Raw genomic sequence first — 68,523 nt, forward strand, 5'->3', positions numbered from 1 at the left:
TAAGGACTAAATTGCGACACAATCAATACTTTGAGGACCAAAAAGATAAACAAGCCGACTAAAAAGCCACGAAAAGGAACTAGCATAATAAGTTCGAGCACAACACACATTTCAATTGGTAAAACATTGTTACCTACTTCAACAACTTTGACAAATTTCTCTTAGCTAGAGTTACCTAATGATTATGGCACTCAAACCTAGACTCATCAATGTTACAAATGTAGACTACTAGACCATTGAGAGGCATTGCGTAAATGACAAAACAGTTTTGCTAGGGACCAACTAAAAAAGGTTTATTAAACTTTTTGGTCCCATAAGTATTGACCGCGTCTCAATTTAGTCCTTAAACATTGTTGACATTTAGTCTCTAAACATTATTGGTCACATTTAGTCCCAAACGTACAAAATGTATCGTTCAAGTCCCCAAGGCTAACGCTGTTAGGCCAAACAATTAAATGAGGTACATTTAGAGTATTTTTGCCAGTTTTTTGTTTTTCCCTCTCTAATATGAAAAACATTTTTCAAGAATATGTTTTGAAAACCGTTTTATTTTAAAATAAAGTTTTGAAAACAATTTTTTGACAAAAAAAAGTTTTAAAAAAAACTGATTTCACAACTTTATTTTGTCAAGAGACAGTTTTCGAAAATGATTCTTGTAAAAGTAGTTCTTTTTTATAAAAAAAAAACTTTGAAAGCATATTTTTAAAATTTAATAATTTTTTTTTAAAAAGTTCTCTAAAATTTATTTTTAGTATTTCACTTCTCTCTCTCTCTCTATCTATCTATCCATTTTGATGTGGGCTCCCCTCCGGGATTCCACAAAATGATCCAAGCCGTCCATTAATTTCAACATAACTTTTCAAGTAGACAATTATAAAAAAAAACTAGTTTTTTTTTTTAAAAGATCTGTCGGAATGGTTTGGAAAACTATTTTTTTTTTAAAACTATTTTTTTTCTAAAAACTATTTATAAAGTATGTTTATTTACAGTATTTTGGAAAAACAAATTTTGGAAAGGAGATTTTTTAAAACCTTTTTTTGTCAAAAAATTGTTTTCAAAATTTTATTTCCAAAAATTGTTTTTCAAGAGAGAGATTACAAAAACAGGGCAAAATACGTTAAATGCCCATCAATTTACCGGTTTGGGGTAACGATTTTAGTCTTGGGGATTTGATTTGTACCCATTTTCTACTTTTGGGAAATATCAGCAATGTTTACATTAAGGACTAAATTGCGACACAATCAATACTTTGAGGACCAAAAAGATAAACAAGCCGACTAAAAAGCCACGAAAAGGAACTAGCATAATAAGTTCGAGCACAACACACATTTCAATTGGTAAAACATTGTTACCTACTTCAACAACTTTGACAAATTTCTCTTAGCTAGAGTTACCTAATGATTATGGCACTCAAACCTAGACTCATCAATGTTACAAATGTAGACTACTAGACCATTGAGAGGCATTGTGTAAATGACAAAACAGTTTTGCTAGGGACCAACTAAAAAAGGTTTATTAAACTTTTTGGTCCCATAAGTATTGACCGCGTCTCAATTTAGTCCTTAAACATTGTTGACATTTAGTCTCTAAACATTATTGGTCACATTTAGTCCCAAACGTACAAAATGTACCAATCAAGTCCCCAAGGCTAACGCTGTTAGGCCAAACAATTAAATGAGGTACATTTAGAGTATTTTTGCCAGTTTTTTGTTTTTCCCTCTCTAATTTGAAAAACATTTTTCAAGAATATGTTTTGAAAACCGTTTTATTTTAAAATAAAGTTTTGAAAACAATTTTTTGACAAAAAAAAGTTTTAAAAAAAATTGATTTCACAACTTTATTTTGTCAAGAGACAGTTTTCGAAAATGATTCTTGTAAAAGTAGTTCTTTTATATAAAAAAAACTTCACAAAGCATATTTTTAAAATTTAATAAAAAATATTTTGAAAAAGTTCTCTAAAATATATTTTTAGTATTTCACTTCTCTCTCTCTCTCTCTCTCTCTCTCTCTCTCTCTCTCTATATATATATATATATATATATATATATATATATATATATATATATATATATATATATATATTTTGATGCGGGTTGTACTCTAGGATCCCACACAAATTATCCGAGCCATCTATTATTTTTAACATAACTTTTTAGGTTGACCATTATAAAAAAAATTTGAAAAACTAGTTTATTTTTGAAAAGTTCTGTTTTGTAAAAAAATAGTTTCAAAAAATATTTTTATAAAAACTAATTTTTTTTCGAAACATTCCTTTTTCAAAACAATTTTTAAAAAAATTTATTTTTGCTTAAAACTATTTATAGATTATGTTTATCGAAATTATTTTGGAAAACTGTTTTTCAAAAAAACTAATTTTGGAAAGGAGATTTTGTAAACCTTTTTTTGTCAAAAAATTGTTTTCAAAATTTTATTTTAAAAAATAGTTTTTGAAAAATGTTTTTCAATAGATAGAGAAACAAAACGGGGCAAAATACCTTAAATGCCCATCATTTTACCGGTTTGGGGTAATGATGTTAGTCTTGGGGACTTGATTCGTACACATTTTCTACTTTGGGGAAATGTCAGCAATGTTTACACTAAGGACTAAATTAAGACACGATTAATACTTCGAGGACCAAAAATATTAACAAGCCGAATAAAAAGCCATGAAAAGAAACCAACATCATAAGTTCGAGCACAACACACATTTCAATTGGTAAAACATTGTTACCTACTTCAATCTCCTTTGACAAATTTCTCATAGCTAACGTTGCCTAATGATTATGGCGCCCAAACCTAGATTCATCAATGTCACAAAATTTAGACCACTAGACCATTGAAAGGCACTGTGTAAATGACGAAACAGTTTGCTAGGGACCAACTAAAAAAGGCTTATTAACCTTTTTGGTTCCCTAAGTATTGACCGCGTCTCAATTTAGTTCCTAAACATTGCTGACATTTAGTCCCAAATGTACAAAATGTACCAATCAAGTCCCAAAGGCTAACGCTGTTAGACCAAACAATTAAAATGAGGTACATTTAAGGTATTTTGCCCCACTTTTGTTTTTCTCACTCTATTTTGAAAAACATTTTTCGAGAATATCTTTCGAAAACCATTTTATTTTAAAATAAAGTTTTGTAAACAATTTTTTGACATAAAAAAGGTTTTTAAAAAACTAATTTTACAACTTCATTTTTTCAAGAAACAGTTTTCCAAAATGAATCTTGTAAAAGTAGTTTTTTATATTAAAAAAATACTTTACGAAGCATATTTTGAAAATATTTTTGAAAATTAAATAAAAAAGGTTTGAAAAAAATATTTTTAAAAAGTTCTTTAAAATATATTTTAAGTATTTCGCCTCTCTCTCTCTCTCTCTCTCTCTCTCTCTCTCTCTCTATTTTGATGTGGGCTCTACTCCAGGATCCCACAGAAATGATATGAGCCGTCGATTAATTTCAAATGGAATAGTGGTCATTTAAATAGGGACGAAGGGTACAATTATATTGCTACTTGCAAGGTCCAAAGAAGCAACAAGATTGTGTTTATGTGCGTATATAGCTACAGTTTAATTTTAGGGAGAATTTTTCATAAGTCCACTATAGCAATTTTCAAACCCACTAAGTCCACTTTTAAATTCTAAAACCTCCTAAGTCCACTAACCTATTAGTAAAGATATAATAACCCTGTTAGGTCTAATATACCCCTGTTTTTTAAAAACTTTTTGCCCAGTGTTTCAACCATTTCAAAACCATCAATTTGAAATTTCTTAAAATTTCTCCTGAAATTTCTCCCGAAATTTCTCCCGATTTCTGAAATTTCTCCCCATTCAAAAACTTATAAAAACCCACCCGCATCCCCCCCCTCTCCCCCCAACCCCCCCTCCCCCCAATCCCATTTTCATCTGTTTCATCTCTTTTCAGAAGAAAGGCCCCGTTCCCAACCCTAGCCAATCGGTTCGTCTTCAACCACTCGATCGGCGAGAAGCACTCGATCGTCGTCGCCGTCCTCAAGCACTCAAATACCGGCGTCGTCTCCGTCGCCATCATCAAGCACTCGATTGTCGTTGTCACTCCAACAACGAGATCAACGGACGAAAAACAGAGATCAACCCACGTCCCAGACTTCCTTCGTCGTCGTCGTCGATTGTCTATTGCTAATCTTTTTGTTTAGAGAGAGAAAATACAGGCTTATTGTTGTATGTCCTGATATTTTTTTGACCTACCGTATCAGGTGATGGGGATGTATTTTTTTGCCCATGTCTCTCTGCTTGGTAGGGATGTTTAGTGGTTTTGATTTACTTTATTCTCAAAACCATGAGATGACCGAGAATTACTTTTTCTTATCATGGGCGAGAATTAAATGGCACCAATGCTTTTGTTTCAGAGATGTTCTGTTGCTTTTGCATATATGTATATATAGTTTTTGATTTATATAACGTTATACTGTCTCATGAGACATTATATATGATGTTCTGTCGCTTTTGCATATATGTATATATAGTTTCTGATTTATATAACGTTATATACGATCTACTATCTCGTGAGACATTATATATGATGTTCTGTTCAACAAATATATAGGGTTATATATGGTTATATCAATGTTGGTAACTGAGTCCAGTTCAAGGTATATATAGGAACTCATTAGCAAAGCACAATTGAACAGTTAATAAAATGTAACATTATATGTGCCTATTTTATAAGTTTATATATGGTTATTTTTTGTCACACGTATTACGTTTTTTTATGTGTATTTATTTATGTGGCAAAGTAATACATATAAGATTTTTTGTTTGTGTTTGCATTGTAAACATATATAAGATTATTTATATGTTCTTGCATTGTAATAAAAAAGATTCCAGAAGCTCATACATATACGGTTATTAGAAGCAAGTCAATGAGGCTGCTGTGAGGACCAATTCAATAAAGTAGAACATATAACGTTATATATGAGTTTATGTGATGTGAAACTCCAAAAAAATAGAACATATAACATTATATAAAAGTTCCTGACTTGTGTACCTCCCAACAAAAAAAGAACATATATTGTTACTCGAAGCAAGTCATTGAGGCCGCTGCGCGGACCAATTCAATAAAGTAAAAATATAATGTTATATGGGAGTTTTTGTACAGCGAAACTCCAAAAAAATTATAGAACACATACCATTTTATGTTAGTATATGTAAGTTCAGATGTAAACGTGGAATGTTATATGTTCTTGTATTATAATAAAAAAAGATTTCAAAAACTCATATAACGTTAAATGCGAGCTGATGAATAAGTATATAACGTAAAATGTAAGTATCGCACGTTAAATGAGAATTGATGAACGAGTATATAACATTATATATGTACAATTACGTTATATACAGTGTATCAGAAAAAATGAGAATCTTCTGTCACTTTATTCCAACGTAACTGCTGGGATTTCAAACGTAGAACGGATAATGGGCTAAAAATATGGGATTTGAATGGAAATGGTAATCTTCTCTCTCTCTCTCTCTCTCTCTCTCTCTCTCTCGTTTGGACTCTGTTTCCCTTCTGGATATGGGAACAACGTGAATATAGGAGATTTTATAGGAGTGGGATATGGGAGATTTTATAGGAGTGAGATATATCAGATTAACAGTTTTTAAAGGTAAGGGTATTTTGGTCCTGAACTAATTCCTTTTTTAATTGAATTGGACTTAAGGCCTCACCAAAACCTAATTAGTGGACTAGAGGGGTTATAAAATTTAGAAGTGGATTTAGTAGGTTACAAATATGCTATAGTGGACTTCCCAACAATTTTTTATTAATTTTATGTACATGACAACAAATATGATTGATAGCTTGAAATTCTACCCAACATATAGAAATTCTAAGAAAAAATTTTCACTCAAGGAATATGATGGGGACAAATCTCATAGAATTTTTCTTAATTAACCTGAAAATTGGTATAACATTGCGAAGATATTTGGAGTTGTGCAGGGACTTAGATCCCATTTGCACGACTAGGACTGCCTTTGCTATAACCCACTCATCCTTGCCTCTTTTCAAGTAATGATAGACAAATAAACTGAAATTACCGGAAGAAATCAAATCAACGAAGAAAAAGCTTTATGGCTTCAATGGGGCATTCCTGCATGCCACAGTTTTTGCTGAATAGGTGCCTTTGGTCTCTCGCTGGCTGTAGCTGTTTGTTTGCCTTGTACCCTTTCTCTTTTACAGTTCCTTTTTTAGTTGGGAGCATTTTTCTTTACCACTTCAGTTCAGTAGTTTGCCCCTCGGGCCCTTGGAAACCTATAAAAAGTTGCCAGCTAGAATTCGTGATCCCTTATGTGGTCTTTTTAGTCACAAACGGATCATGTGAGATTGCGTGTCTCCGTGAATAACTAATTCACGATTCCTCCATGATTTTCATCCATATTAACGGAGACACAAAATGTACGGATAGACCCCCTGCTGTCATGTTTTCCATCCATATTAACGGACACAATATGAAAAGACCGATATACCCTCATCATGTCCATTGATTTTTTCTTCTTTTTAAAATCTAACCGCACCATCTCCTATACCAAAAATTGAATCCAAACCGTTGATATTGTAAATTTTGACGAGTACTACATCTATTCCAAAATTCATGTCAATCAAAAAATGAAAAGCTCATGGTTGAATCGATTTTGTTGTGAAATTAAAATTTCAAATTTGGATTTACTAAAGATTAGATCACTGGGTTATTGATGCCGGATTGAGATGATTTTTTTACAGAGATACTCTATTCTTTATTTAATATATTATGAACAACTCAGGTTACATTTTAGAGACGTGTGAGATACACCTTCGTTAATATAGATGAAAAACATGACAGCATGAGGTCTATCTGTACATTTTCAAAACCATAGTTAGGTTATGTGTTCAATTTTGAACCATGAGGGGGTATCCGCACATGACGATAACCATAGGGGGTGAAAGTGGAGTTTGCCCTAACTTATTCACGACTCCTCCATGAATAAGTTATTCTCCCCTAGCAAACTGTTTTGTACGTTATTTACACACAACGCCTTTCGATGGTCCGGTGGTCCACGTTCGCGACATTCATGAATCTAGGTTTGGGCGCGGAATGGATTATGTAACCCTCTCTAGTCCCTAGCTATGAAAATTTGTCAAGGGAGATTGAAGTATTGTAACAATGTTTGGTAAACAAACACAGGAAAGTGGATGACGTCTGATAACATTTTCTAGACATTCTTTGTGGAATGACATATATTACTGTACTGGGAAGCACTTCGATGTCTCCCTTAAAAAAAGAGACACCGAAACTTTTGGCATAATAAAACCATTATGAGCATAACTAAAACCCATTACAAGTATAATAGAACCATAACAAGGCATAACTAAGGAATATCCAAAAAACTAACCAAGGTATAACCAAACAAGTTATACCTAGTTATGGTTCTGTTATGCTTGTAATGAGTTTTGGTTATGCTCATAATGGTTTTGTTATGCCAAAAGTTACAGTGTCTCCTTTTTGAGGGGAGACACCGAAGTAATTCCCTATTGTATTATACTATTAACAGGTGATCCAATTTATAATGGCCCAATAAATGATTAAAGCCATTTTGCTCATATTAGTTAGTAGTAGAGAGTAGTTCAATACATCACCTGTGCCTTTTGCAACATACCAAGGGCCCGTTTGGATGGGGTATTGGCAATGGGGATTAGTTATGCCCCCTTATAAGGACGTGAAGGGGTATTGGCAAGGGGGATTAGTTATGCCACAAGGAGTGTTCAAGCGGCTCGTGAAGATGACACAAGGAGTGTTCAAGCGGCTAGTGGCGGTGGTTGGGTTGTTAGTTTTTTAATATTTTCTGTTGTTTCTATATTTTTCTGCTCAGCCATCCACATTATGCTCTATTCCTTAGGCTTTTTGGCCTTTGCATGTCGTTGACGTCCTCTATCTTAGGCAATAGCCCTTTATTTTGCTGTTACCTTTGTTTCCCGAAATCTCTGTCGAGTTTCGATTAGGGAAAAAAAGCGTAAACACAAACATGTGGCAAGCATTGGATTGTTGGTTTTTGCGTTCACAGCCCATATTCGACCAACAATCCATGAATGAATATCCCTCCTATCAGAACTTCTCATCAGACAAAGCAGAACAAACAATTTTGCCCTGAAGTCGAAATTTCTTAGCCTAGCCCTCCTTCCCATCAAATTTGAGCGCTAACCTTTATATAGACACAGACAAACCCATGTATACACATATACAGTATATACTTATATAGTGTGTGACTATGTGAGAGTGTGGAGACCCGTATTTGTTTTAATATTCCGGTGTTTTATAAAAATATTAGAATATGGATTAAGTGTGAGAGGTGGTGTGAATTTTGAGTTTTGAGTTAAATTCAAATTTGAGAAAGGATATAGAGTAATTGTGTGAGAGGTGCATGTGTGTGTTGGTGGTGTGAGGGCATAGGATTATTTTCCTATCTCTATTACTCCCTCCGTCTGGATTTAATAGTCCTTCATTCAATTCTAACCGGATAAAAAATGAGTTATATCTTTAAATTGGAAATGACTTTTATATCTAATATGAATCTTGTTTGATAGATCTCAATTAGTTTTATCAGATAATGCTTTCAAAATTACATACACTACAACAAAAAACACCAAAGGTGACACCCTTTGATACCTTTTGGTGACAAAAATTTGGTGTTGACACGGATTATACTCAACGGTGACAAATAATTTTACTGCTTGTCACTGAAAACCTTTGGGTGGCCAGGGTAGATAATGAGGAGATTTGGTGACAAAATATTTGTCACTGAAGACAAATTTTGGTGACAAGTATAAAGTTGTCACAGAAAGTTCGAATGAGGAGATTTGGTGACAAAATATTTGTCACTGAAGACAAATTTCGGTGACAAGTATTAAGATGTCACCAAAAGATCCCAATTTTCGCGCGGCAAGGGAAAAAGAAGAAGACAAAAGCGGCACCGTTTGGGCAAAAGAGGGAATACAAGTCTTACAAAAACCTAGCCACTTTTTCTCCTCTCCTCTGATTCCAGTCCCCACTCTCCACAGTCCACACCAGGGAGGCAGCGACGCCGCCCACTCCCGCACTCCGCCCGCGCCGACGTCCACTCCTCGTCCCGCAGACGATCGATCCACACGGCAGTCCACTCCTCCTCTCGCCGACGATCGACCCACACCCACAGTGGTACCACTGGTACGTCTCCCCTCTCTCTCTCTGTCTCTCTCTCTCTCTCACAGTCACAGCCACAGAGCTTCACCATCCGGTCCATCACTATTTTGATTTTCCTTCAAAAACAAAAACAAAGAACTCTACTTTGATCTCGATCTAGATCAGGTTGTGGGTTGCGCCGTTGTGGGTTCTCTCACAGATCTTTTTGACGAACTCCAAAAAAAACAAACGAGAAACAAGGGTCTCCAGATGCTTAACCCTGAGTATTCATACTTGGGTGAAATTGGGTGTGGATCTTCAAGAGTCTTTGTGCTTCGTTTGTATTGTTTCTGTTACTGATAGCTTTTAGCAATTACTTCTCCTGAAATTCAGCTATCGATTTGGTTTATTTATTTTCTGCAACCATTCTGTGATTTGCAATTTATCATTAACCTCTGTTGTATGACCCTAGATTTCATGATTTTTGTGTGCGTATAAGAAGTACGTTAATGGAAAAATACCCTAAGTTGACAACACAGGAAGATGAATTTGCCTTTCGCTATATTCTCTCAATAGCCTGAAAGTTTGAAACTTTGTAGTGTGTATCACTTGTTTGTAACTTTGTATTGTATTCTATAATATATGAATGAGTGCAGGATAAATTTGACATAGTGGGATATGATGAGAAAGAGCATGTGAGGCGTGGCGTCGAACTTTTTAAGTTACGGCGATTGGTTTACGTATGTTTGTGTTTTGTGTCGAACTAATGTCAGTATGAAGTCTTATATGCCTCTTTCACTTCATATGCTTTGAACTTCTTTTCTTTCAATCACACATATCCTTTGAACTTGGATGCTAGTGTTTTCTTCTTTCTTAACTTAAGGAAGCATGCAATATACCCGTACTTGCGGGGGTCTGTACAAGTGTTGAAAAGTTATGTAATACTCATGTATTTGCTAAATTTATCTCATTTATTTGCTAAATTAAGTTATCCTTTGTTGAGATTTTTTTTCTCTACAACTTCTGCATGGATTATTAAGGCTGCTAGCTTTGTCCCCCCTCCCCCTCCCTTCCTTTTTTTTCTTAAGGAAGCATCCAATATATGCAAGTGTCTATATGTTTGTTAAGAAGTCATGTAATAGTCAGTCATTCATAGGTTAAATTAGATTCCTCTGGGGATTATTCTCTCTACAACTCTCCTGTGGATTACTACAGCAGTACAGCTCCTTGGCCTTGTTTATTTGCATCTCCAGTATTTCTTCCCAAATTTGGGCTGCCTAATTAATAATAGCAGCATCTTTTGGTGCATCAAGTTTCCTGCAGTTTTGGCTATTCATATTTGTCATTCTTTGATATTTCATTTTGAATTTCTTGCATTTCAAAAAAAAATTAGAATTCCTTGCATTGATTCTGTTTGTGTCATCACAGGGTGTACCTGAAGCATTAATGAAAGCAGGGGCTGTATACAAATATGATTTATCACTTCCTATTGAAAAGATGTATGATCTTGTTGATGAAATGCGAATGCGTCTTGGTAATGTCATTATATTTGCTACTAGCAATATTTAGCCAGGGTTTTTCCAATACATTCCTTCTATGTTGGATGCTTGGGAGGTCATTATATATGCCAAAACAATATTTTTCGCAATCACTATCACAAACTTACATTACTTCCTTTTGGTCTTGTGAATCACGTACTTGATCTTTGGATGTCTCAAGAAGGGAAAATGTTTAACCTCCTTAACCTTTTATTGAGTTCTAGGTCCTGCAGCCAAAGTAGTCGGCTATGGACACCTTGGAGATGGTAACTTGCATCTTAATATATCACTTCTGGAGTATGATGATATTGTAATCTCCTTGTTCCTTCTTTGTTCTAAGTATTTTTCCCTGAATTGATTGTTCCTAATTCTAATGCAACATTGCAGGTTTTAGGCCAAGTTGAACCGTTTGTTTACGAATGGACATCTAAGCACCGCGGGAGTATCAGTGCTGAGCATGGCCTGGGACTGATGAAAGCTAATAAGATTCACTACAGCAAATCTACTGAAAGTGTGAGTCTTCTTGAGATCATAGACAACGTCATCCTTCCTAGGTGGTTGATTAATATTGAAACGAACCACTACTGAAGGCATTTAAAAGATACGATTAGATATAGAGGTCTTTTGCAACACAAACAATGGTTTGTTTTTTGACGTCATCCTTCCTAGGTGGTTGATTAATGTTAGAAACACAACTCTACAGAAGGCATTGAAAAGATGAAGTTTCTACAATACGATGTAGATTTCTTTTGCAACATAAAACAATGGTTTTTTTTATTTAATATCTTTTTCAGTTCCTTTTCAGACTAGGAAATTGCCAAAGTCTATATCTGAAGGTCTTTAAATTTATTCACCTCATGAATTTTTTTTGTTTTGTGCCAAAAATAGAAGAGTAATTTGATTGTTGCAACTTTTAAACAATCGGTTCCCATGGCGGAAAGAAGATAATAACGGCCTCGTCTGCCAAACTGTTTATGACCTTTCCATTCACCTTACGGCTAGGACTAACATATATAGCAAAATAAATGAAAAAACGGAAGTGTATATGAGTTTCAGAGTTCCTTTTCTGATCTGTTGAAGCAAGTTTTCCGCGTTCTAGAAATGGTTTATATAGATGTTCTCTAAGAATGACTACTGTCAAATATGCTAATTGGTTTAGTTTATGTCAGTCTGATTGAGGTAGTTAGAATAGTTGTGACAGGAATGAGCAATTATCTAATTTCTTTCCGACTTTTGAACTCAAGAAAATTATGATAAATCCATTAAATATAAAGATTGTATAGACATAAAATGCTGGATTGTCAGCTGCTATGGATTTTTCAGAGATTGAACACCTCAGCTAGATTCGTTTTGGCATTTCTAACATACATAATCCATTTTTGCAGGTGCACTTAATGGTTTCCATCAAGAAGTTGCTTGTCCCCAATGGGATACTCAACCCATATAAAGTTCTTCCTTCATCCCTCACGTCCTAAACTTGAGGTGAGAAAGTTGTTTTTTTGGACCTTTTTAACTCTAAATGGTCACATTTTTTACTTCTATCCTAATTCCTAACTACTAGTTTTATCGTAGCAAGTTTGTTGTTTTATGGGAAGTACTCAATTTATGAAAATTTAAGGTACCAAACTGAATACAAGTTCTTAGGGGCATGCCGCAGTATTTTTTACTTCTATCCTAATTACACTGTATTTGTTCATCGCCTCATCCTTAAAGTTCGAATTTGATTTCAATTCCTTCATGGCATTCGAACTTCATTCTCTTGCACAACTTTTAACACCAAAATCACTCAAAAATATTAAGAGCTTGACTCATTCGAAGTCGGGCTTTTCTGTGTTGTTCGTGGCTGGAAATCAGTCACTTGTTGGGCTTCCCGTGGTGAATCTACTTAGAGTTTCCGTCTCCAATTATTTTTTGGAAATCTCATTGTTAGATATCTATCATTGAGCGTTGGTTTCACACTTTTTGGATCTCAAATGAATTAGTTATGATTTTTGCATTAAGATGTGTCGCTTTTTGGACATTGCGCGATCTCGGTATTTAGCCTAAGCATGTTCAACTATTTTCACCTCCAATTGAACCACTCAGTCATTTTATGGCCTGTTCAATACTCATTTTTGGCATACTTAAAAGAGCCAAATGTTCCATGATCGAAAATCCTTCATTGGAAACCTTACTTTCGATCATCTTGACATATAGGTGGGCGATTGAGTTCAATAGCGATAGTTAAGCTTACACTTAGAGCACAGCACGTTGATACTAGATATAACTTGTTGATGGTTGTTTGTATCTTGGTAAATTCATAGGGCTTGAATTGTGGTTGTGAAGCTTACTCGCAAGCCGAAACGCATATAAATTCTAGCAACCAGTGTGAGTATATCAATGCCTTAATTACCTTATTCTTGCCTTATTCTTATAAACTGTCATCTTCTGATAGTTTTAAAAGTGTGATAAAGCTTGAATTAATGTTGTTCATGAGTCGGACACGTGTCTGAAGTGTGTCCATGTCTTACACATTTTCGACACCGATTCTGGCAAAGTTTTGCTGCTATGTAGATTGCATATCATCGATATTATGTAGAATGACATCAAAATTTGGGTTGGATAGCTCGCTTAGTCACTCATGAGTCGAGCCATAATTTGTTAAATAACAACTTGGAGCAAAAGCTCTTTCTTTTTTAGAACCTTTCGTAGGCTTGACATGTTACATAATTGCGCTTTTTTTTTTTTTTGCAATTTTGTGCAGGTAAGGAGATGGAGTTGCTTTTTGACAGTTTGGCCAAGACGGAGTTGAAGACTTTTTGGTAGTTAAATGGAATAGCTATTTTGAGTTCTTTTTGTCATTGGACACACCATGGATATGGACATTTTGTAGCTTCGGTAATGCTATTAATTTTGAAATGGTTATTGTTGTAGGATGAATGTTTTGAAGGGTTGTGAAGTTGAATGATGAATGTTGACTTATTGGATATTTGATTTGAATGAGATTTTGCTTCTTCGCAATTTAAGTTTTGTTAAGTTGAATCATAAAATATAAAAAAATTGGAAACTTTGTAAGCAGGAGAAAATAATATTTGCTGCTACAGACCTAATTTTGGTGACAAAAGAGATTGTCACGATTGTGTATCTAAGCACTACGATAGGTTATTGGTGACACACAATTGGTTGTCATGGTAGGTACTTTTGGTGACAATTTTTGTCACAGAAAAATCTCTCTTCTGTGACAGCATGGTGTTGTCATCATTACTTTCCGTGACATAATTACTTTTGTTACAGAAAATCTCTCTTTCGTGACACCATATTATTGTTATTGTTACTGTTACTTTTGGTGACAATTGTGTCATGGAAAATCTGTCTTCTGTGACACCAAATTTGTCACTATTTACAATATTCCGTGACAACTACAAAATTTTGTCACCCTTGACTTTCGATGTCACGGATACAATGACAGCTCTTGTTGTGTCACCGAAGACGATAGGTGACAAAATTTGGACTTTTGGTGACATTTTTACATGTCACCTAATGTGTTTTTTGTTGTAGTGATAAAACATTATAAATTACAAGATATAATTTATTAAAAAATAACACGAACTCCAAAAAGGACTATTAAATCTGGACGGAGGGAGTATTTCTCCAGGAGAGATAGGAAAATAACCAATACTGTATCAGCTGAATTAGTAGAAGCTTTGGGTTTTCGCTGGGCAGCATGCTACGCAAGTGATGGATGGGGAGATGCGCAAGGGATAATTCGGATGTTGCAGGGAGTTCAATGCGCCAAGTCTCATTTAGCCGTTATTATTACAGATACGTTAAATCTTATTAGTTTTGATCGTTCTTTTCGTTTTCGTTTGTTCGTTGACATTATAATAGTCAAATATGCCCTATCCATGGAGGTACATACGATTTGGGAAGGAGATTTTCCGAACTGAATTCGTAAGGAAGCATCTTTAGACTTTTCTCAGTTTCAGTGATAAATAAATTTTTTGCCGATTGACAAAAAAAAAAAAAGAATTAGTTATTCGGTCTCTCTTTCCCTTTGACATATTCATTATTGAATTATGCCATTGAGGAGTCTGCTGTGTTTGGCTTGGTTTTTGAAATTTTTTTTGAAAAATAGTACAGGTAATAAGTGGAGAGAGATAGAGAGAAAAATGTTGAAAGTATGGAGAATCTAAAAGGAATTTTTTGAAAAATTCTTTTTGAAACGTAAAGAGAACAAGACAATTTCTTCATTGGATCATATTTGTGCTGCAACCACAGTGGTGCAAAACATTGAGTGTACTGTTCGAGTCTTTCGCAATGCTTCTCTTTTCCTATTGGTCCAATTTCCCCTTTTTTATCCGTGTGATAAATGAAATTTTCTTTGCCATTAAAAATAAAGATGATTTGAAAACTCTGATTCCCCTTTTTCAGGTTTCTTTTGTTTTTATATCGTGTGATAAATGTGGAAGTGACTCGACATAAGTGATGACTAATCTTCCATTCATTTCACATTTTTTCTTATCTTTTAGTGCCAAAGAAGGAAGAATTTAATTGGTGCTTCTTAGATGGACCGTGTTGCAAACTTGCACACGTCATAGGTAAGGGTGGGAATTTTCAACACGAAATTAGTGGGTTAGAATTAGTTATTTCCGATACAGAATACGAATACAACACGACACCATAACACGAAAAGTTAAATATGTCGGGTTAGGATTGAGAGAATTTTGACACGAACAAGAAATGACGCAACACAACATGACATCACGCGGGGTGAGAATTTATGAAAGGACATGATCATAACACGACACAAACCCAACACGAAGTTAGTGGGTTAGGGTCGGCTATTTCTGACACCGGGACACAAAGATGACACGACACGTAAAACTAAACATATTGGATTAGAGTTGAGAGAATTCTGACACAAACACGACACGACTTGTTACCCACCTCTAATTATAGGTGGTCGGTCCTTTGCATTAGGACGATTTTCTTTTTCCATGTGAACCATGTGGTAGTAGAAAAGGAGGACATGATTCATGAAATGCATCGTACGTCTACAGTCGCCTTCAAAAATTGAGGTACGCTGGGACCATGTCCTCTATAAATAGGGGGAATTGCGGTACAGTGGGAAGTAGGGCAAATAAGGGGGTGGTCTACTTTTTAAAAATGTACTTTTTTTAAAAAAACGAAGGTAATTTCAAACTCAAATATAATGAAAAAGAAAAATATTTTTCAATTTTTTTGCACCGTTTAAAAGATCTTAATGAGATCTATCAAACAAGATCCATATTAGTGGGTAAATTATTTGCGTAAATACATGATTTTTTAGCTTGAAATTACCTTCTTTTTCAAAAATACATTTTCCATAAAAGTGGAACACCACCTAAGTCCTAGCACAAGGGACATTTTTTCGGAATTGGTCAATCATGTGAAGGGAAAAAATAATTTTCAAGACATGGTGTTGAATACAAAAGTATACCTCTCTATTATAACACACTCAGGAAGCAATGTACACATACTCAGGGAGCAATATTATATAATTGAAAGAGCAATATAATTTAATTGAAGGTGCAATATTATGTGATTAAAAGAGCAATACTAATTTTTTCCGAATGATCGAGTACATAAATTTTGAACCATTTTTTTCCATTCTAGAAAGAGAAACCCATTTTTCTTTAAGGGTTAGTCCAAATAATTTACTCAAACAAAAATACCCTTAACTTTAAATTTTATTGGGGGCAATACGTTTCACATAAAGTAGAATTTCATTGACCAAAATCAACAGATCCGGATCCTTTGTGAGGATCTTGTGAGGATTTTGTTCTGAGCTTGACAACACACCAATAAAGAGATCCAATGGTCCACAAGAGCTTTCTTTTTTTCTGAAGCAAAAGGTGCCGTTTTACTTCATAAAAATCTAACGTTTCCTTCTTTGGTTTTTTTTCTTTCTTTGTTACGTTTCTTCTTTTGTTTTTCTATTTTTATTTTTTTACCAACGTTTTCTCCTTCTATTTCTTCTTTCTATGTTTTTTTTTACCAACAGAAGTAATATTTGAGTTCACGGTTGAAATTGACAAGGACCAGTTGGTTTGCTTTATAATATTTGAGTTCAGCAAAAAATAAAAGTCCCAAAAAAATATTCATCTCGACAAGAATAATCGAACAAGTAAAAAATTATGTTCGAAACTTGATTTTTTTTTAATAAGGACAATTATAAATCAAAAGGACAACTAATCTTTTGAGTTTTTTCATCTTAATTAAAAAATTGAGTTTCCACCGTGATTCTTTACAGTTTTTAATCCGTCGTTGAGACAATCCAATAATTCACAAACATTTGACACAAAACTAACAAATGCGAAAAAAGTTTGAATAAAGAAAAAAAATTTAAGGTAATTTTTTTTTGAACAGAAAAAAAATAAGTTAACTGAGTTATTTATCCAAGCTAGGAAGGAGAGTGGGAAAAGAGAAAAAGCAGAGAGCAGAGAGAGAGAGAGACATAGGGAGCCCCTGAAGGGGTCTCCCCCACCAGATCGATTAAGTGTTTATGTGTGAGCTGTGAGTGAGTTAAATGTATTTGTATGTTTTGATTGAGAAATGAATGAAAGTAGAGTTGTTAGTATGTGAATTCTCTTTTGATTTCCAACAATATGTGCATATCAGCGCTAAACCTTATGTTGGCATAGCAGGTTAATCATCTATGTTGGGACCATAACCATTTGGAGAAGAGTTGGAGGATTTTTTTCCTCTCTCTCCGTGCGCTCGTGTGCAACCGGTAGTATACGTTATGGGACACGTTTGGAATGAGTTAGAATAGGCCATGGGTGGGTTTCGAAGTTACAAAAAAAAAACCACCCACTAGGATTTGAGTGGGGTGTGGTTGGAGGTGTCATGTCCCAAAACCGTTACGATGTCCAATAATATTGCATAAATATGCATAACAGAGACAAAAAAATAAGTTACTATTTAACTTTTAAAGCCAAATCTATGGTTTATTCAAAAAATATGACTATGAATTAGTTATTCGGTCTCTCTTTCCCTTTGACATATTCATTGTTGAATTATGCCATTGAGGAGTCTGAATTTTCTTTCATTGGATCATATTTGTGAGGCAACCACAGTGGTGCAGAACATTTGAGTGTACTATCCGAGTCTCTCTCAATGCTTCTCTTTTTTTATTGGTTTGATTTCTCTTTTTTATCCTTGTAATATAAATGAATTTTTTTTTTGCCATTAAAACAAAATAAATGGAAAAAATTAAAAATAAAGATGATTTGAAACTCTGGTCCCCACCCCCAATAAAGATGATTTGAAAACTCTTGTCCACCCATCCCAAAAAAAAAACCCTGGTCCCCCACCCAATAAAGATGATTTGAAAACTATGGTACACCACCCCCCCTCCTTTTCAGTTTTCTCTGTGTTTTCTATATCGTGTGATAAATGTGGAGGAAGTGAATCGACATGAGTGATGACTAGATCGAGCATGCCCTGAAGCTCTGGACAAATTGGCTCACAAGCCTATGAAAATTCCAGTCCACAAGTGTGAATACTAATCTTCCATTCATTTCACATTTTTTTCCTTATCTTTTTAGTATCAAAGAAGGAAGGATTAATTGGTGCTTCTTAGATGGACCGTATTGCAAACTTGCACACGTTATTGGTAGGGGTGGGAATTTCCGACACGAAATTAGTGAGTCAGAGTCAGTTATTTCTGACACAGAATACGAATATGACATAACACCATAACACAAAAAGTTAAACAGGTAGGGTTAGAATTGAGAGAATTTTAACATGAACAAGACACGACACGACACGACATGACACAGGTTGAGAATTTATGAAAGGATACGATAACACGACACAAACCCGACACGAAGTTAGCAAGTTAGGATCGGCTATTTCTGACACAGAACATGAAGATAACATGACACGATAACACGAAAAACTAAACAGGTCAGGTTAGAATTAAGAGAATTCTGACACCAATACGACAGGCCACGATGCCCACCTAGTTATAGGTGGTTGGTCCTTTGCATCAGGACGATTTTTTTTCATGTGGTAGTAGAAAAGGAGCACATGATTCGCCTTCAAAAATTGAGGTACGCTAGCTGAGACCATATCCTCTATAAATACCTTTCAATTCAGAGCACAAATTCTAAAGTGTATTTGCCTTGTTTTCCCTCTTGACTTCATCTGAAAACACTTCGTTAAACAATGTCAACATCTTCCTCCTCGATATGGTTCACAGTGACTAGGCAAGAGCCGAGACTGGTGGTGCCCGCGGAACCAACACCGCGTGAACTAAAACAACTCTCAGACATAGACGACCAAGAGGGTCTCCGGTTTCATGTTCCAGTGATAATGTTTTACGAAGGCAATCCTTTCATGGAAGGAGAAGACCCTGTGAGTGTCATCAGAGAAGGACTAGCCAAAGCACTTTCGTTTTACTACCCATTTGCCGGGAGGCTTGTTGAAGGGCCTAATCGGAAGCTTCTGGTGGATTGCACGAGCGAGGGGGTTTTGTTTGTAGAAGCCGATGCAGAAGTTGAGCTCAACCAACTTGGTGATGCGATTCTTCCAGGGTGTCCGGTGTTGGAGGAGCTTCTTCATGATGTTCCTGGCTCTGATGGAATCCTTGGCTGCCCTCTCTTGTTACTTCAGGTAGAGTTAGCTACTTAGCTGTGAACATTTGACAATCTAGAAACTCTAAGCTAGGCTACGTTTGGTAGCACTAATGCTTTCTGTTTTCTGTTTTTAGAATTTTCAAAAAATAAGAATGAAAATATATTTGGTGCACTACTTCCATTTCAAAATAATGTAAATAGCTTTCACTAATTTGAAAATTTGAGAAAGTATCAAAACTTTACTTTCACTTCTAAAAATGAAAAACCAGCTGCCAAAAACTTCCCAACCTTCCGCTTCAACTTAACCCACCTTGTCATTTGATTCATGCACCTTCTCACCACATCAGAGGAAGACCAAAGACCCAAAATACAACCCCAACTCAATAATTGAATTAATTAATACATAAACATATCTTTGTAGTCATAGACATGTTAACCTACTTTTTAAAGGAAAAAAAAGTTAGACTCGCAATTATGGATAGCCAGAAAGTTAGTACGTGATAATTAATGAGTCCGATTTTCCTCCAACTCCAGTAGGAAGAATTTCTCCAACCAAGGACACATGGCACCTCTTGATTCGCCCAGTTCCCTTCATTCCTTACCTAATAGCAATCTAACATGACGTTAACTCTAAACTAAATTCACCGTTAACCAAAAAAACAACCGACTTTTTATGAAAACTCCTCCATGCATGTAATTAGAAAAATTCAATTTCTCTCAATTCGATATCTTCTAAAAGACACAAAAGGCATAAGAATGGACAAAGCCTCCGTTTAAAAAAAAAAAGGGAAAAATCTAATGGAATTTTTCCAACTTTTTGCATAACCTTGTTCTTCGATGAATAATAAGCCAACTTCTTGCTGTTGCAAAATGAGTTACCGATATCAATTTTTCCATCTACGCCAAAGAGAATGTTATTTTTTTTATAGGCAAAATTAACATTTTATTAAGGGAAGGGAGAGGGGAATCCACCCAAAAATTGGAGTACATCCAATGAGAACAAGCCCATACACCTGAAGGCCTAAAAGTCCAAAAACAACCAAAAAGGGAACAAAGCCCTATCAAAAGGCCAAAAAGGTTCAGATATTACAATATAGCCCAACCCAAAGAAACCCAAAATCCTAACCCTAACTACTAAACATTTCAAACAGCCATCCACCCACGGCCAACAAATCAGCCTGACCACTGCCCCACCATCGAGCCAATCAATCCAGACATCCACTGAGCACCAAAACGCCACCACCACTGGACCACAAACCGACGGAGGGAAACCCAAGCTCAGACGCGGGCACTCAACCATAGCCATTAGGCGAATACCGGATCCCCCAACAGTAGATGCCGGCGGGAGGCCGCCGGCCATGCTCCCAAACTATCTGGTCTACCTCACCGTTAGGCATAAGCACAGGTAGCCCAGGAACTACCAGGCCGGCAGAAACGATGAAGAGAAACATAGCCGAGACGAGGAGAGCACAACGCGAAGACAGCATGAAAAAAATGTGCAACAATCCGGGGTGCGGCATGAAATTGCCGGATCAAATTAGGACGTCATTGACGGCAATGACATTTTTGCTATGGAATCTTTTGAAGTTAATTGGACATCCAAAGTAGCAATTCCATTTTTTTCTTTGTTCTCATACATATATTAGGTATATACATGGTAATCTATTCCTAGAATAATGGGATTGTATAATAAAATTTTCTAATTACATGGAGGTGTTTTCCTAAAAAGTAGGGATTTTTTGGTTAACGGTGAATTTAGTTTAAAGTTAACGTTAAGATGTAGAGGTAATGTTAGATTGCTAATAGGTAGGGAAAGAAGGGACTTGGGTGAATCAAGAGGTGTCATGTGTCCTTAGTTGGAGAAATTCCTCCTACTGGGGTTGGAGGAAAACCGGACCCATAATTAAGTGAGTTTTGAATGGCACACAAAAACTATCTAATTATACTCAATTATGAGTAAAAGCTCTGTTAATTAATTTTCTCTTTACTTCTGAGTTTAAACCTATATCAAAATTTATTTCCACTCAAATTAAGGAAAACTTAGTCTTTCAAAAAATTGAACTGTCTTTTGTCTTTTGAATTTCAATGGGGAGTGATGAAAAAATCATGTTTACATATTTTTGTTTTTGTTTTATTTGAAAACAGGTTGACACAAACAAGTTTTCCGTTTTTACTTCTTTTTTTTTTTTTTAGGAAAAGTAGAAACTGATTTCAGCAAATAGAAAGGAGAAATTAAATAAGCATCATATTTGGAGGACTTATTTAGGTGTCCATCCTACTGGTTTTAAAATACTTATGTTCTCATCCTCAAATTGTTATGTTGTTTATGCCCTTAAATTTCATCAACACAAAAATAGGCCATCTAAATTAGAATTAGAATTATGTAATTATCATCTTATCTCCTACCCCTACTCCTTTTGATCTCCTCTGGTTTTAAAATACTTATGTTTTCATCCTCAAATTGTCATGTTGCCCCATTATGTCCTTAAATTTCATCCACACAAAAATAGATCATCTAAATCAGAATTACAATTATGTAATTATCATCTTATCTCCTACCCCTACTCCTTTTGATCTCCTCTGAAAAATCAAAGTTAGTTACACGATGATAATCTCTACTCAATAATCCTCTGCCAATTTACCCCTTCTCACTTCCTCCAAATTCCAAAAATTTTTGTTCAACAATTGAACAAAACCCACATAGAGTAATCTAAAAAACGAGCATAAAATTGGTTCCCATTCATCAAGATTCCTAGAGCACTAGTCAAAAGAGCCCTACAAACCCACAAAGGCAACCAAGTCTATGAAGCTATCAACCATTCAGTAGACAACGAATTTAGAAGTCTACATAGATTAATCGTGAAGAAGCTGATCCAAGATGTCTCACATTCCAGAATAAATCTTCGACCACATATTCAGCTACATCACCAAAAACCCACATCGAAAGTCAGCCTCATTAGTTTGCAAGACATGGTACAAGGTTGATAGAAAAAGCAATTACCGATCATGAAATTGTCATGAATACACGTATTGTAAAATCGTCTCAACAAAATTATATTAAACCAAAGTCATGACAAAATATGAAGAAATCGAAACAAACATACTGAACTCATACCAAAATTTGCGGAATCACCATGAAACAGAAAAAAATCATGAATACATATCGTATAATCAATTTTTTTTGAATTGATCATGTTCTGTTCATCTACCTCGATCAAAAACAACACTTCTAAATATTTGCCAGTTCTCCGATTTAATTATGTCATACTTGTGAATTGATCATGTTTTGTCATGTTTCCAATTTACACTTCTCAAAATCGTTTCGACGAAACTACGGTAAAGTGAAATCATGACAAAAATTTGGAGAAATTGAAAAATACATACCAAAATCATGACAAAATTCGTGAAACCACCATAAAACATAAAAATTCATGTATGAGTTGTAAAATTATCCAGACGAAATTACAACAACCCGAATTGGGACAAATTTTGAAGAAATCGAAACCTAAAAACCGAAATCATGACAAAAATTGTGGAAACACCATAAAACAGAAGTAATCGTAATTGTAGGTTAGAAATCTTTAAGTATTTATATATAGAATATCAGAACCCACAAGGTAGGTTCGTTTGATCAAAACCCACAAATCTATGATCAAAAGTCAAAAACCCCCAAATCTCCATAAACGGAGAAACCAAAGAACAAATGCTGGGTGTTGTTTGATACCACCAAAGACCGTAAATCGAAAGGTGAGTATTGTTTGGAGAAAATCATCCTACTTTTAACGGTGAGTTTTTTTTCGATTTATAAATACTACTAAGGAATGGTGGGTCTGGTTTGATACCACCACATACCATCAAAAGCTTCATGATGAAAACTTGGGGATTTACGTCGCCGCTCAACTTCGGAATCGCAACCTGCGGTTCTGGTGTCGTCTCCTCCTTTTTCTTCGCCGGTATGCACTATAGGTTAGACGAAAGGGTTTTGCCGTTTCGTTTTCCTTTTTTATATTATAAAATAAAAAAAGGCAGCTTAAATGGGAAGTGGGGGACGGGATATTATCGGGATTAGGACCATAGAAACCGGACCACTTATCATGGGAAAATTCGATTAAAACAAAAACAAAAAATTGGTGGTCAAATATTAAAGAAGGGTGTTTTGGAGATTAATTAAAATTCAGGATGAGAACATAAATATTTAAACTTTATAGGATGGAGATTTAAGTATCTATAGGGAACAGGATGAATAGTTAAGTTACCCAAATAGAAAACAAAAAATAAAAAAATGGCAGTGTTACTAACCATCACCTAAATGTTTATAGGGAATTCCCATCATTCATAATGATGAGGCACCTTGTGATTTCAAATATGCTGCTGCCATAAAATTTTGCATATATTTTGTATAATAATGTTTGTAAATAATTTTTCCTGCTGAAAACATCCTCAATATAGAACCTTTTTCATTGAGGGCTGGTGCTCACTTTATTTTGTGTACTATGGAAAGAAAAAGATAAAAAAAAGAAAAAGAAGGAGAGTTCAAGCTCTCTGTTTCAACTTTGCTTACGTTTTTCGTCATGTCATACTGTATAAAAAATAAATTTGTAAAAACTTAGAGTTAACTACTACTCCGCAGAATAGTAGTCAGGACCGAGTGTCGATCCGGAGGGACAGATTGGCTAAGTTACTATAATTTCGACGAATTTCTAGATTAATTTGAAAGGAAAAAGAGAGTTTGATTGGTTTGTTTGCTCAGAGAAACTAAGGCCATCCACAGTGGTATAATCAAAAGCCAATTGTTGTTAAAGTTAACAATATTGGTGCAAAAAATGGCTCACAATGGTATAGTCAAACTTAACATCCTTAAAAATAATCAAAATTTGGGCTTTGGATAACCAAAACTAGCAACATTTTTCAATAATCAAAATTTGTGAACCACACACCACATAAGTTAATTGGTTCCATGCGTATTTCAACTAGTATTTTCTTCTTCTCTTCTTCACCCGCTCTATATCTTCTTTAGTTCAACCACAAATTGTTTCTCTTTCTTTTTCTCCAAAAGTGAAGCTCATATTTCTTGATCATCTACAATTTAACCCATCATTGCAGAATTAAGGTATTTCACTCTTTTTTCTAGTTTCTATTTTAGGCTGCATTCTTATGAACTTAACTTAAATCTGAAAATTGTCTTTATTTGAATTTTTTTCGCATTTGTTAGTTTTGCGCCAAACTTTTATGGGTTATTAATTCGTCTTGATGAGAGGAATCGGAAAAATAATTTTTTTTTTACTTTTACCCAAGTATTTTGAGAAATAATCACTTTTTAACAAAAAAAAAAAAAGATTTTTCGACTAAATAGTGGTTATTCTTTAATGTCATGGTTGAGTAAATGAAGAACCATGCAAAAAAAAATAAAAAAAGGAAAAACCTTGCATTATTTTCTAATTCAAGAACACATTTGATTTTTTTGAAAGATTAAGAGAGTGGTGTATTTGTGATATAGGCTACAAGAATAGGAAGAAAAAAAAGTTTCGGTGTTGTTTTGATTGATAACACTAGGAAGAACACCGTATGTTCGATATATTTTTGCCCAAAGAAAAAATCATAATGGAGAGAAGTGAATGACGGAAAATAGAGTGGGAAAGATAGATTGTGTGAAATTGTAGTGGACTTCTTATTTTGGTTATGGACTAGAAATGACCATTGTGAACCTCAACATTGTTAAGCTTAGCAACCTCTTAAGTGAATAATCAAAAGTTAATGTGTCAACTTTTGGTTATCCATTTTTGATTATACCACTATGGATGGCCTAATTAAACAAAAGCAATTAATTAAAAAGGGTTTGGAAACTTGATGGAGGAAAGTCTAGCATTTAGAATCACCCTCAACCGCATAACCATGTATCGCATAGACCGGGTTAACACTCGAATTGTAAATCACTATCGCTAGGGCTTGCAATCTTTATCGATAGTAGGCAAGTAGATTTCCACAATCTGCCAACCAGCATGGACTATCCCACAATGTTGACCGTCTCACAAGCGCGGTTTAGCTGCCTAACGGCATGGTCCGTCTCATGAGCATAACCCATCTCAGTCACCCGAACTGAAAACAATGAAAACCATTATGTGAAAGGTATTTAGAAACCTAGGAAATAAACACTCAATCAATTTAAAGAATTAAAAACTATTCCATTGATATCATGAAAAGAGTTCTTGAACACATAATCCCATTCGAATAAAAATCCTAATCTCTCTATACAAAAGAACAAGGTTACTTAATGTAAGGCTTCATCCTCCCCGGAGATACCCCGGAGATACGGGGTTTAGCCGGCCATGGAGAAGAATAACGCACTTGAATATAATGAACACATGAAGAACACAAAGTTTCTCTCTTAGATTTGCTCTTGCCTCCCTCTAGCTCGCTAAACAAAAGTTAGGAACCCTAAAATAATGTTGAAGATGTATTTATACCCTAAGGCCTCAAAGTTACATTTAAAACTCGCAGAATATATTATTATTCTGAGAGCCCAGGCGAAAATTTAGAGAGTTGGATTTCTACAGGTGGGCAAAGCCATCCGGACGGGAATGAAAGCCGTCCCAACGGAATTTTCGGCATTCTCTCCCCTGCTTCTAGGCCACTCCTGCAGCTTCCTACTTTGTGTTCGTGCGTCCACAACTCTCCCACTTCACACATTTAAGCCTTAACCACCCTCCAAGGCCTCAAACATTACTAAACAACTAAAAACATCAAATAACAACACAAACGGACTAACAACGCATGAATAATTAGGGAGACTAATTAGGTGCTTTTCGGCACCTATCACCGTTACATCTGATCTCTTTCAACTTCGCATTGCTTTTGGTGCATTACATAAGTCAAACCTTTCACCAAACCCCACAGCTCAGCTTTCTTGACTATAGATAGATGTTGGCAAGAAATGTGATTCTGGATAGAGTGCTTACTCTTGTATCAAATGTGCATATTCGTATTCACATGTAATGTTCACATCAAGTTTTTTTTTTTTGTTGGTGAATTTTGGTGAATGTAGGTGACTCGATTTAGGTGCGGTGGATTCGCCATTGCCCTGCGCCTGAACCACACAATGAGTGATGGAGCTGGTTTGATCCAATTCCTAAGTGCAATCGCCGAGTTCACCCAAGGGAAAGAAGTCACTACACCTTCTGTGTCACCTGTGTGGCAAAGGGAGCTCCTATCTGCAAGACATCCTCCCCGAATTACATGCCATCACCACGAATACGAACAAGTGCTCGACACCAACAACGATGATGCCAACTCAACCCCGATCCAAAAACCTTTCTTCTTTGGTCCTAAGGAGATCAGAGCTATTCGAAACCATCTCCCCCTACATGCAAGCGCCTCCACATTCGAGGTCTTGACCGCGTGCTTGTGGAGGTGTCGCACTCGTGCTCTCGCGCTAGACCCTAACAACACTGTCAGAGTTTCGTGCCCTGTCAATGGTCGCAGCTTGCCTGGCCTGATTGTGCCTCATGGGTACTACGGCAACGTCATTGCCTATCCTACAGCAGTTTCCAAGGCTGGAAAGGTATGTTCCTTTCCACTGGAATACACATTGGAGTTGGTAAAAATGGTAAAGCCCCAAATCACCGCCGAGTATTTCAGATCGGTGGCGGATCTTATGGTGATTAAAGGGCGGCCTTTGCACACCGTGGCGGGAAACTTTATTGTTTCTGACTTCAGACGTCTTGGCTTTGACAAAGTGGATTTTGGGTGGGGGAAACCGGTGTATGGCGGCTCCACCGGGGCGTTTCCTTTGATAAGCATCTATATGAATTTCAAAGATGGGATTGTGGTTCCAATATGCTTGCCAGAACCAGTCATGGAAAGGTTTGAGGAGGAGTTGAAGGAAATGACTAAGGAGCCTTTCGATGGTTCAGTTGATCACAGGCCACCTAAGATCACATCCATGCTCTAAACTGAGAAGCGTAAAGCAAATCTGCAACAATGACTAAGAATTTTTTATGCCATCTTCGTGCATACTTGTTTTCTGCATATGACTTCTTTAATTGTCCCGTTTGATAAATTGTTGATGCAATCAATTTGTCCGTCAATTACATTTGTAGAAAGTTGAATATTTGTGTTTTGTTGATTCGACAGTTAATTTTTAAGAACATGCATGTGTTTTAGCTCTCAATTTCTTGAAAAGGATCATTTTTTTTTTTTTTTGCCATCCTTGTGTATACTTCTTAATTGTGCCGTTTGATAAATCGTAAATGAAGGATTTCTAAAAAAAGATCGCTGATGCAATTAATGGTAAATAGTGCTTTCTATTTCGAATAAGTTGAAGGATTTATTAATCAGGTCGCTGTCTGCCATGTTTGTGCTTTACTTCTCTATTGCATGACTTCTTAAACTGACACATTGGAATTTGGATGATTGTTGATGCAAGAAATGGAAACTAATGCAAACTAGAGTTTGGGCGCACGTGAAAAATCACCACTCTACGTCGGCATGCATTGTCCATGAACAAAGACCATAACCCTATATTTTAATTTAGATCAACACGTATCCGCAACATGTCATCGTGAATGCTCCATGCCATTTCAATTTGCTATTCCTCTACCGTGTTTAGCGTTTTTTTTGCAAACAGGAAATTAAATCTAGGGAAATAAATTTTACACGCATTCTTCAGCCGCAAAAAACTAGGCAAGGATAGATCCAAAGAGAAAAAGAAGATGGCAGGACCCATATCTTAGGCAGGGAGATGCACTTGCAAAGCTTGTTTTTACCCTTACTCTTCCTGACCATGAGACGCACGTCCCGATATGCCGAAGTTGGGTCATACCGCCAATCTTTGAAAGTGAAGACGGTGGTAAAAGGGAAGTGAACGTCGTCTCAGTTTTGGAAATTGAAACTAAGGATTCGCGTCAACCACTCATTGATTATCTGCAACATGAAAAATTGCCTGATGATCCACATAAAAGGATGGATGTGAAGCGTCGCGCCCCTAGATTCAGTTACTACAAGGATACGCTTTACCACGGATCTTTTGAAGGGTTATTTCTTAATTCGTTGCCTTAGAGAAAGTGAAGCAAAGCAAGCTTTAGAAGAAGCTCACTCTGGAATATGCGGGGCTCATCATTCTGGCCTCAAGCTTCATTTTTGAATCAAAAGAATGGGCTACTACTGACTGACAATGGTCAAGGATTGCATGGAGTACGCCCAGAGATGTCATGCTTGCCAAATCCACGCCAACTTTATACGTCAACCGCCAGAACTGCTCCATCCAACTGTCGCTTCATGGCCTTTTGATGCATGGGGGCTACATGTCGTGGAGCCTTTGCCGAAGTCTTCTGGCGGCCACTTGTACATCTTGGCAGCGACCGACTACTTCTCCAAATGAGCGGAGGTCATTCCATTGAAAGAAGTGAAGAAGGAAAATGTTGTCAACTTTATCCGTACCAACCTCATCTTTAGATATGGTGTACCTCGTTACATCATCACAGACAATGGCAAGTCCTTCTACAACAGTGCAATGACCAAACTTTGTCAAAAATTTGGCTTCAAGCAGCACACTTCTACAATGTACAACCCACCTGCAAATGGTCTTGCGGAAGCATTCAACAAGACTCTTAGGAACACATTGAAGAAGGAGGTTGCTGAAGTAAAGAGGGATTGGCTTGAGAGAATGGAAGAAGCTCTTTGGGCGTATCGAACCACATATCGAACACCTACACAAGCCACTCCATATTCACTAGTGTACAGCGTGGAAGCTGTTTTGCCACTTGAATGCCAAATTCCATCTTTAAGGGTTGCCATTCAAGAAGGCCTCACTCATGAAGACAATGCTCGCTTGCGCCTAGAAGAATTAGAAGCACTCGACAAAAAGAGGTTTGAGGCATAACAACGTCTTGAGTGTTATCAAGCCCGCATGTCGAAATCATTCAACAAGAAGGTTCGTTTTCATTCTTTTCAGAAAGGGGACTTGGTTCTTGCTATAAGAAGGCCCATTAATACCACCCATAAAATCGGTGGCAAATTCATTTCCAAGTGGGATGGACCATATGTGGTGCAAGAAGTTTACTCAAGTGGCGCCTACAAATTGGTCACTGAAGATGGCTTAAGAGTTGGCCCCATAAACGGCAAATTCTTGAAGCACTACTACCCTTGAAGAGCAAGCGTTACTCCATGACGCATGAGCCTAAACTGTATGTTGCTCCTGGCCCGCATGAGCTAAAACTGTGCACGACAAACCAAAAAAACAAAAAATAAGCAAAGAGATATGAACTACGTTTGACTTGATCCCGTTTTGGGTACGTAGGCAGCTTGAATTTCGAGCTTAGTCATCCAAAAACAAAAAAAAAAAATCCCCTTTTTGAGCTACGCTTGACTTGATCCTTTTGGGTACGTAGGTGACTTGGACTCACCTTTCAAGCCCATTCAACCAAATCAAAGAAATCAACATATGGTAGATCGTGTGGACAGATTGTTCGTTTGACTTCTCAAAAGAACTTGTACATCTTTAATCTCATAGTTAAAATCGAGACTCCGTGCACTCCAAGCATAGTTAAAAAGGACGACTTACGGTAGCATTCTGGGATTGCTTTTCAATATTCAATAATGGGGATTCGGTGGTGCTTCCTCTCAATATATAGAACAAGACAAGACTGACTCCTAATTGGAAAGAAGTCAGGAATCTTAATCCCATGCAAACACAATTGTGTTTAAGCGGTGGCTTCTCGTCAAAGAGAATAAGCGGTGCAAAAGGAAACACAAGCCGAGTGGGCCCACTAATTCTGATGTGTTAAAAAATCAACCTTCAAGAATTGCCCAAGTCTGATATGGTATTAGGCGTTGGTGTAATTCCTATTGGTATTAATTCGTCCGAAATTTTTCGAGTGGACTCATATTTCCATGGGTTATGTTATTGAGCTATCAAACTTTAGTCCACAAATAAATTGGACTCTCACATGTTGTTACCTCAGAAGATAAATTCAAGTCATACAAGACTATAGATTTTTAGCTCCATTCGTGAGTTGGAATCTTGGAGAATCAAATTCACTCCAAACTACAAGCAAAAGAAGTTATTGTCGAATACACAAATTTTTGGCATTAAATCAAACCAAGTCAACATTTTCGAGACCCACTCACTTTCAGACATGAGTAAGTCTCGAGGGGGCATCTGTAGGCATGTAAAATTTTCAACCAATCAGAAGTTGCCATGTGTTGCTGGACCTGGTAAATAGGACATGGTAAATGGCCAATCAAATATCGTCATGTGTCTCGGGGTCAAAGGTCAAAGTGACTCAAGTGGGCCAATCAAATGGTGCCACGTGTCTAAGTGACGCAGTTATTATTTTTATTAAGCTCGGCCAATCAAGTTAAGCCACTTGGTAAAATAATAATTGTGTTTCTTTTCACAAATAATCGTCTTTCTTAAAATAAAAGAAAGAAGGATAATTATTGAGTTTTAATTATTTCTTTTACACTAAATAAAGAAATAATTAAAGGGAGATAAATATGAAAGAAGTAGAGATTGGTCATGACTCTCCATCCTACATCTCTATAAATAGAGGTGCTCTCCTCTCATATCCATCTGCACATTCAAGCATACAAGTTCCAGAGCTTTGAAGATCAAAGCCCTCAAGATCTTCAAAATTCTTCAAATTTGCATCCAACAAGAAGGTTCTTTGAATCGAAGCCTCAATGCTTCAAAGAACATTCAACCCAAGTCATCATCTTCTTCAAAAATATTGTAGAAGATTCCGCTGTTCAATACGGGATCAAGCATCAAGCCCTCGTTTCAACATCCGAAGAGAAGAATCAGAAGACTTTATTTTCTTTGATTAGGAAATACATCAGAGATTGTAAACCCTAATTTCTCAATCAATAAAGTTGACACTTGTTCAACATTTTTCCCGTCTTTTTCGTAGACTCGAAATATGTGTTCAACAAGAACTAATCGAGATCTATTAAACGAGATCCATATTCCATATTTTTCAAGATCCACACAAAAAGATAAAGGCAAAAGACATAAAATAGACAAACATAATAATGGACAATGAAAATGGGACGGAGGGAGTTAGGGTGGGTTTGGATTGAAAAGTTAAGTAACTTATTTTTTTTGTCTTTATTTGAATTTTTTTTTTGCATTGGTTTGTTTTGAGTCAAACTTTTGTGACTTATTGATTTGTGTCGACGAGAGAAATTGGAAAAGTAAAAATTTTTGATCGAAACTCATAATTTTTTGAATAAAAAAAATAAGTCAAAAAGATAATTTTTTTTACTTATTTTTGCCTTTTTTAAAAAAATTATGAGTTTCGATCAAAATTTTATACTTTTCCGATTCCTCTCACCGAGATGAATCAATAAGTCGAAAAAATTAACGTAAAACTAACAAATGCGAGTTTTTTTTGAATAAAGACAAAAAAATAAGTTACTACGGAGTATTTGACTTATATTCAAAAAATATAAAAGTGGTGCAGAACATGAGTGTATTGTCCATAGTTTATTCAAAAAAATATGATTATGAATTAGTTATTCGGTCTCTCTTTCCCTTTGACCTACTATTCATTGCCATTGAGGAGTCTAAATTTTTTTCATTGGATCATATTTGTGCTGCAATCACAATGGTGCAGAACATTTGAGTGTGCCGTCCGAGTCTCTCTCAATGCTTCTCTTTTTCTATTGGTCCGATTTCCCTTTCTTATCCTTGTGATAAATGAAATTTTCTTTACCATTAAAACAAAATAAATGGAAAAAATTAAAAATAAAGATGATTTGAAAACTCTGGTCCACCCCTTTTTCAGTTTTCCGTGTGTTTTCTATATCGTGTGATAAATATGAAAGTGACTCAACATGAGTGATGACTAGAGCATGTCCTGAAGCTCTGGACAATTCCAGTCCACAAGTGTCATGAATACTAATCTTCCATTCATTTCACGGTTTTTTTCTTATCTTTTAGCGCCAAAGAAGGAAGGATTAATTACCGTGTTGCAAACTTGCACACATTATTGGTAGGAGTGGGAATTTTCGACACGAAATTAGTGAGTTAGGGTCAGTTATTTCTGACATGGAATACGAATATGACACAATACCATAACACTAAAAGTTAAACAGGTCAGATTAGGATTGAGAGAATTTTGACACGAACAAGAGATCACACGACACGACATGACATGACACGAGATGGGAATTTATGAAAGGACATGATAACACAACACAAACTTGACAAGAAGTTAGTAGGTTAGGGTCGGCTATTTCTGACACGGAACACGAAGATGACACGACACGATAACACGAAAAACTAAATAGATCGGGTTAGGATTAAGCGAATTTTGACACGAATATGACATGACACGATATCCACCCCTAGTTATAGGTGGTTGGTCCTTTGCATTAGGACGATTTTTTTTTCATGTGGTAGTAGAAAAGGAGCACAAGATTCGCCTTCAAAAATTGAGGTATGCTAGCTGAGACCATTTCCTCTATAAATACCTTTCAATTCACAGCACAAATTCTAGAGTGTATTTGCCTTGTTTTCCCTCGTGACTTCATCTGAAAACACTTCCTTAAACAATGTCAACATCTTCCTCCTCGATATGGTTCACAGTGACTAGGCAAGAGCCGAGACTGGTGGTCCCCGCGGAACCAACACCGCATGAACTAAAACAACTCTCAGACATAGACGATCAAGAGGGTCTCCGGTTTCAGGTTCCGATGATAACGTTTTACAAAAGCAATCCTTTCATGGAAGGAGAGGACCCTGTGAGTGTCATCAGGGAAGGACTAGCCAAAGCACTTTCGTTTTACTACCCATTTGCTGGGAGGCTAGTTGAAGGGCCTAACCGGAAGCTTCTGGTGGATTGCACGAGCGATGGGGTTTTGTTTGTAGAGGCTGATGCAGAAGTTGAGCTCAACCAACTTGGTGACGCAATTCTTCCAGGGTGTCCGGTGTTGGAAGAGCTTCTTCATGATGTTCCTGGCTCTGATGGAATCCTTGGCTGCCCTCTCTTGTTGCTTCAGGTAGAGTTAGCTACTTAGCTGTAAACATTTGACAATCTGGAAACTCTAAGCTAGGCTATGTTTGGTAGCCAGGGATGGAGCCATGGAGGGGCCAGTAGGGGCGATCGCCCATGCAAGAAGAAAACAAAACACTATTATTATATATAAAAAATAATAATTCTTATGAAAGTATATAGGCTTGCCCCTGTGTAGAATTTTGAAAAAAAAAATTATAATAGTAACCTTTGAAATACAACAATACCAACATTAATTACTAAATGCTAAGGGTTAAAATATAACAAAACATAAAACTAGAAGATTAATATTGTGAATATTCAAGTAATAAACTTCCACCTTAGATGGGTTTAGTGTATTACAATTTTATTTCTTTTTGCCCTAAAATCTCAATCGCATAAACAACCCCCCCCCCGGTATAAACATCTCTAATTGTTAAGACTTCAAAGACAATTTCAAGAAAGTAGCAACGGAGGAAAAGAGATTTTGGAAACCCTTAGTAATTTTTGTGAAATCTAAGTTGTAGGTATGTCTTTCCCCAATTGTTGTTCTAGACTTTTAATTCTTTATTTTTTGACTGGTAAAATCAATTAATATGAAAGCCCATATACCGAATTCGTCCAGTTGTGTTGAATGAAAAAAAAAAGATGAAATAAAGAAAAACAAGACACATACTTCAAGATCGATCCCATTAGTTAAACCAATTTATGCATTTACGTTATTTTGAGTTTTAATGTATTTACGTTATTATGTATGCATGTGTATTTATATTTTTTTCCCGCATGCACGGTCGACCCTGCGTGGTGAAATTTCTGGCTCCATCCCTATTGGTAGCACTAATGTTTTTTGTTTTTATTTTTAGAATTTTCAAAAAATAGGAATGAAAATATGCTTGGCGCACTACTTCCATTTCCAAATAATTTAAATAGCTTTTACTATTTTGAAAATTTGAGAAAGTATCAAAACCTTACTTTCACTTCTTCCAAAAATAAAAAACCCACTGCCAAAACCTTCCCAACCTTCTGCTTTAACTTAACCCAGCTTGTCATTTGACTCATGCACCTTCTCGCCACATCGGAGGAGGACCAAAGACCCAAAATACAACCCCAACCCAATAATTGAATTAATCAAAACATAAACATATCTTTGTAATCATAGATATGTTAACCTACTTTTTAAAGAAAAAAAGTTAGACTTGCAATTATGGATAGCCAGGAAGTTAGTACATGATAATTAATGAGTCTGATTTTCTTCCAACTCCAGGAGGAGGAATTCCTCCAATCAAGAACACATGGCACCTCTTGATTCGACCAAATCCCTTCATTTCTTACCTAATAGCAATCTAACGTTATGTTAACTCTAAACTAAATTCACCGTTAACCAAAACAACAACCTACTTTTTATGAAAACTCCTCCATGCATGCAATTAGAAAATTTCAATCTCGATCTCTATTCCATATCTTCTAAAAGACACAAAAAGCATAAGAATGGAGAACGCCTCCGTTTAAAAAAAGAATGGCAAAAATCTAATGGAATTTTTCCAACTCTGTGCATAACCTTGTTCTTTGATGAATAATAAGTCAACTTTTTGCTGTTGCAAAATGAGTTACTGATATCAATTTTTCCATCTACGTCGATGAGAATATTGTTTTTTTTAATAGGCAAAAGTAACATTTTATTAATGGAAGGGGAAGGGGAATCCAACCAAAAGAGCACATCCAATGGGGACAAGCCCATACACTTGAAGGCCTAAATGTCCAAAAACACCCCAAAAGGGAACAAAGCCCTAGCAAAAGGCCAAAAAAGCCCAGATATTACAATATAGCCCAGCCCAAAGAAACCCAAAACCCTAACCCTAACTACTAAACATTTCAAACAACCATCCACCCACGGCCACCAAATTAGCCTGACCACCGCCCCACCACTGAGCCAATCAGTCCAGACATCCACCGAGCACTAAAACGCCACCACCACTAGACCACAAACCGACGGAGGGAAACCCAAGCTCAGACATGAGCACTCAACCATAGCCGTTAGGCGAAGACCGGATCCCCCAACAGTAGATACCGGTGGGAGGCCGCAGACCCAAGAATTTGACATGGCGGGGGCACCAAATTTTTGTTTTTTTTTGTAACCGTAATATACGAGTTACAGTTAAGCACATTTACTCTAAAATAATTTTAGCATTTACGATAAATTAACAATTTAAAAGTATATATGTATTTTAATAATTTAAAAGTATATATGTATTTTAATAATTAGCTACTTGGACAAACTAGCGCACCTTGACTAAATGCATTAAAACAACATTATCACATGTTCATCATCTATTTTTTTATTACTAACTCTACTATTACAGTTTTGGGGACAAACACTATACAAATGCAATGTGGGGGTAGACTCAAACCCACAAATAATATAAAAAACAAGGTACGCACTATTTAAAAAAAAACACACATTTTCACCTTTTGGGAAAAAGGCAAAAAAAACCTGCAAGAGAGCATGGGGGTAGTCTCAAGCCCACCACCTCTTGTTTAGAAGGAGAGCACTTTACCACTGTACTAACAGACAACTACTTACATGCATTCAACATAAATAATATATATATATATAACTGCAAAAAAAAAATTTAAAGGGCATGGGGGCACGTGACCCCATGTGCCCTATGGTGGGTCTGCCCCTGCCACCGACCATATATGCTCCCAAACCATTCGATCTGCCTCGCCGTTAGGGATCAGCATAAGTAGCCCAGGAACTACCAGGCCGACAGAAAACATGAAGAGAACACAGTCGAGACCAGGAGAGCACAACGCGAAGACGGCACGAAAGAAATGTGCAACAATCCAAGGTGCAACATGAAATTGCCGGATCGAATTAGGACGCCATTGACGGCAATGACATTTTTGCTGTGGAATCTTTTGAAGTTGATTGTAAATCCAGAGTAGCAATTCCATTTTTTTCTTTGTTCTCATACATATAATAGGTATATACATGGTAATCTATTCCTAGAATAATGGGATTGAAAAATAAAATTTTCTAATTACATGGAGGTGTTTTCCTAAAAAGTAGGGATTTTTTGGTTAACGGTGAATTTAGTTTAAAGTATGTTAAGATGTAGCGGTAATGTTAGATTGCTAATAGGTAGGAAAAGAAGGGACTTGGACGAATCAAGAGGTGTTGATAAGCACCCGAGAATGTAATGCAGGGTGCGCTAGTATTTAGTTTTAGTTAAATTTAGTTACTTATTAGTTATTATTAACGTTGTTTGCTCGTATAGTGTCTAGTCCTATTTTGTAGGTAAATCGCCAAAAAGGGAGCTTTCGTTGCACTAGACAAGGTTTTGCCCGAGCAGAAGTTGACTTGCCAAGGCGGAACCTGTCATCGCCCGAGCCGAAGCAGATTTGCCCGAGCAGAAGCCCGATGGCCAGAGCAGAAGTTGAAGTTGCCAAGGCAGGAACTCATTTGCCCGAGCAGAAACCCGATGGCCAAGGCAGAGGCAGAGTTGCCCGAGCAGAACCCATCATTGCCCGAGCAAGAGGAAGGCGGCCAAGGCAATGACCCACTATTGGCCTCGGCAGCGATGTAAACTTTTACATCCCATCGATGCCGAGCCCCTTAGTGGCAAATACCCCTTAACCACTTCGGCAGCGATGGGACAAATCATCTTCCATCGATGCCGAACCCCATAGTAGAGCATTCTAAGGCCGTTGCCATCGATGCCGAGGGGCTTAAGAGCGGATTTTCTGAGCATCTTGGGAATATTCCAGGCGCGGACCTTCGGAGTATAAAAGCCTTTGTCATTATTTTGTACAAACAAGTAGACTTAGATTTGCTTACCTAATTTTAGATCTAGAATTAGATTCAATTTGCATTTTGAATTGTTCTTGCTGTTCTTCATTTTTCCAGCACTTATATTTTAATTTTCTGCCCTTAGTTGTTAATTTTTGTTATTGTTGCCTTAATTAAAGTTGTTTATTTTCTCCCGATCTATCTTAGTCTCTAGTTTAATTCAAGTCTTGTTATTTCATTATGGTAGCTAGATTTTTGCTTGCTCCTATCTCTCTAGATATGGGTGAGTAGTTTCAAGGGTTAGGTCATGGGATGATTAGCATCTCATGGCCCGGGCGAAAATTGCATTTTACACCCAATAAAGCTTCAAACTTTGATTTGAAAATTGATGTGGGGTTCGGGTTTGTTTGATAAATCACCGAGGTGTTAACCTCTTTGATCTTGTGTAGGTGGGAGCGTCGACTACCCACCACATAAGATGCTTAGAGCTCTTTCGCACGAGGTATTTGTCAAATGAATTCTAGAGCTAGCTTGGTTCTCAAATCATTCGATTTTCCGACTTGAGAACTTTAATCAAGTATCTTAAATTGTGTAATTGGGTGAAGAGTGTAGTTTAGCTCGAGTCTTGGGTGTTAATAATTCCTAGACCTAGCCTATCTTTTCCCTAGTTAATTCGCTTTAATTTAGCCCTTTTATTTCCACCTTTCAAAGTAAAACAAAGTTGGCCGTCTAAAGGCCGAAAGCCCTTACTTGCATCTACAAATCCGACCAAGCCATATAATATTTCCCTTGGGTACGATCCCGGATTTCCGGTTTATTATGCTTCAACCGACGTGTTAAGCCCTACGCTTGGGGTATTATTCCGCATTATTATTATCATCGGAGCGAACGAAGCATTTTTGGCGCCGTTGCCGGGGATTTCTTATTATGGCTTTCTTGGAAGTTCGACAAACCACTGTAAGTATCCCGCTTTCGTTTAGTAGTAGTAGTTTAGTAGTTTATGTGTTAGTAGTTCATATTTAGTTTGGTGGATACCTCTAACCTAGTTCATCTAAACTTGAGGTGTAACGAAGCCAGGCTAAATATCGAATTTGTTTCTTAGTTAGTTTAGCGTAGTTAATTTAGTTAGTTAGTTTAAATTTGATTGCATTGCTTAGCCGAGGTGGTGGCATAACCCTTCGCATATTCTGTTTGTTGAGTTGAGGTGGCGGGATGGCCCCTTCTGTCTGGTAGATAATTAGTAGTAGCATTTATTTTGTGTATGCCTGTTTACTTCGAGTAGCAAGGGGTACTATGGCCTATTTTGCAAGGTGCTATGGAGGGTATGCAAAACAATTTGATTGTTCAGTATCAATTCCTATATTTTATGGCTTGGCCTCAGAAAATCCATTTTCGCATGTTGATGATCTTGAGAAAATTTTTGCTAACAATGAAAGGGCTATTTTACAAGTATTCCCAGCGTCTTTGCGTGATAGTGCTCAAGATTGGTTTTATTCTTTGAGTCCAGGATCGACATGGCAAGAGATTACAGAACAATTTTTCAAAACTTTCACTCCCTCATATGAGACTCATATGCTTTTACAAGAACTATCCCATTTCTATCAACAAGAAAATGAGTCTTTTTCGCAATATTGGGAGCGATTTAAATGTTCTGTATTCTCTTGGTCAAGTTTTAATTGTGAGCTTGGCAGTCTTTTGGCTATCTTTTGCCATGGTTTAAATTCTAAAACATGTCAAGTTGATTTTATGTCCAATGATGAATTCTTGGATAAAAACGCTGAAGATGGTTGGGATTACCTTGATAAATTAGCCCAAAAGCTCCAATTTTCTGAGTTGTATGAAAATTTTGAAGATTCTAACTCGGATGCCATGAAAGAGGAAATTAAGCCGCATATCTTGGTTGAAACTATTAGTTTAGATTGTGACAGCTCCTCAAAGTCTGCATGGAGTGATGAGTCCATTGATGAACCTGAGGTCCAAAGTTCTCTTGTGGATTCCCCTCTTTGTGATGATCCGGGGGAGAAATGCCTCACACTTAAAGTTATCCTTTTGGATCCTCCGTGCCTTGATCTTCTCACCGCTAAAGAAATGGATGGCGAGGTAGATTTTTCACACTCTTTGTTAGAAAAGCAAGATGCATGTGAGCCTATTCTTGAGAAGTTACCAATCATAGAACCAATTGATTTTCTTGGTGTTGACAATTTTCTTGTGGTTTATCATCCTTATATTGTAGATTTGGTCAACAAATTGAAAATTGATTTTGTTTGGGCTATGCACTTGGTGGAACTTAAGTTTTTAAAACGAATTCGGCAATTGCTTTACTCAAAGTACCTTATCTTGTGGCATGGTCGAGTTCAATTTTTGGCAAAGTGTGTAGCTTGGAGTGCTCTGTTTCTTCTAATAGTTATTAATGGCATGCTAAATGTTCGTAGTTCTCGTGTGGCTGAACACTCTTTTTCTTTCTTTCTTGCCTTGTTTCTCTTTTAGTTTAGTATGCATGCTTTGTTTGTTATGTTTTGTTTGTTTTTGTTCTGTGTTTGCATCTAATAAAATCTTGGAGATACCTCACATGCAAAAGATTTCACCAATGTGTTAGTGAAAAAAGGGCTTTTATTAGTTCTTCTTGGTAATAGTTTATCGTTAATGATCCATGCTCTCCGCGATTGCCCCTAATCGGAGGCAACTTAGGTCTGTGAGTGAGGTTTGATATTGCCTAGAGTGCACGCTAGGTTGTATTGCATCTTGCTTGGTTTTGATCTTAGGGGACGCTGGACTTCATTGTTTGGCGAGGTCAAGCGATAGATTTTATTACGGGCGCTAGCATAACACATGTTCAACGGTCTAGTATAGCCACCCATTTCTTACCCCACCGGTAAGAGATGGGAAGAAAAGTATGACTCGTGTGATCGCGTGATGATCGGGTGGTGCATCGCATTTCATTTTGTTTTGCATGTCTAATTTGTTCTTTGCAATTTCTTTATGTTCTGTCTTTTAATTTTGGTTTGGTTTGAAGCCGGATAACACGGGCCGGTGGTTCTAATGTCATTTGTTTTGTGGAAAGCCGTCCTATTAAGTCTTCTGCAGGGTTTATTTGCTACCACACCAGCCTTGGTAGTTTGGGCCTAAAGCCGGAGTGAGTGAGGCGTTCAGGAGCCCTAAGCATGGGTGTGGCTACGAGCCACGGTTGTTAGTCCGATAAAGCTTTGGATATGGCCCTGTGTGACTAGCTATGGTTCCGAGTTGGTAGAACCGAAGGAGTGAACCCTGGAAGCATCTAATCTGGCTGGAGCAAAACATTGGCATAAAATCCTCCTACTTGGTCGAGGTATTTAGGGGTTGACATTTCCCTTGGACGGTACATTCGCGCACTCTTCCTTTCTTCACTCTTGTTCTTAATGCTATGAGGGCATAGCATCGCTTTAAGTTGGGGGGAGGGGTTAGCTTATGTGCTATTTGGTTGATTTTTGTTTAATTTTTGCAAAAATTTTGAAAATTCAAAAACATTTGAAAATTTGAAAAATTCAAAAAAAACAATAGAAAATTGAAAATTTTAAAAATAAATAAAAGGTTTTTACTTGCAAATTCTTCCTTTTGTCAGAGTTTTTAGTTTTGTTCAAGACTTGTTGCATGCTCAATCGTTGTTGGTTAGCAAGAATTCGTAGCAATCCTAAGAATTTTGCGTTTCTCAATTTGCATGCTTAGTTGAAAATTGAATGGTTTAAGTTTTGAGTTAAGTTTTTGAGCAAGTTTTGGCCCATATCCCCATCTTCCAATAAACATGCTTGTAGTTAGGTGAATAATCGCATGTCCATGCCTAATTGTGTTCAAATGTCGATTTTCAATCATTTTGGAATCCAAAGCGCACTTAGGAAAGGATACAAGGCATTCTTTGCATGATTATACCACATATGAGTCACCTTGTCCTATTTTGCATCCGGTTATTCTCCCATTCTTTGCTTAGCCTAGGAGACCGGTTGTTTGGAGGGTTATTTGGTTGAGTGCTCATTGCTTAAAAGGTGTTTTGGGGGATGCTAACTGAATTGTTGGAAGTTCTGAGGATCGAAGTGAAGCTAAACAAAAATTTGCTTGGATTAGTGGCTTCGGCATCGATGGATTACAAGAGCTTACATCGCTGCCGAGCAGCTCATCTCACCAGGCCATTAAGCATCTCGACATCGATGGACAAGGAAACTTTGCATCGCTGCCGAAGCAGCTATCTCATAAGGCTACTATCATGTTCGGCATCGATGGAACAAAAGGGTTAACATCGCTGCCGAGTGGGTTAAGGCGACAGATCAGTGCCAGACCAGTGCACGTTTCAAACTAAAACCCAAATCCATCTTCTGAACCCGATTTTCCCCTTTCTTCCCTCCATTAAACCACTTAAACCCTAGACCTAACTTCCAATCCACCACCAAATCCCCCATATTTCCACAGTAAACCCCCAACTCCTCCATCTCCCTCAAGAACACTCAAGCTTTTCACCATCAATTTCAAGATTTCCGTTCAAAAACAAGGTAAACCCAATTTCCTTTTCTTTAATCCGAAATTTCTACACCTAGACCACAAAAATTCCGAAATTTTCTCCTTGTTTTTCACTCATATATCCTTACCGCACCTTATTCTACCCAACATTCCCTACTTCTCCCACCAAAAAATCAGATTTCCAAAGACCCCCACCCCATAAATCCGAAAATCCAAAAAAATCAAACCCTAGCCTTTTTCAACCTACAATGCCAAGAATCAAACAAACCGCACATCGTGCTCCGCCTTCTCAAGCAGAAATTGAAGAGGAAGATGATTTCATGGCTGAGAGTGAGGAAGAAATTCAGCCCGCGGAGGCTTCGGGATCAAGGAGTAAGCGGAGGAGACGGACTCCGGGTCAAATTGCAGCGGATAAGAGGAGAGTGTGGGAGGATAGTTTTGTGGGCAGAAAGTTCAAAAATGAGAGGCAAGTGGATGCTACGGCATTGTCCGATGATCACATGGGGCTTCGGTACGTCATGAGGAAAGGTTTGAATTTCTGGACTGAGCCGTTACTTGGTTATAATAAGAATGCCGTTATCGAGTTTTATAAGTTTATGATTATTCCTGAGGGTGATTGGGAAAGTGACCCGGCTGTTAGAATTTTTTCGAAAGTAGGGGGAATAGATATTGTGATTACTCCTGAATCTGTAAATTACCCTAGAAAGGATGAATTGATTGATTTGCAAGTAGTAAATGAGACGTTGTATTATGATCCCGCTTTGGCTTCATTGCCCCATGTGCCCGGAAATTTCAAAGGCAGCTCTAGATTCCTGAACAAAGTGATACATTACAATCTTTATCCCCGAGGTTCAGAGAGTAGGCCAACCAGGAAAAGTGGAGAAATTTTGTTTGCTTTTACAGCTAATGATTTGATAGTTGACTGGGCCATGTTCATATTTACTCAGCTGCGTGATTTTAGGGCCAATACTTTGATTACTGCCAATATGCCATTTCCATGTATGATTACTAGCTTGTGCAAGAGCAAAGGAGTTAGGGGGGCAGCCTATGAGCAATTGGAAGAACTTTCTCCGGGGCCTATAGATGACACATTTGAGGTGAAGAGCTCATCCCAGATTTACACTGCAAAGGGTAAGCAAGCGAGAAAGGGGGATTATTTGACCACAATGCCCTCAAGAAAGGAGAAACAAGGGTCTTGGCTCAAGAAGCTATTTTGTCAAGGGGTTTCAATTATCAACTCTCAAAGAAAGGAGAAGGCTGAAAGGAGAAAGATGATGAGGGAACAGGAAGCACAAAGGAGAGAGATAGCCTGGCAGACTTCGATTTTAGAGCAGCAGCATGGGGTGAAGTATGTCCCCGAGCCAGTTGATGAGGGGGAAATGAGTGATGACTTTGCAGGATATGAGAGTGAGGAGTTGGCTGACTGAGTAGATGACTTGCTAACAGGAGGATGAGGTGGTGTCATGGTGATGATTTGATAGAGAGTCGGTGGCTTTAGAAATTCCCCTTACTTGGTCGGGGTCTTGGTTGGTTGACATGCCAACTATCCTATCCTTTTGTTTTGTTTTGTTTCATTTTCATTTCGTAGTATAACTTTGCACATTATTAGTTAGTAGTTGGTTTGGCCGGTTCGGCCTTGACTTGGTTCATTTCATATGTTGGCGGCGGTCACTCGGGTAGTTAACCAAGCTAGTAATAGACCGTCGCCCATTTTTGCTAACCTGTTCTTTGTAACCAAGGTCATTACAAGCTTAAAAAGTCCTTAGTTGATCTTTTGTGCGCTTGAATTCCATTTTGATTGACTGTCTGATAGTTGCATAACTAGTTAATGGCATGCTTTCCTTTCGTTATCCAAATATCATCTGCTAGTTTTCAATTCTGTTGAATAAAAGTGCTTTAGTTGTTTGAGGCATAGTAATTCTTGTTCGCTAATGCCTGTTGTTGAGCACTGATTCGGTGGATATGGTTTAGTCTGAATTCGCATGTTCTGTGTCCCGTATCCTCCCATTGTTCGAGGACACAGACCATTTTGACTTGCTCTTGGACTTGCTTGATACTTAGCCTGTTTAATTGCATGCTGAAAATGTGAGTTGTAGAAATGAAATAAAAAGCCGGATTGTTGAACTCTTGCTAGGTTACAGAATTGAGCATGTTCTAAGTTGTGAACTCGGAAGGATTGCATAGTGCTTATGTTTTAATTTTCTGCATTTCGTTCGCTAGGGACTAGCAAACCTTAAGTTGGGGGGCGTGATAAGCACCCGAGAATGTAATGCAGGGTGCGCTAGTATTTAGTTTTAGTTAAATTTAGTTACTTATTAGTTATTATTAACGTTGTTTGCTCGTATAGTGTCTAGTCCTATTTTGTAGGTAAATCGCCAAAAAGGGAGCTTTCGTTGCACTAGACAAGGTTTTGCCCGAGCAGAAGTTGACTTGCCAAGGCGGAACCTGTCATCGCCCGAGCCGAAGCAGATTTGCCCGAGCAGAAGCCCGATGGCCAGAGCAGAAGTTGAAGTTGCCAAGGCAGGAACTCATTTGCCCGAGCAGAAACCCGATGGCCAAGGCAGAGGCAGAGTTGCCCGAGCAGAACCCATCATTGCCCGAGCAAGAGGAAGGCGGCCAAGGCAATGACCCACTATTGGCCTCGGCAGCGATGTAAACTTTTACATCCCATCGATGCCGAGCCCCTTAGTGGCAAATACCCCTTAACCACTTCGGCAGCGATGGGACAAATCATCTTCCATCGATGCCGAACCCCATAGTAGAGCATTCTAAGGCCGTTGCCATCGATGCCGAGGGGCTTAAGAGCGGATTTTCTGAGCATCTTGGGAATATTCCAGGCGCGGACCTTCGGAGTATAAAAGCCTTTGTCATTATTTTGTACAAACAAGTAGACTTAGATTTGCTTACCTAATTTTAGATCTAGAATTAGATTCAATTTGCATTTTGAATTGTTCTTGCTGTTCTTCATTTTTCCAGCACTTATATTTTAATTTTCTGCCCTTAGTTGTTAATTTTTGTTATTGTTGCCTTAATTAAAGTTGTTTATTTTCTCCCGATCTATCTTAGTCTCTAGTTTAATTCAAGTCTTGTTATTTCATTATGGTAGCTAGATTTTTGCTTGCTCCTATCTCTCTAGATATGGGTGAGTAGTTTCAAGGGTTAGGTCATGGGATGATTAGCATCTCATGGCCCGGGCGAAAATTGCATTTTACACCCAATAAAGCTTCAAACTTTGATTTGAAAATTGATGTGGGGTTCGGGTTTGTTTGATAAATCACCGAGGTGTTAACCTCTTTGATCTTGTGTAGGTGGGAGCGTCGACTACCCACCACATAAGATGCTTAGAGCTCTTTCGCACGAGGTATTTGTCAAATGAATTCTAGAGCTAGCTTGGTTCTCAAATCATTCGATTTTCCGACTTGAGAACTTTAATCAAGTATCTTAAATTGTGTAATTGGGTGAAGAGTGTAGTTTAGCTCGAGTCTTGGGTGTTAATAATTCCTAGACCTAGCCTATCTTTTCCCTAGTTAATTCGCTTTAATTTAGCCCTTTTATTTCCACCTTTCAAAGTAAAACAAAGTTGGCCGTCTAAAGGCCGAAAGCCCTTACTTGCATCTACAAATCCGACCAAGCCATATAATATTTCCCTTGGGTACGATCCCGGATTTCCGGTTTATTATGCTTCAACCGACGTGTTAAGCCCTACGCTTGGGGTATTATTCCGCATTATTATTATCATCGGAGCGAACGAAGCAGGTGTCATGTGTCCTTAGTTGGAGAAATTCCTCCTGCTGGGGTTGGAGGAAAACTAGACTCATAATTAAGTGAGTTTTGATGGCACACAAAAACTATCTAATTATACTCAATTATGAGTAAAAGCTCTGTTAATTAATTTTCTCTTTATTTCTGAGTTTAACCTATATCAAAATTTATTTCCACTCAAATTAAGGAAAACTTAATCTTTCGAAAAATTGAACTGTCTTTTGTCTACTGAATTTCAATGGGGAGTGATGAAAAAATCATGTTTACGTATTTTTGTTTTTCTTTTATTTGAAAACAGGTTGACACAAACATGTTTTCCGCTTTCACCTTTTTTTTTTTTTTTTTAGGAAAAATAGAAACTGATTTCAATAAATAGAAAACAAAAAACAAAAAAGTGGTAGTGTTACTAAACATCGCCTAAATCTTTATAAGGAATTCCCATGACTCATAATGATTAGGCACCTTGTGATTTCAAATATGCCGCTGCCATAAAATTTTGCATATATTTTGTGTAATAATGTTTGTAAATCATTTTCCCTGCTAAAAACATCCTCAATATAGAACCTTTTTCATTGAGGGCTGGTGTTCACTTTATTTTGTGTACTATGGAAAGACAAAAATAGAAAGATAAAGATACACAGAGAGAGAGAGAGAGAGAGAGAGAGAGAGAGCTCAGCTCTCTGTTTCAACTTCGCTTAGGTTTTTGATCGTGTCATACCGTATAAAAAATAAATTTGTAAAAACTTAGAGTTAACTACTACTCTGTAGAATAGTGGTTAGGACCGAGTGTCGATCCGAAGGGACAGATTGGCTAAGTTACTATAATTCCGACGAATTTCTAGATTAATTTAAAGGGAAAAGGAGAGTTTGTAGACACCCCAATTTAGCCTAACAATTATTTCAAGTCACACCTTGGGGACCATCACGATGTTGAATGGATACAGTGATTGCTGATTGACTTCTCGTGAACCCATGGACTTTTGGTGAGTATTTTTAGCTAGTTAGAGGATCCAATCTAGAGCCAAATAGCCTTTCAGACAGAAAAACAGTATCCCAGGAAAATCTATCTTTCGGCCGTAACATTGATTTTATGGCCTCAACATCATTCTTTCACCCGTGAAACATGTTGCTTGAAAATCTCCCTGAGAGATTGATTCCTCGGCAGCCAGATCGATTCTTCGGCCGCCCAATCTATCCTTCGGCTGCCAGATCCATTGCTCGACTGCCAGATCGACCTTTTTCCAGATTTTGGAATGTTCTGTCGAACATTTGATCCGATCACCGAAACCCTAGCAGCCAAATTCCAATGCGTTCGGGCTACGAAAGCAGATTCATCTAGAGATCTTATAACCCTATACTACCATATTGATTCACACCATTTGATTGGCCGGAGTGGGTCACCAATTGCCTATATAAAGAGGCACTTAGGGTTCCAAAAATACAACCACACAATGCACAATTCATATCATCAATCACCCTTTCTAGCCACGAAACTCTGCATACATACTCTCTCATATTCCCTCTTCAAAAGTCCTAACCCTTCGAAGGCAGCTGCAATCCAACGATTAAACCCCCGAAGTACAAACCCTAACCCTAGGGTGTTTGAGAAGCAAATCAGTCAATCACCCTCAATCCAAAGTAATCAAGCCACTGAGGGATCAAGGTGGTGAGGCCCAGGGGCCTTTTGTCTATTTTATTTACAATTTTTACACATTAATCATAGCGCTTTGATTTTCTATTAATCTTTTAGTCTGGTGTGAGGAAGAACTTCGATTGGGACTCCGTTCCCTCGGCCGATACATCAATCCAGGAGGATCCCTTGGCCGTGAAATCTATTCACCGACCGTGAGATCCATCTCCTTGGGACAGCCTGTTTTGTCTTGCTTATTTCTGATGCATGCTTTCAAATACCGTTCTGGCTCACCATTAATTGTTAATAGCTAAAATCAATCTATATGCTTAGAGTTAAATAAAGCAAGTACTAATCATATGTTGAACAACTATGGGCCAGTCTCACGACTGAGCAAAGAGGGGTGCCTAACACCTTCCCCTTATTGTACTTTTGGCTCTCGTACCCAGAATCTCTATTTGTTTTTTCTAGTTTTAATAAACTATTTAGCCACTTAGAGGACCTATTCCAGAGCCAAATAGCCTTTCAAATAGAAAAACATTATCCCAGAAAAATCTATCTTTCGGCCGTAACATTGATGTCACAGCCTCAACATCAATCTTTCACCGTGAAACATGTTGCTTGAAAATCTCCCTGAGAGATTGATTCCTCGGCAGCTAGGTCGATTCTTTTGCCGCCCAATCTATCCTTTGACTGCCAGATCCATTGCTCGGCTGCCAGATCGACCTTTTTCCAGATTTTGGAATGTTCTGTCGAACGTTTGATCTGATCACCAAAACCTTAGCAGCCAAATTCCGATGCATTTGGGCTATGAAAGCAAATTCGTCTAGAGCTCTTCTAACCCTATACTAAGTTATTGATTCACGTCATTTGATTGAACGGAGTGAGTCACCAATTGCCTATATAAAGAGGCACTTAGGGTTCCGAAAATACAACCACACAATACACTATTCATATCATCAATCACTCTCTCTAGCCACGAAACTCTGCATACATACTCTCTCATATTCCCTCTTCAAAAGCCCTAACCCTCCGAAGGCAACCACAATCCAACGATCAAACCCTCGAAGTACAAACCCTACCCCTAGGGTGTTTGAGAAGCAAATCAGTCAATCACCCTCAATCCAAAGCAATCAAGCTACTAAGAGATCAATGTGGTGAGGCCCAGGGGCCTTTTGTCTTGTTTATTTATAGTTTTTACACATTAATCATAGCGCTTTGATTTTCTGCTAATCTTTTAGTTTGGTGTGACGAAGACCATCGGTTGGGACTCCTTTCCCTTGGCCGATACATCAATCCAGAAGGATCCCTCGACCGTGAAATCTATTCACCAGCCGCGGGATCCATCTCTCTGGGACAACCTGTTTTGTCTTGCTTATTTCTGATACATGCTTTTAAATACTGTTCTGGCTAACCATTAATTATTAATGGCTAAAATCAATCTATATGTTTAGAGTTAAATAAAGTAAGTACTAATCATATGTTGAACAAATATGGACCAGTCTCACGACTGGGCAAAGAGGGGTGCCTAACACATTCCTCTTATTGTATTTTTGGTTCCTGTACCCAGAATCTCTATTTATTTTTTCTAGTTTTTATAAACTAGGTGGCAACTCTATTTTGATGATAACCGTTATCGTGTGGCAATGTTTCTAGCCATGAGAATATCCACGATCTTGGTTTATGAAGCAAACAACCAAACAAATAGCAACGATTAATCTGTATGGCGATGTCCCACTTTGGGAGGTGTCTACAGAGTTTGATTGGTTTTTTTGTTCAAAGAAACTAATTAAACAAAAGCAATTAATTAAAAAGGATTTGGAAACTTGATGGAGGAAAGTCTAGCATTTAGAATCCACCCCAACCGCATAACCATGTATTGCATAGACCGGGTTAACACTTGAATTGTAAATCACTATTGCTAGGGCTTGCAATCCCTATCGATAGTAGGCAAGTAGATTTCCACAATCTGCCAACCAGCATGGACTATCCCACATTGTTGACTGTCTCACAAGCACGGTTTAGCTGTCTAACGGCATGGTCCGTCTCACGAGCATAACCCATCTTAGTCACCCGAATTGAGAACATTGAAAACAATTATGTGAAAGGTATTAGAAACCTAGGAAATAAACACTCAATCAATTTAAAGAATTAAAAACCATTCCATTGATATCATGAAAAGAGTTCTTGAACACATAATCCCATTCGAATAAAAATTCTTCGAATAAAAATCCTAATCTTTCTATACAAAAGAACAAGGTTACTTGATGTGAGGCTTCATCCTCCCCGGAGACAAGGGATTTAGCCGGCCATGGAGAAAAGAAACACGCTTGAATATAATGAACACATGAAGAACACAAAGTTCCTCTCTTAGATTTGCTCTTGCCTCCCTCTAGCTTGCTAAACAAAAGTTAGGAACCCTAAAACAATGTTGAAGATGTATTTATACCCTAAGGCCTCAAAGTTACATTTAAAACTTGCAGAATATATTCTTGTTCTGAGACTGCCCAGGCGAAAATTTAAAGAGTTGAATTTCTACAGGTGGGTAAAGTTGTCCGAACGAGAATGAAAGCCGTCCTAACGGGATTTTCAGCATTCTCTCCCCTGCTTTCAAGCGACTCCTGTAGCTTCCTACTTCGTGTTCGTGCGTCCAAAGCACTTCTACTTCACACATTTAAGCCTTAACCACGCTCCAAGGCCTCAAACATTACTAAACAACTATAAACATCAAATAACAACACAAACAGACTAACAACGCATGAATAATTAGGGAGACTAATTAGGTGCTTGTCGGCACCTATAACCGTCACATCTGATCTGTTTCAACTTGGCATAGCTTTTGGTGCATTAAATAAGTTAGACCTTTCACCAAACCCCACAGCTCAGCTTTCTTGACTATAGATAGATGTTGGCAAGAAATGTGATTCTGCATAGAATACTTACTCTTGTATCAAATGTGCATATTCGTATTCACGTGTAATGTTCACATTAAGTTTTTTTTGTTGGTGAATTTCGATGAATGTAGGTGACTCGATTTAGGTGCGGTGGATTTGCCATTGCCCTGCGCCTGAACCACACAATGAGTGATGGAGTTGGTCTGGTCCAATTCCTAAGCGCAATCGCCGAGTTCGTCCAAGGGAAAGAAGTCACTGCACCTTCTGTGTCTCCTGTGTGGCAAAGGGAGCTTCTATCGGCAAGACATCCGCCACGAATTACATGCCTTCACCACGAATTTGAACAGGGGCTCGACACCAACAACGATGATGCCAACTCAACCCCGATCCAAAAACCTTTCTTCTTTGGTCCCAAGGAGATCAGAGCTATTCGAAACCATCTCCCCCCGCATGCAAGCGCCACCACATTCGAGGTCTTGACCGCGTGCTTGTGGAGGTGTCGCACTCGTGCACTCGCGTTAGACCCTAACAACACCGTAAGAATTTCGTGCCTTGTGAATGGTCGCAGCTTGCCTGGCCTGAATGTGCCTCATGGGTACTACGGCAACATCATTACCTATCCTGCAGCAGTTTCGAAGGCTGGAAAGGTATGTTCCTTTCCACTGGAATACACGGTGGAGTTGGTAAAAATGGCAAAGCACCAAATGACCGCCGAGTATTTCAGATCGGTGGCGGATCTTATGGTGATTAAAGGGCGGCCTTTGTACACTGTGGTGGGAAACTTTTTTGTTTCTGACTTAAGACGTCTTGGCTTTGAAACAGTGGATTTTGGGTGGGGGAAACCAGTGTATGGCGGCAGTGCCGGGTCGTTTCCTTTGATAAGCTTCTATATGAATTTCAAAGATGGGATTGTGGTTCCAATATGCTTGCCAGAACCAGTCATGGAAAGGTTTGAGGAGGAGTTGAAGAAAATCACTAAGGAGCCTTTCGATGGTTCAGTTGATCATAGGCCCCCGAAGATCACATCCATGCTTATAAACTGAGAAGAGAAAAGCAAATCTGCAAGAATGACTATAGTAAGCATTTATGGAGTATCATATGAAGGACTGGGATGAATTTCGTCAGAAATTTTGTTGATATGGCATTTTTTAATTCACCCTAAAAGGGATGGCTCCATGGTGAAGGCCTAAGATTTAGAATGTGCTCTCTCTTAAGATCTCAGGTTCAACTTCTACTGCCTCAATTCTTGCGATCACTTGAAACGGTTATGGAAGGAGCTATATAGATTAATCTAAGGTGCATGCAAGTTGGCTCTAGGCACTTTGTTATCCAAAAATATATGTACTTTAAGATCTATAGTATATTAGTATGTCCCTTGTAAACAAAGAAAAAGCATACACAAACTATGTAGAATATGTTGTTGTAGAGTGGGCTTTATCATTTTAATTTTTCAATAACAAGCTCAAAAATTCTCGTCGTCATTGTATAGCATATAGCTAGGTGAGTTAACGCTAACCATTTTTTTTTCTTTTTTTCGTTATTTTTGTCGTCTTTTTTGAATTTTTGTTGAATTTTCGTTTTATTCTTTGGTATGTTCCTTTCCACTGGAATACACGGCGGAGTTGGTAAAAATGGCAAAACCCAAATAACCGCCGAGTATTTCAGATCGGTGGCATATCTTATAGTGATTAAAGGGGTCTAAGATCCGGTCCAGTTTTAATAATGTCCAGTCCGGTCCATTTTTGGGTCGTTGCGAGTCCCTCCCGGGCCCACAAAAGTTTATTTTCTTTAGCTTGTCGAGTATATCATCCACACAAAAAATTAGCATGATCAAATATCGATAGGCATATGAACGAAATATATTTGTACAAGAAAATGCAATGACCAAAAATAAAATGAAACTCATAATTACCCTTTTTTTCTTGTACAAATATATTTCGTTAATGTATCTATCGATGTTTGATTATGTTAATTTTTTCGTGGATGACGTATTCGACGAGCTCTAAATAAATGATTCCAATCAATGTTGTGGGCCCACGGCCAAAAACTGGGTAAAACTGGACACTATTAAAACTGGACTAGACCTGACCTTAACCCAAACATTATAGGGAATCATCCAAGAACACTTGGCAGCCTTGGAATCAATTTGACATTAAGGACTAAATTGTCAGCAATGTTTGCATTAAGTACCAAATTGTGACACAATCAATACTTTGGGGACCAAAAAGATTAACAAGCGGACTACAGAGTCACGAAAAGGAACTAGCATCAGAAGTTCGAGCACATCACACATTTCAATTGGTAAAACATTGTTACCTACTTCAACTACTTTGACAAATTTTTCATTGCTAGAGTTGCCTAATGATTACGGCATCCAAACCTTGACTCATCAATGTCATAAACGTAGACTACGAGACCATTTAAAGGCATTGCGTAAATGACAAAACAGTTTTGCTAGGGACCAACTAAAAAAGGCTTATTAATCTTTTTGGTCCCCTAAGTATTGACCGCGTCTCAATTTACTCCTTAAACATTGATGACATTTAATCCCTAAACATTGTTGATTACATTTAGTCCCAAACGTAAAAAATGCACCAATAAAGTCCCCAAGGCTAACGCTATTAGCCCAAACAATTAAAATGAGGTACATTTAAAGTATTTTGCCCCTCTTTTGTTTTTTCCCTCTCTATTTTTAAAAACATTTTTCGAGAATATCTTTTGAAAACTGTTTTATTTTAAAATAAAGTTTTGAAAACAATTTTTTGACAAAAAAAAAGTTTTAAAAAAATTGATTTCACAACATTATTTTTTCAAGAAACAGTTTTTCAAAATGATTCTTGTAAAAGTAATTTTTTTATATAAAAAATACTTTACTAAGCATATTTTGAAAATTAAATAAAAGTAGTTTTGGAAAATATATTTTGAAGTATTTTGCTTCTCTCTCTCTCTCTCTCTCTCTCTCTCTCTCTCTCTCTCTCTCTCTCTCTCTCTCTCTATTTTGATGTGGGCTCCACTCTGGGATCCCACACAAATGATCCGAGCCGTCCATTAATTTTAACATAGCTTTCAAGTAGGCCACTATAAAAAAATTGAAAAACTAATTTTTTTTTCAAATCATTTCTTTTTCAAAAAAATTATTTTTTAAAAATTATTTTTGCTTAAAACTATTTATAAAACATGTTTATCGAAATTATTTTGGAAAATTGTTTTTCGGAAAAACAAATTTTGGAAAGGAGATTTTGTAAAGCCTTTTTTTTTTTGTAAAAATTTGTTTTGAGAGAGAGAGAGAGATATCAAAAAATTGTTTTAAAAATTTTATTTTGAAAAATGTTTTTCGATCGATCGATCGATCGATCGAGAGAGAGAGAGAGAGAGAGAGAGAGAGAGAGAGAGAGAGAGAAAATGGGGCAAAATACCTTAAATGCCCATTATTTTACCTGTTTGGGTTAACGATGTTAGTCTCTGGGACTTGATTCGTACACATTTTCTACTTTGGAGAAATGTCAACAATGTTTACACTGAGGACTAAATTAATACACGATTAATATTTTAAAGACCAAAAAGATTAACAAGCCGACTAAAAAGCCACGAATTGGAACCAGTATCATAAGTTCTAGCACAACACACATTTCAATTGGTAAAACATTGTTACCGACTTCAACTACTTTGACAAATTTTTCATAGCTAGATGATAAGCCCTCAATAGTGTAAATAATTGGGCTTATCTATTCCGTTTTACTGCACTTGCAAGCGTTTAATACTTGTTTTATTTTATTTTGCAAGCAAGTGCTGTTTTTGTTGGAAAATAGGTAATCGGAGAGAAAAGGGCGATTCCATGGCTCCCAATAATCTCCGGAAGAATCCGAAAGCATTCTAGTACGTGTGGCATATTCGGAATCCCTCCCCGAGTCTGCAATGAAGCAGTCGAAGCATGGAAAGATGGCTCGGGGCTCTCGAAGGTTGAACGAAGGAAGAAAACAGCCAAAACTGTCTAGAGCAGCATGGGGTATCGATACCCCAATCAACCAGGTAGCAATCTGTCCAGGGAGGATAGAGGTATCGATATCTCTTTTCTGGGTATCGATACCTGGTTCTGCAGCGCGAACTTTTTAATGGCATTTTTGTAATTATTTTGTAAAGGGGGTATATATACCAACTTGAGCCCGATTCTAGGGCATGAATACCTGCACTTTCTCTCTCTACCTCTATTAAAGCTTTGGCTCCCACCTCTCTCCTCATTCATGTTTTGAGGAGGGTTTTTAGGTACGATCCATTTGGTTTCAAAGTATTTCGCCTTCATTAAAGTTGTAAGGAATTCTCTCATCGTCAAGGATCTCGTGTTTATTTCAAGTTTAATCAATGATTAGTATTTCCCTTATCTTTACCCTTGCTCACTTCATGTCTTCTTTTGATATGTGTGAGTAGTGTAGTGAGGCTAGGTTGTGGGATGGTTAACATCCTATAACCAAGGGTAATTCTTGCTCTTCTCTCAAAAACCTTTGTTTTCTAGCTTAAGCATGTATTAGGGTTAATTTTATGTATCCAAAATTAGAGGTGTTAATCTTCTTGATCAAATGTAGGCAAAGGTTAAGCTACTTGTCACATTTGATACTTGGAGCTATGTCCCTCCATGTGTTTGTTTCAATGTCTCAAAAGAACCTTAGACATGCTTAACATCCTTGTAAAAAGATAAGAATCAAGCTTACCTTTGCGTTATGGGTGTTGACTATCCTTAAACCGAGCCTTTAGTTTAATCTCCAGTTAAAAAAGCCGCTGTTAGGTTAAGTAGCCATTTTCTAAATCTCTCAGTTGGTCGTCTCAACGCCAAACTTGGTTAGCAGTCCTAACACTAAAACTCTTCTCAAAGCAAATTTTCAATCAAGTTATGCATGCGCTCCCTATGGATTCGACCCTGGACTTCTGGGTATTATGCTTTCAACCAACCTAGCCCTACGCTTGGGGTATTCTTATTACAACACATATTAAGGTCGCAAGCATTTTTGGCGCCGTTGCCAGGGAGCCCTTTCTTTTATAACTTATTTTGGAGGTTCGCCAAATCATTGTAAGTATCCCGTTTCATTTTACTTTGTGTGATTTGTACTTAATCTAGTGGATACCTCTAACCTAAGCTTCTCAAACGTGAGGTTTAACAAAGCTATGAGTAAGTACAGATTACCTTTTTCTTTTATTGTCTTTTCTTATCAAGGTGGCGGCATAGCCCCTCGTAGCTATTGTTAGGAGGTGGCGGCATAGCCCCTCTTGTCTGTTTACTTTATTTTTGTTTTCCATTGTTTCTTGAGAAGGGGTTTGAAGTGTATGCGTGGTGGTCATCGTCGTGCCTTTCTAAGCCCGAGTTCTAAAAGGCTTCATAGATCATTTTCTCCTCCTCGACCCAAAACTCCTCGTTGGGTTCGAGCTAGGACACCACCACCCCAAAGAACTCCTTTTTCTGTAAGAACCCCCCCTCGAGAAAGAATGGCTAGCAATGGTGGTGATGGTAACCCAGCAGTTGTGCCCAAAAGGACTGTGAATGACTATATGAATCTAGCTCGTACTACTCCCCGTCCCACCATAGTCCTTCCGGCCACAACCGAGGCGAATACTTTCACCGTTAAAATCCATCACATTAACATGATGCCCTCGCTTTATGGAAAGGACAAAGAATGCCCGTCCACTCATATGCGGGCATTGGAGAATTGGTATCCACGATAGTGTCCATGATGCCCACTCAGCTTGAATCTGCAAAGCTAAAACTCTTCCCATTTTCTGTGAAAGATAAAGCCAAGATTTGGTTGAAGAATATGAGACCCCAATTGTTGGCCAATTGGGCAGATTTGTCTAAGGCATTTTACATGAAATTTTTTCCCCCACATCTCACAAAGGATCTCGTGCATCAAATTCAAACATTCAAACAAAAAGATGGGGAATCATTTTATCAATATTGGGAGAGGTATAAGGATTAGCTAAACTCCATCCCACATCATTGCTTTGCAGTTTTTCAAATGGTCGAGTGTTTTTTGAAGGGATGCTCCCCAAGCACTCAACTTCTTATGGATAGCATGTGTATGGGTGGAGTTATGGCTAAAACCCCTGATGCGGCATGGGACTATTTTGAGGAATTGGTTGAAAAAAATACAAATTTGGGATTGCTCGGACCCCTCTAAAAGAAATGTGGTTAATCCGTTTCCAAGCAATTCTGGAAAATTTCATTTGAGTGAGCAAAGTGACCTAGCACATAAGGTCACTCAGCTCTCTGGTCAAATTGAAACTTTGCAACTCCATACGGTAGCCGGCGTTGCCTCTGTGGCCAAGGTGGAGGAAATTTGTGTTTTGTGTGAAATTGCAGGTCATGCCACAAGAGATTGCCAAATGCCCCTGCTGTTAAGGATATTCTTCAAGGAACCAGGCAAGCGGAAGTCAATGCCGTTAATCAATGGCTTGACCATTATTCCCAAACTTATAATGCGGCGTGGAACATGCACCCAAATTTTCGGTGGAGCGATCCTCAACCTCCCGGCCCTCCACAAGTTCCATCGCCTCAACAACACCAAGCTTTCCGACTTTCTCAATCTCAAGGAGCACCAAGGTTTTCCCAAAATCAATAACCTCCGAGGTTTGCACCACTGGGACTTCCTCATGGGCCAAATCAATTCCAACCTCAAAAGTATCCTTGGAGGAATTTCATGCAAAGCCAAACGACCATCAATCAGCAAAACACTCAAATGCTCGGGGAACTCAAAAATCAAATGGTAAAGTTGACCAACTCAATGGGGATACTCCAACAGAAGAAGGGAAAACTTCTAACTCAACCCTAGGGGAACCCGCAAGGATAAAATTATGTGGCGAGCTCTTCGGTGCTTAGTCCTGAGCAAGCCAAGTCTATTAAAACTTTGCGGTGTGGCATGGAGATTGACAAGACTATCCCTTCCAAACCCATCAAGCCTCCGGTAACACCAAGTGTCTTGCAAGCTCAGGATCCTCCTATTGACTCACCAACCTCGGAGCCTTCTCTCGTTGGTGAGCATTTGGCAAAATCACAAGTGGAAGAGTCGAAGGTCCCCGTCTCCCAAATTCATATCCCTTTTCCCCAAAGATTGAAGGCACCGGCCCATGCCAATACCAACTCCGAGATCTATGAGCTTTTCAAGCAAGTGAAAATTAATATCTCATTGGTGGATGCGGTCAAGCAAATTCCCATGTATGCCAAGTTTCTTTAAGACTTATGCACTCAAAAGCGTAAGTTGAATGTTCAAAAGAAGGTGTTCTTGACGGAACAAGTGAGCTCTATCATCCAAACCAATGTGGCTCCTAAGTACAAAAATCCAAGTTGTCCAACCATTTCAATCACTATTGGGGGTACGAAAATTGAGAAAGTTCTCCTCGACATGGGGGCCAGTGTGAACTTGCTTCCGTATCCTGTTTATGAACAACTTGGATTGGGGGAGATGAGGCCCACACCGGTGACACTTCAATTGGCCGATAGAAGCATCCGAGTTCCACAAGGGATGGTGGAGGATGTACTTGTGCAAGTGGACAATTTTATCTATCCTGTGGATTTCGTCATCTTGGATACTTGCCCTGTACCCACCTCACAAGCATCAACGTCAACTCCGGTCATTCTCGGGCATCCATTCCTAGCCACCGCCGATGTCGTTATCCATTATCGAAGTGGTTTGCTCAACCTGACTTTTGGCAATAAGAAAAATGGAAGTGAACATGTTCAATATTGGGAGCCAAATTGGGGACGATGAGTGCATCCATGAAGTAAACCTTATTGAATCTTTGGTCCAAGAGCATGTAGACACTTTTTTGTGCAAGGATGCGTTGGAGGTATGTCTTACCGCCAAAGAAGAAAATTTTCTTGACTCACCAGAGGTGGAATATTTTTACTCTCTACTTGACGTAGAAGATGTTTGTGGGACGGACATATGGTCTCCTAAATTTGAAGAGTTGCCTCCTCTCGAGTGCAAGACCCTTCCCTCAAGTATTCAACCATCAAAGCTCGAGTTGAAGGTCCTCCCGGAAACATTGAAATATGCCTTTTTAGGCGAACATGAAACCTACCCGATGGTGATCTCTTCCTTTCTCGACAGCTTGCAAGAATCCCAACTCCTTGAGCTTCTCAAGCGGCATACCAAAGCCATCGGTTGGTCCATAGCAGGTATTAAAGGGATTGATGCTTCAATTTGTTCCCATCACATAGCCCTTGCGGACGACGTCAAACCATCCCGCCAACCCCAATGGCTATTGAATCCCATAATGAAAGATGTGGTGAAGGCAGATGTTTTAAAGCTTTTGGATGTGAGAACTATCTATTCGATCGCTGACAGTAAGTGGGTTAGTCCCATACAAGTGGTCCCCAAGAAATCAGGTGTCACGGTGGTACCCAACGCCAACAATGAATTGGTCCCTACTCGAGTCACTATCGGATGGTGCGTGTGTATCGACTATCGGAAGCTCAATGCTAGCACTCGGAAGGACCATTTTCCTCTTTCTTTCATTGATCAAATCTTGGAGCAGGTTGTGGGACGTGCTTATTATTGCTTTCTTGACGGATACTCGGGATACAACCAAATAGAGGTCGCCCTGCCCGATCAAAAGAAAGTGACATTCACATGTCCATTTGGGACGTTTGCCTACCGCTGCATGCCATTCTGCTTGTGTAATGCGCCCGGAATCTTCTCACGATGTATGATGGGCATATTTAGCAATATGATTGAAAAGATCGTCGTGGTGTTTATGGATGATTTCTCGGTGTTTGGAGACTCGTTCAAATCTTGCTTGGAAAATTTGGAAAGAGTGTTGGCGAGATGTGAGGAGAAAAATTTGGTGCTTAATTGGGAGAAATGCCATTTCATGGTGACTCATGGTATCGTCTTGGGCCACATTGTATCGTCAAAGGGGATCGAAGTTGACAAGGCCAAGATTGATCTTATTTTTAACCTCCCCTCACCGAAGTGTGTCAAAGATGTTCGTTCTTTCCTCAGACATGCCGGTTTCTACTGGCGTTTTATCAAAGATTTTAGTGCAATATCTCGGCCATTGTGCCACCTTCTTTCAAAGGATACCCCGTTTGACTGGACTCCGGCCTGTGAGGAAGCTTTTAAGAAGTTCAAGTCAAGTCTCATTTCTCCTCCTATTGTACAAACACCGGATTGGAATTTGCCCTTTGAACTCATGTGCAACGCTAGTGACTATGCAGTTGGGGCGGTTCTCGGGCAAAGGAAAGACAAAAATCCGTACGTCATCTATTATGCAAAGCAAGACTCTAAACGAAGCTCAAATGAACTACTCCACCACAGAGAAAGAGTTGCTTGCCGTCATCTTTGCCTTCGACAAATTTTGGTTATATTTGGTGGGATCTCTCATTATTGTCTATACCGATCATGCCACTTTGAAGTACCTCTTCACGAAGCAAGATGCGAAAGCACGTCTTATTCGGTGGATCTTATTGCTCCAAGAGTTTAATATCACGATCAAGGATAAAAAGGGGGTGGAGAATGTGGTGGCGGATCACTTGTCTTGCCTTGAGTTCGAGGACTCTTCCTCAAAGCTCCCCATTGTTGATACGTTTCCGGACGACCAACTCTTCGCCGTTTTGAGTTGCGCTTGGTTTGCCGATATCGTCATCTTGTCACCGGGCAAATTCTGGATCATTGGACCCCACATGACTGGAGGCTTTTAATTAGTGAGGTGAAAAGATTCCTCTTTGATGATCCTTATCTTTTCAAATATTGCTTGGACCAAATCATCTGGCGGTGTATCCTTGACGAAGACCAACGGGGAATTCTCTCATTTTGTCATACAGAGGCATGTGGTTGCCACTTCTCCCATAAGAAAACCACCGCCAAAATCATCCAATGCGGGTTCTATTGGCCAAACCTTCACAAGGATGCCTATGCATTTTGCCGGACATGCGAGCAATGCCAAAAACTAGGTGCGGTGACTCGGAGGAACATGATGCCCCTCACCAATATCCTAGTCGTGGGGGTATTTGACTGTTGGGGAATTGACTTTATAGGCCCATTTTCAAATTCGAATGGTTTTCTCTATATTCTCTTGGCAGAGGATTATGTGTCCAAATGGGTTGAAGCCATGGCTACTCGTACTAATGATTCCAAAGTGGCGGTGAACTTTTTTAAAGAGCACATATTATCGCGGTTTGGGATGCCCCGAGCCATCATAAGCGATCAAGGCACCCAATTTTGCAACCGCTCCTTTGAAGCCCTCATGCGGAAATATGGGATCACCCACAAGGTCAAGCCACAAACCAACAGTCAAGCCGAGCTCGCCAATCTTGAGGTAAAGCATATCTTAGAAAAAATCGTTAATCCAAACTGGAAAGATTGGTCATTTTGCTTGACCGATGCTTTATGGGCATACCGGACCGCGTACAAGACCGTGTTAGGCGCTTCGCCCTATCGGCTTGTCTATGGTAAGGCGTGTCATCTCTCGGTCGAGTTGGAACACAAGGCATATTAGGCTATTAAATCTTTGAACTATCGATTCCCTGATGCCGATGCACACCGTAAACTCCAACTTAACGAACTTGAGGAGATTCAGAGGAATGCTTATGATAACACTAACATTTATAAATCCAAAGTCAAGGAATTTCATGTCAAAAACATCCAAAGAAAAAACTTTGAAGTGGTCAAAAAGTGTTGTTATATAATTCCAAACTCCATGTGTTTCCCGGGAAATTGAGATCCCGTTGGGAGGGCCCCCATGTCATGCATAAAGTTTTTCCGCACGGTGCAGTTGAAATTATGGACCCCACAAGTGGTTACATTTCCAAGGTCAATGGTCAATGCTTAAAACCATTTTTAGAAAACTTTAGAAAACACGGTTGAGGAGTTGGTGAATCCGGTCTATATGGATGATCCAGTTGTTTGAAAAGTTCTAAAAATGTTTTGTTAGATATTTTGGCACTTTCCAGGGTTGTTCAAAATCTCTATTGGTGTCTTTGTAATATCAATTCTATTTGATTATAATGGATAGGTTAATTAGGGGGTAGTTTCTCGCTCAATGCTCCTCCCATTATCTGCACCAAGTTGACCACTGCAAAATCGCTCCAATTGCGTGAGAGGTAAAGGCATTACACAACACATCATTCATAATTTTTCCAAGATTAGGAATTTTAATTATGCACGTTTATCTCTCCGAAAAATTCGTTTTCCATATATATATATGTTCATAAATCAATTTTCTTTAAGAAAGTCAGCAAAGTTTCTTTCCATTTATGAGCAGTAAAAGATTTTCATTGAAGGGAAAATATTCTAGTATAAAAGCAGTGGATGACCACTCTTTACAGAACAGAGAGTCTTTGCTTATAAAAAGGAAATAAAGGGTTACACGAGTTTTTTTTTGTTTTTTCGGTGAAAACGGGGATTAAAAGTTCTTGAAGCCCACGTTCGTTTTCTTCCGAGCTGAGTGTAGTTTTTGGCAGCAACCCTTGTTTTTGTTACGTTCAGCATCTTGCAAGTCTTTGAACGATTTTGGGGTTTGTCGAGATCACGTTACACATCGTACATCATTCCGTCTTGTGATTTCTTTGTGCTGTTTGCTGCTGTGGCTGAATCTTTTGGAGATTGATTCGGAGCCGGTTGAATCCGGGGATCGGGCATGAAGTCCGTGGTGCATCTATTGGTTCTTGAAGAAGCTCTGGGAGCATCGGAGATTGGCAAGAATAGGTAAAGGCTTGGGTAAGGTTTTTGCTATTTCGCAATCTGTACTTCTTTTTGATTAATAGAATAAAGCAGTAGTGTTAGGACCCTAAGTTTTTCCACGTAAATATCATGCGTCTCTTGTTACAATTTTTATCCTACTGCAGTTCTTTATTTTTGGTTTGGATTAATCGAGATAATCAACCTGTTTATCTTTATTAATTGTTTTTAAAATTTGAAAATTGATATATTTTTATTAAAACTCCTATTCATCCACCTCCCCATGAGTAGATTGAATGCTTTCGCAGAATTTCAATTGGTATCAGAGCGGGTTGCTCTGTTTAGGTTTAACCACCTGGGTTTTAATTCTGGTTATAATAGACATGAACGCACCACGAGAGGGAGCCTCAAACTCGAGGCCACCTTTTTTTGACAGTAATGATTATCCATACTGGAAAGCCTGTATGACTACGCATTTGAGTTCCCTAGGAGTTAAGGTTTGGAGATCTGTTAGGTACGGCTATGAGGCCCCTACCATAGAAGACACTACGACTAAACAACAAATGAGGGCTAAGGAGGATACTAAGTGGAATTCTGCTGACAATGAAAGTTTTGTAAACAATTTTTATACAAAAAAAGGTTTTAAAAAAACTAATTTCACAGCTTTAATTTTTCAAGAAACAGTTTTCCAAAATGAATCTTGTAAAAGTAGTTTTTTTATATTAAAAAAATACTTTACGAAGCATATTTTGAAAATATTTTTGAAAATTAAATAAAAAAGGTTTTGAAAAAAATATTTTTAAAAAGTTCTTTAAAATATATTTTGAGTAGTTCGCCTCTCTCTCTCTCTCTCTCTCTCTCTCTCTCTATTTTGATGAGGGCTCCACTTCTCTAGGATCCCACACAAATGATACGAGACATCCATTAATTTCAAATGGAATAATGGCCATTTAAATAGGGACGGAGGGAGTACAATTATATTGCTACTTGCAAGGTCCGAAGAAGAGATGAGATTGTGTTCATGTCCATATATAGCTACCGTTTAATTTTAAATAGGGACGGAGGGAGTACAATTATATTGCTACTTGCAAGGTCCGAAGAAGAGACAAGATTGTGTTTATGTGCATATATAGCTACCATTTAATTTTATATACACGACAAAAAATAGGATTTGATAGCTTCAAATTCTACCCAACATATAGAAATTCTAAGAAAAATTTTTGCTCAAGGAATATGCAGGGGCAAATCTCATAGAATTTTTCTTAATTAACCTGAAAATTGGTATTACATTGCAAAGATATTTGGAGTTGTGCAGGGACTCAGACCTGGCCCATTTGCATGACTAGTACTGCCTTTGCTATAACCCACTCATCCTTGCCTCTTTTCAAGTAATGATAGACAAATAAACTGAAACCGGAAGAAATCAAATCAACGAAGAAAAAGCTTTATGGCTTCAATGGGGCATTCCAGCATGCCACGGTTTTTGCTGAATAGGTGCCTTTGGCCTCTCGCTGGCTGTAGCTGTTTGTTTGCCTTGTCCCTTTCTCTTTTACAGTTCCTTTTTTAGTTGGGAGTATTTTTCTTTACCACTTCAGTTCAGTTGTTTGCCCCTTGGGCCCTTGGAACCTACAAAAAGTTGCCAGCTAGAATTCGTGATCCCTTACGTGGTCTTTAGTCACAAACGGACATGTGAGATTGCACGTCTCCGTGAATAACTTATTCACGACTTCTCCATGAATAAGTTATTCTTCCCTAGCAAAATTGTTTCGTACGTTATTTACACAACACCTTTCGATGGTCCGGTGGTCCACGTTCGCGACATTCATGAATCTAGGTTTGGGCGCCGAATGGACTAGGTAACCCTCTCTAGTCCCTAGCTATGAAAATTTGTCAAGGGAGATTGAAGTATTGTAACAATGTTTGGTAACCAAACACAGGAAAGTGGATGACGTCTGATAACATTTTTTAGACATTCTTTGTGGAATCAACATATATTACAGTAGGAAGCACTTCGGTGTCTCCCTTAAAAAAGAAGACACCTTAACTTTTAGTATAATAAAACCATTATGAGCATAACTAAAACCCATTACAAACATAACAGAACCATAACAAAGCATAACCAATGAATATCCGACCAACAAACATGTGGCAAGCATTGGATACAAATGTTGGTTTTTGCGTTCAGGGCCCATATTCAACCACAATCCATGGATGAATATCCCTAGCTCCTATCTGAACTTCTCATCAGCAAAAGCAGAACAAGCAATTTTGCCCTGAAGTCGAAATTTTTAAGCCCAGACCTCCTTCCCATCAAATTTGAGCCCTAACCTCTATATATAGACACACACAAACCCATGTATACACATATACAATATATACTTATATAGTGTGTGGCTGTGTGAGAGTGTAGAGACCCGTATTTTTTTTTAATATTCCGGTGTTTTATAAAAATATTAGAACATGGATTAAGTGTGAGAGTTGGTGTGAATTTTGAGTTTTGAGTTAAATTCAAATTTGAGAAAGGATACAAGAGTAATTGTGTGAGAGGTGCATGTGTGTGTTGGTGGTGTGAGAGCATGTGATTATTTTCCTATCTCCATTTTTTTTTGATAGGCAACAAAATTTTATTAAGTAACTCGACAAATGGTACATTGAGGAAAGACCAAATACAGACCACATAGGAAGAGGTACTGTAAAGGCCTGCAGAAAAGATAAAAGTAAAGAAAATTACATTCAATAGAAATTGAATGAGTCACATCCAGTCAAAACAAGTAGCTCCGGACTGAACTCAGTCAAAATTTCTTCAGGGTTCAGGTTATCTTTCATCTCAAGACCATCAGCCCCAAATGCACCAAAAAATCCCATGAGAACATGTGGCTAGACTTCTTGACCAAATCAGACTCCAGCTTACTCTAACCTCTTAACCCTCCAAATCAGTCTGTTGGCAAACATTCCATAGCTTCTTCGCAATTTGACAACCTGCCCATCCGTATGTTGGTGTACTCTCCCAAGCTTCTTTGGCAATTTATAAACATTTTGGACTAGTGAGCCAAACATTCATGAATTTAAAAGGCTTTGGTCCCCAATTCCAGTTGTTATCAGAGATAATGATAGGAGCATGATCTGAAATTTGTCTTGGTAGTCCCCATAACACCAAATTAAATTTTCATCACCTCCACCGAAATCTGGATTCTATCAATCCTGCTATGGATAGCATTGTTCTGAAAACTGGTCCAAGAAAATTGCCTTCCCATCATTGGTAAGTCCTTCAATTCTGGTTGATTGATAAAATCTTTGAAACCCCTCATGCTTCTCTCGACTCTTGTACACCCCGTTCTTTCACACATTGCCTTAATCTCATTAAAATCTCCTCCAACGCACCATGGAACTCAAGAAGTAGACTTTAGCTGAAGTAATACATTCCACAATTCTTCTCTACGTGTTGTTTCATTAGGGGCATACACATTTACAATGACACAATCTAAGCCAAACAAAACACGAGCTACCATAACAAAATGTCTATGGATAGTGACTTCTCTTGGTTTGAAATTTGCTGGATTCCATTCAGTTAAAACACCCCCAGAAAGACCAACAGCCCCAGATTCAGCATATTCAACTTCAAAAGATCCCCGCAATCTTCAAACCTCTCAATTTTAGTCTCTTGCAATAATAAAACAACAGGATTTCTATCTCTAATAGGCTTGGAAACAAATCTCTTTTTAAGAAAACTACCTACTCCCCTTATATTCCAAGAAATGATCTTCATTTAGGCCTCTGTCTTTTCCACACTATTGAGAATCATTGGTCCCTTATAAGAGGGGCCAAGGAATTATTTATCACTGATGCTTTCATTGCTTTAGTTTCATCTTCTATCATCTTTTTCATTCTCATCATACCAGAATTCCCAAATTTAATGCCAAGATTGTTACCTGCTAATATAGTGTTCTGCAGCTCCTTGTCCATAGCCGTCTGTTCCTGCTCCTGAAATGCAATAATGTAACCATCAATATCATCCCCATCTGTGCTTAATGATGCTTCACTTCTAATGTTTCTTCTAACGGCACATGGATTTAAATCTACGTGAAGGTTAATGCCTTGCACCTGAGAGGCTCTTAGATTAGCATTTGATTTACATTCCACTGGATTATTAGTCCCCTCATTTACTGTCTCCTGTTCTTGCTCACGTTTATTACCTTCTTGGGCTCCTGTGTTTTGGAACTGGCTACTATTGTTGACAGATTCGAAACACTCTTCCTCCAATGGGCTTTGAGAATTCTGTACAATAGAATCCAATCCATGCACTGAGTTGGTGCTCTCCTCATTATTTCTCTCACTAGTATCAGAGTTCCCGAGAGACATATCCTCAACTGTTTTATCTTGAAGAAGAGGCTTTTTATGAAATGCTTCTTTCTCCAACCCAGATTGTGGACTACCATTAATATCCCTTCTCTCAACCTTTTCAGCTTCCTCTTCCTTTTTCTTTTCCAAATCATCCGACATCTTATTTCTTTGTTTTTCCATGTCATCCACTGAATTCTCTTCCTTTTTATTGTTGGCATCCATGTCATCATCTGAGTTGTCCCCCTCATCATCTTCTTCATCAGCTTCAGAATTTAAAAATTGGTTTTTCGATCTTACTGTTCTAAAGGTATCCTCCTCTTCCACTCTCACATTGTATTTCCTTCCATTGACAATCAAGATTACTTCCCCTTCAATTTTTTTGGAATTCTCTGTAGCAATCAAAATTCTGCCTTTTAACATAAGAAGCTTCCCTTACTGTGTCGTTATCTACCTCCATGAAACAGCCCCAAATGCTCCCAATTAATGGCCCTGAAAGAAGGAACATTCCATGCGTTGAGAGGCATTCCGAAGCATGCAACCCATACAAATCTCTCATTTCTCGCTGCTTCTCCATTCCATGGACTAACCTCTTCGAACCAAAGTTCAAGCCATTTTTCCTTTAAGACTTCATTCCTTCGATCTTCCATCAAAAAAATAATAACCACATACCTTCCTCCCATGGGTTTGATCTGCACACTTTCCACCTTCTCCTTTTTAAACAGAAATTTCAAATCTTGAGTCGAGATTAATCGTCATTAATCGTCTCAACTTGCCAACTGCGCTTCTATTCAACCAACCATTTCCCACTGCTTGACAGTTTAAGATTTTACCTTCATCCTTGCTCTCATCTTCTTTGGACGTCAACACTCTTTCTCCCCCTTGTTTGCTGGATTCTGGTAGCCCTTTCCTTCTCCAAACCTCCTTACCCCTTTCTCCCCATTTCTTCAGAGGTGGGTTGCTCATTACTCCCTATCTCTATTTTCTTATCACTATTACTCCCTCCGTCCGGATTTAATAGTCCTTCGTTCAATTCTAACCGGATAAAAAATGAGTTATATCTTTAAATTGAAAATAAATTTTATATCCAATATGGATCTTGTTTGATAGATCTCAATTAGTTCTATAAGATAATGTTTTCAAAATTACATAAAATATTATAAATTACAAGATATAATTGATTGAAAAATAACACGAACTCCAAAAAGAATTATTAAATCCGGACGGAGGGAGTATTTCTCCGGTAGAGATAGGAAAATAACCAATACTGTAGTAGAAGCTTTGGGTTTTCGCTGGGCAGCAAGCTACGCAAGGGATGGATGGGGAGATGATCTCATTCTGGATGGAGCTGTGCAAGGGATAATTCGGATGCTGCAGGGAGTTCAATGTGCCAACAGTGCCAAGTCTCATTTAGCCGTTATTATCACAGATACGTTAAATCTTATTAGTTTTGTTCGTTCTTTTTCGTTTTCGTTTGTTCGTCGAGATTGTAATAGGGTGACTCATGCTATAGTCGAATATGCCTTATCCATGGAGCTACTTATGATTTGGGAAGGAGATTTTCCGAACTGGATTCATAGGGAAGCATCTTTAGACTTTTCTCAGTTTCAGTGATAAATAAAATTTTTGCCGATTGACCAAAAAAAAAAAAGAATTAGTTATTCAGTCTCTCTTTCCCTTTGACATATTCATTATTGAATTATGCTATTGAAGAGTCTAAATTTAATTCATTGGATCATATTTGTGTTGCAACCACAGTGGTGCAGAACATTGAGTGTACTGTTCGAGTCTTTCGCAATGCATCTCTTTTTCTATTGGTCCGATTTCCCTTTTTTATTCTTGTGATAAATGAAATTTTCTTTGTCATTAAAAAAATTAAAAATAAAGATGATTTGAAAACTCTGATTCCCCTTTTTCAGGTTTCTTTTGTTTTTATATCGTGTGATAAATGTGGAAGTGACTGGACATCAGTGATGACTAATCTTCCATTCATTTCACATTTTTTCTTATCTTTTAGTGCCAAAGAAGGAAGAATTTAATTGGTGCTTCTTAGATGGACCATGTTGCAAACTTGCACACGTTATAGGTAAGGGTGGGAATTTTCAACACAAAATTAGTGGGTTAGGGTTAGTTATTTCTAACACAGAATACGAATACAACACGACACCAAAACATGAAAAGTTAAAACATGTTGGGTTAGGATTGAGAGAATTTTGACACGAACAAGAGATGACACGACACGACATGACATGACGCGGGGTGAGAATTTATGAAAGGACATGATAACACGACACAAACCTGACACGAAGTTAGTGGGTTAGGGTCAGCTATTTCTGACACAGGACACAAAAATGACACGACACGTAAAACTAAACAGGTTGGGTTAGGGTTGAAAGAATTCTGACACGAATACGACACGACACGATACCCACCGCTACTTATAGGTGGCTGGTCCTTTGCATTAGGGCGATTTCTTTTTCCTTGTGGACCATGTGATGACTAATCTTCCATTCATTTCACATTTTTTTTCCTTATCTTTTTAGTGCCAAAGAAGGAAGGATTAATTGGTGCTTCTTAGATGGACCGTGTTGCAAACTTGCACACGTTATTGGTACGGGTGGGAATTTATGACACGAAATTAGTGAGTTAGGATCAGTTATTTCTGACAC

General features: G+C 38.0%; 3 protein-coding genes across 7 annotated transcripts; all 3 read left to right on the top strand.

The window, feature by feature from the left end:
* Window positions 1–8,634: 8,634 nt before the first annotated feature.
* On the top strand, window positions 8,635–13,701 carry LOC131308580 (D-2-hydroxyglutarate dehydrogenase, mitochondrial-like). Of its 5 annotated transcripts, none has more exons than XR_009194487.1 (6): window positions 8,638–9,208; window positions 10,592–10,697; window positions 10,926–11,011; window positions 11,089–11,214; window positions 12,087–13,068; window positions 13,445–13,701. XR_009194487.1 is itself a non-coding variant. In XM_058335523.1 (6 exons), the coding sequence occupies exons 1-5, from the start codon at window positions 8,915–8,917 to the stop codon at window positions 12,174–12,176; spliced, it is 702 nt and encodes a 233-aa protein (XP_058191506.1). In that variant the 5' UTR covers window positions 8,638–8,914; the 3' UTR covers window positions 12,177–12,183; window positions 13,005–13,431. The 5 variants fall into 5 exon arrangements, 4 of the variants coding, with proteins under 4 accessions (XP_058191509.1, XP_058191508.1, XP_058191506.1 ...); XM_058335523.1 differs by lacking the exon at window positions 13,445–13,701 and having other exon boundaries at window positions 12,087–12,183; window positions 13,005–13,431; XM_058335526.1 differs by lacking the exon at window positions 12,087–13,068 and having other exon boundaries at window positions 8,635–9,208.
* A 5,060-nt stretch (window positions 13,702–18,761) lies between these two features.
* On the top strand, window positions 18,762–27,468 carry LOC131308578 (alcohol acyltransferase 1-like). The gene is made up of 2 exons (XM_058335521.1): window positions 18,762–19,338; window positions 26,344–27,468. Exons 1-2 carry the CDS (start codon window positions 18,892–18,894, stop codon window positions 27,247–27,249), a joined length of 1,353 nt encoding a protein of 450 aa, XP_058191504.1. The 5' UTR covers window positions 18,762–18,891; the 3' UTR covers window positions 27,250–27,468.
* Window positions 27,469–32,734: 5,266 nt separating this feature from the next.
* On the top strand, window positions 32,735–51,334 carry LOC131308575 (alcohol acyltransferase 1-like). Its single transcript, XM_058335518.1, has 2 exons — window positions 32,735–33,299; window positions 49,985–51,334. The coding sequence occupies exons 1-2, from the start codon at window positions 32,853–32,855 to the stop codon at window positions 50,894–50,896; spliced, it is 1,359 nt and encodes a 452-aa protein (XP_058191501.1). The 5' UTR covers window positions 32,735–32,852; the 3' UTR covers window positions 50,897–51,334.
* Window positions 51,335–68,523: the final 17,189 nt, after the last annotated feature.

Source organism: Rhododendron vialii, chromosome 11a (assembly GCF_030253575.1).
Source record: "Rhododendron vialii isolate Sample 1 chromosome 11a, ASM3025357v1".
NCBI lineage: Eukaryota > Viridiplantae > Streptophyta > Magnoliopsida > Ericales > Ericaceae > Rhododendron > Rhododendron vialii.

Coding starts and splice junctions, on each gene's coding strand:
- LOC131308580 (XM_058335525.1), top strand. CDS start 8,915: ATGTCACCAAAAGATCCCAATTTTCGCGCGGCAAGGGAAAAAGAAGAA. Junction 9,209..10,591: donor CACCCACAGTGGTACCACTG/GTACGTCTCCCC, acceptor GTGTCATCACAG/GGTGTACCTGAAGCATTAAT. Junction 11,012..11,088: donor TTCTGGAGTATGATGATATT/GTAATCTCCTTG, acceptor GCAACATTGCAG/GTTTTAGGCCAAGTTGAACC.
- LOC131308575 (XM_058335518.1), top strand. CDS start 32,853: ATGTCAACATCTTCCTCCTCGATATGGTTCACAGTGACTAGGCAAGAG. Junction 33,300..49,984: donor GCCCTCTCTTGTTGCTTCAG/GTAGAGTTAGCT, acceptor CGATGAATGTAG/GTGACTCGATTTAGGTGCGG.
- LOC131308578 (XM_058335521.1), top strand. CDS start 18,892: ATGTCAACATCTTCCTCCTCGATATGGTTCACAGTGACTAGGCAAGAG. Junction 19,339..26,343: donor GCCCTCTCTTGTTACTTCAG/GTAGAGTTAGCT, acceptor TGGTGAATGTAG/GTGACTCGATTTAGGTGCGG.